At 39.2% G+C, this 72,089-nt stretch overlaps 1 protein-coding gene across 1 annotated transcript; it reads left to right on the top strand.

The window, feature by feature from the left end:
* Positions 1-27,526: 27,526 nt before the first annotated feature.
* LOC121984513 (mannosyl-oligosaccharide 1,2-alpha-mannosidase MNS1-like) lies at positions 27,527-51,726 on the top strand. The gene is made up of 14 exons (XM_042537466.1): positions 27,527-28,033; positions 28,364-28,411; positions 28,496-28,660; positions 28,780-28,892; positions 29,983-30,048; positions 30,247-30,418; positions 44,653-44,742; positions 48,260-48,387; positions 48,509-48,574; positions 48,685-48,793; positions 48,889-48,987; positions 49,495-49,575; positions 49,656-49,826; positions 51,196-51,726. The coding sequence occupies exons 1-14, from the start codon at positions 27,881-27,883 to the stop codon at positions 51,460-51,462; spliced, it is 1,728 nt and encodes a 575-aa protein (XP_042393400.1). The 5' UTR covers positions 27,527-27,880; the 3' UTR covers positions 51,463-51,726.
* The last annotated feature ends 20,363 nt before the right edge of the window (positions 51,727-72,089 follow it).

The following is a 72,089-nucleotide window of genomic DNA, read 5'->3' as shown; positions in this document are numbered from 1 at the left end:
AGGCAATAGGTCTTCTTGGGTATTGGATCATCCACCACTTCTAGATAGAGCCGCTCAAAGGAATTATATATTTAATTTTCCTTTTCAAACTCCTAGATTTAAATAATCAAGTGTAAATTATGCCTAGATCCTTAAACTATCCTAATCTAAACATGCATATTACAAAGAAAATAAATAAACAATCATCAAGCAATTTTATCTATTTATCAAGATAGTTTTTCTATTGGTTCCCCCTGGAGAATAGCCTCGATATGATCTATCAAGGTAATGTACTTGATCCTTGGAGACTCAATATTGACCAAGTCCAACTTGATTGACCAAGTTAGACTTAGGTACCCATACTTGGACTATCTTTCTATTCAATCTGTTAACATGCAATAAATAAGACTGATATTTCTTTTTAGTTCTAAATCCTAGTTCGGATTTATTGTAAACGGCTCTTTGTTTTCCAAGAATTAGATTAAGATTCTTGGAACCCAACGTGAATCGTTCCAATGTGCCTTTAAGTTCTTTAACTTGAGTTTTCAAATTCGAATTTTCTTCCTCAAGTTGTTGGACTTGAGTTGAGTTTCCACTTTGAACTAGCTCAGTCAAAGGACTCAAGTTAGTCACTTCCTTAAAGGCTGTTACCTCCTTTTGAAGTGACTTGACCCGGACGTTGGATTTAGCTAATTTCTTTAACAAATAAGTAACTAGGTTTTATAGATCGTCTAATTTAGTCTCGATAAATAGAGAACTTACAGTGATGTTTGGCCCTTTGGAAACAGATACGGATCCGTGGCTTCACTCGGACTCGATTTTTTATTCGCTCTCGGTTTTGGACTCGAACTCGGACTCAGTTTCGACAATATTCACTTGTACCGATAGGGTGAGGAAACTTGCTTGTTCTTCTTTGTCGGATTTAGATTTGTCTGATGACTCGGACCATGTTGCCTTCAACACCTTCCTTCTTCGTTGCTTCTGGTTTGGACAATCTGGCTTGTAGTGTCCCTTTTGGTTGCAGCCGTAACATGTAACTCCAGTTTTGACCTTCGTGTTCGTTTGAATTCCTTTTTTCTTTTTGCACATCTTCTGTACAAGTTTTACTAGTTCGGCCATAATCTCGTCGTCATCTTCTGAGTTCGTTTCTTCATCTGGTTCCGGTTCGGTTCTGCGTCTTGGTTTTGACTCGCGGCTCTGCCTGTACCTACAACCAAAGCTATACCCTTCTCGACCGGACATGAGTTTATCTGTTCATGCATTCCAAATTCTGCAAATAATTCATCTAACTTAATTGAAGAGAGATCCTTAGAAACCTTGTAAGCATCTACCATGGATGCCCACAAGGCAATCCTCGAAAAAGCGTTTAGAGAATAACTTATTATGTCTCTATTTTCTACCTTTGCTCCGATTGCATGCAGATCGTTGAGGAGATCTTGAATGCGGGCGTGCAACTAGCTCACCGTTTTACTTTCCTGTAATTTTATATTATATAGTTTATTAAGAATTAAATCTCTCTTGCTTACCTTGGTGTCGGGCGTTCCTTTATGAAGCTCGATCAGCTTCTCCGACAGTTCTTTGTCAATCATGAACGGGCCGACGTGGTTCAGCTCCTCTTTCGCCAGTCCACATTGGAGGGTCCAGGTCGCCTTGGCGTTTGCTTCTACCTTTTTTTATAAGAGTCGTGTCCCAGTTCTCGTATGGTATTGGCTTATCGGTGCCGTCAGTTGGTAGTTCAAGGCCGATTTTGATGATCATCCAAAATTCAAAGTGAGTCTGGAGATATGCCTCTATCCGACCCTTCCAGTAACCGAAGTCATCTCCAGTGAAGAGCGGTGGGCGAGCAGTGTTATACCCTTCTTGAAGAGCCATTGAAACTTACGATAAAACTTGCACACAAAGCAAACAAAAAGCTTGTCCCAGGAATAGATCTTGGATTAGCAGTGTGGTTTGAAACAAGAATAAAAGACGATCTCGAGTGGTGTTGCACCGACTTCGTGACAAGAATCCTATTACGAAAAACTAGATCGGAAGACGGTAAGAATAAAGATTTCGATCAACTCCGAAAAACTGAAAACCACCATGAAAAATTTGTTTGACTGGTGGTTGCACCAAATCAAGGTGACCTCGCTCTGATACCAATTGTTGGATCGAGAAGCGCTAGAGGGGGGTGAATAGCACTCATGGCTTTCACTTATTTCGTATTCAAAAATTCGACGAGTAATGCAGCAAAAATAAGAAAACACACAGAAAGACCCAAGTAGTTACTTGGTTCGGAGCCTTGGACGACTCCTACTCCAAGTCCCGCGATCGTTGATCGCTTTCGATGGGAAACAATTATAATATCGCAAAAAGTACAAGTGTGAAATGAGTACAACAAAAATTTAAACAATACCAACAATAGGATTACAGAAATTTAAGCTCCGAATTGTCGGGGACTTGCTACAGCACTTCTGGGTTGTCTTTTGAGTAACAAACAGTTGAATGATCACTTCAGGATTGATTGAATTGAGCTGCTGGTCGAGACCTCCATATAAAGGGTGTTGAAGGTGCCTCAAAGCCCCTTGAGGGCGCCTCCATCACTGCCGAGTCAGCCGCGCGGATGAGCGCTGAAGAAGTCCTCACTGATCCTCTTGAAGGTGTCTCCATACCCCTTGAAGGCGCCTCCAAGCCTGCCCGAGGCACCTCAAGCTTCCATGAGGGTGGCTCCAGCCTTGCCGTGCGCACATCTTCTCCTTTGCACCCGAGGCGCCTCCAAGCTCCATGAAGGCGCCTCGGGTACTGTTCATTCGAGGCCAACTTTACTTTTTAGTCCTTGCAAAACATGTTAGTTCACAAAACACCAATATATCCTGTAAAACAAGGTTAGCACATGATAAATATAATAAGAGAAATATTTTGATAGTCTCCGGACTGTCTGGTTCTGACTTTGGATTTTCGACCGGAAACCCTAGGTCAAACCGACGCCTATTGTTCCTTCTTCCGGGGAATGCGTCCTCACCTACTCCACTCAGGAGATGTTACCTTTTGCCAGTTCGGTCCTCCAGATCGACTGGACTTTTGCTCGGCACTCGAGTCTTCCAATCTTCATGCTGGATGCCCGCTCCACGACTCGTCCAGACTTCCACCTAGTTCACGACACTAGGATTTCCACCTAGGGTTACTGCCCCCTAGGATTTTTGCCCGAAGCTTTGACCTGCCAAGACTTTTCGCCTAGAGTTACCACCCCCTAGGACCTAGGGTTACCACCCCCTAGGGTTTTCCTTTGCCTAACCGCAGTTAGGACTTTTCTTCACCTAGGGTTACCACCCCCTAGGACCTAGGATTACCACCCCCTAGGGTTTTCACCTACCTAACCGCAGTTAGGAATTTTACCTAAGTACACTTAGGACTTTCCTGCAATCTCATTTACACATGTTAGATAACAAACTAACTTAACTTTGAACCCTTTGACATAATCAAAATACAGGTTCGATCGTCGGATGCTTCCCGCACCGACAGAGTCTTCACAGGCTCCGAACCAAGTAAAACCAACTTGTGTCATTATTTTCTTTAATTGTTCTTATTCCTCTACGATTTACTCGATTCTTTTAAAACTAACGAATTAGCCATGAGTGCTATTCACCCCTCCTCTAGTGCTTTTCGATCCTACAACACGTCCTTACCTATTGCTCAGTGAACGGAAGGTAGCCAGAAGGTCCGACAGCTACAATAGCTTCCGACATGAGGTTATGGGTGGCGGCAGCATGAGGACAAATTCCTCTTGCTTCTGTCGAGCGCCTGTTGAACCGGATGTTAGCAGAGATGGCTACTGGTAGGTGATCAGAGCTTCTCGGAAGGCAACCAACATGGATAGCTGGAAGGAACAACCGACGATGTAGTCCTCCGGTAGCCATAGCAAGCGGCGACACTCAGGCATGGCAAGCGCGCGGGCAACCCTCGCAAACAAGGGTGGCGTCACAAGAAGGGCACTCCTCCTTCGTGCTTGCTGATTGATGGTTGTACTCAGAGGTTTGGCGTCGATGATGCAATAGGAAGGTGGCGGAGACAAAAATAGGGCAGAGCCCTGTTTGTTTTTGGCGGAGGCAGAAAACGAGAGAAGCAAGAAAAAAAACAAAAAAACTTACTGTTTGTTTTCGTTCTCTCTCTCTCTCTCTCTCTGAGCCCTGTTTGGTTTCGGTGGAGGCAGAAAATGAGAGAGAAGAATGAAAAAAAAAACAAAAAAACTTATTATTTTTGTCGTTCTCTCTCTCTCTCTCTCTCTCTCTCTATATATATATATATATATATATATATATATATATATATATATCCAATCCCGTATTCTTTAACCCACAATCTATACCAATAGCCTTAAGTTTGGTTCAAAACCAAGAACCTCTTTTAATTAAACCAAACCAATTTAGTTTATAATTAAACTAAAGAGAGTCCAACTCATCTTCAAAATATGTGGTTCATTCGCACTTCTCTTGCGTCACTTTAATTCCATATTTACCCTTTGTCTGGTCTAATCAGACTTAATCTCTCTCGATCTAAGAATTCAATTCTCAAACTCGTTTATATCTCTTAAATAAACTCATAGTTCCTGTGACCTTATAGGTCTCGATTTATGTGATCGTCCATGATTAATCATCAATTATGAAACAATCATGAGTGGCACCTAGTAGTACATCATGATCCCCAATTAACTGAAAAATCACTGGTTGATATCGGAACCACTTCCAAACCTTTCAACAACTATAGTAAGTCGTGCTATATTCCTTTCACTCGTTTTATATCCACTTGGTTCAGGACATGGTCTATGTGTCAGTCCCCAATAGGTTGACTACGTTACACCTAGCCTAAGTAATACTTCCTCATCCTGTGGATTCAAATTACTCCGACATGTATATAAGAGTCTCATACTCTTAACATGTGATGCTTTGGTTAAAGACTTTAAGTAATAATCCTGACGAGTGGCCATAGGATATACGTCTCCTCATAAGAAGCAGTGAATCCTATGTGGGCTATCCAAATACTTTCGCGCACTTCGACTTATATCCAATCATCCTGGGTCCACATCTTTATGGAGATGCTTGCTTAAGATGTCAAAGTATAAGCCTCCATGACCAAGGTGACTTGTATACCTCAAGCCGAAGAAAACTTTCACTCGAGTTATAGTAAAAGCTCCATTGACATATCTATATATATGTAGAGAATCATATGAAGTCTTATAGCAAGTCACTCCAATAAACTAGTTACCATAATTATCATACACGTTTAATTCTTGATATCCCAATGTCTCCAGCCAGTGAGAAACAACTGCTTGATTAAACCAAGGAGTATAACATATGCTAGTCTATCATAATCGATGATGTCCAAACTAATCAATCCATCAACTAGGGAATATTCCAATACATTCATAATTGCACATGTAGATATGCTCACAAGTTGTGATCCAATAACAAGTTCTCTCATGATATGAATCAAATTGTGGACATTCAGTACATGAGTTTAAGATCCAATTATACACATAGAGAATGTGCACCCAAATAGTGAATCTATATTTATTAAATAAATGGTAAAATCATAAGGCAATCACCTTAGGACATCCCTAAAAAACTAATAGTATATAGAGTAAAGAAGTTCATTTATGGTTTAAAACAGGCGTCACATCAATGGTATCAAAAATTTGATCAAGTGGTTACCTCATATGATTTTAAAGAGAAACTCATTGATCAGTGCATATATGTCAAGTTTAATAGGAGTAAGTTTGTTATACTTGTTTTATATATAGATGATATATTGCTTGTGAGCAATAATAATGGTTTACTACATCAAACTAAGTCATTTCTATCAATTAATTTTGAAATAAAAGATTTTGATGAAGCATCCTTTGTTTTAGGCATATAGATTTATCGTGATCGCTCAAGAGACATTCTTGGACTTTCACAACAGGCTTATATTGAAAGGGTGCTTATAAGGTATGATATGTAAAACTGTATACCTGGTGATACACTTGTATCAAGAGGTGGCAAGTTCAACTTATAATAGTGTTCATGGCTTGAACTTGAAATAAAGGAGATGGAATAATTCCCATATGTCTCATGTATGCACAAATTTGTACTCGACCAAATATAGCATTTATAGTGGGGATGTTTGGTAGATATGTAAGTAACCTAGGGCTATCACACTAGAAAGTGGTAAAGAGAATGATACGATATTTGCAAAGAACTAAAGGACATATGCTCACGTATCGAAATTCAGATCATTTAGAGGTGATTGGATATTCAAGCTCTGATTTTGTTAGATGCTTGGATAGCAGGAGGTCAACTTTAGGCTATGTTTTCATGCTGGCTAGAGGAGTTATATCTTGGAAGAGTGTCAAGCAGACGCTAATAGCTACTTCTACTATAGAGGTAGAGTTGATAGTATGTTATGAAGCATCCAATCATGGAATTTGGCTTGGAACTTCATCACAATATTGTAGATTGTTAATTTCATTGACATGATACTAAGGATCTATTGTGCTAATAAAGCCACAGAACTTTATGCCAAGAACAACTGCAGTTTGTTGAAGTACAAGCACATTGATATCAAGTTTCTAGCAGTTAAAGAAAGAGTTTGAAGTTATTAAATCATGGTAGAGCACATCAACGCATATTTCATATTGGCTGATCTACTCACCAAAGGCTTGGTACCTAAGGTGTTTCATGTGCATGTTGTAGATATGGGAGTCATTCTTATAGAAAAAGAATTCATCTAGTGGAAGTCTGTATTTATTACTCTATATTTGATAATAAAGATAAATATTTTATTTTAATTATTGTACATACTTAAAGTTCAAAACATTCATGGGATTTTATTTGTTTAGACACTCTGAAATACAATATCATTATTTACTACTACTGTTAACATTTGGTATTTGTAAATATGATATAGATTATTTAGAAATCATAAGGTTTAGATCATGATTTGCTATTACAATTTAGCATACTGTATTTGCAAATATGATCAGACCCTTTTGGATCACTTAGGATTAGTTGGAAATTAACATGTATTAATCACATTTTAAGTAATTTTCACTCAACACATTCACAGATTGATCTATGTCATTAATGATATTGGTATTGTAATTACTATTGGAGCTTGTTACAATTATATACAATAGCTATGACCTCTTTAGTCCTATACCAATGAAGTTAATGGATCAAATTATTTACAAGGGTATCTTGTACCCATAAAGTATGATATCAACTAAAGTTACATTTGTGTGTTGTCTATGGAAGATTGTTAGATTTAATATCTCTTAAGGTGGGCTCACATGTGATTTATAAAACTTGCGATACTGAAACTTATTAAGTGATCTAACTTAAAGTTATTGGATTTTTGATTATTGAATGTGGATTTAATGTGTAGAACCCTTTAGCTTAATCTGTATTATCTATAGACTGATAATAGATTGAATTCCTATATAAAGGGGAGGTCTCCAAGGGTTTATGGCATCATCTTGACTTAGTTTCTTGTTCCCCATTGACAAGAAGCTTTTCGGCATCGCCATCCCCTAAGCCCCTTGGAAGATCCTCCCCATTTACTTTCGCTTCTTCTTCTTCTTCCTTAAGATCTTCCAGACGACACTAAAAGACTAAGACATGGGCTCTTTAATTAGGTTCTTTGTCTATTATATTTTCTTATATTATGTCATGTTTACGATGTAACTAGATCTTGATTAGGTTTATTATTTATCTCTTTGGATTTCTTTATTTGTTCTTAAAAACCATGAGGCTAGGGAAAATAATTAATTCTATCAGATCTTCCATAGTACTAGCAAAACTAATGTGTTTTTAAATTGTACTTGAATTACAAAGATTTTGCTTTTCATTAAAGGTATGAGTTAAAGCTTAATCAAATATAAATAGCATATAGAATGTCATCTACATCTTCTCTTCTCATAAAGTTGTCATCTCTTCCTCGATCTCAAAATCTACTTCTACTCAAAGCTTGCCACTATCATTAAAGCTTTCATCCTCAAAATCTTATTTGCCTCCAACTTTATTCTAGACGAGGCGATCTTTTAAAACATTAGATTTCTCCCCTCTTCTTCTCAATTTTCTTCTCTTTGCTTTTCTTTTTTCTCTCCACACCATAAAATCTCTTCCAAGTATGTCACTATAAATTTTCATTAAAAATGAATAAATTTAATAGAGTTGTTCATTTTTTATGTTATCCTGCCCGACGGGTGCTATGCACCTGTGAGCACAATCTGACATGGGCAATATGACGAGGTTCTTTCTCATCTGCATACAACAACTTTTCTCTATTTCCTATTAAATTAAAATAAAATTCTCTCTTCTCTCCTATGATTGTATACAACAATCACTGTGATGTTAGTTTTTAAAGGTGGCATAGTTACTGTTATATGTCTACTACAACGTGTAGAAGTTACTATATAGTAGCTGCTACAACATTGTAGTAGCTACTACATAGTAACTGCTACACATTGTAGAAGCTACTACACAGTAACTGCTACAACGTTATAGTAGTTACTGTGTATTTGTAGTATCTACTACACAGTAACTACTATAATGTTGTAGCAGTTACTGTGTAGTTATAGCAGCTACTACACAGTAACTGCTATAATATTATAGCAACTACTATATTGTAGCATGTACGATATAGTAACTGCTACAACGTTATAGCAACTACTGTGTAGTTGTAGTAGCTATTATTAAATAACTGCTACAATGTTGTAGCAGCTACTGTGTGTAGGATCAGTGCGGTCAAGAGAGGGGGTGAATCTCGATTTGCCACTTTCTTTTCAATTTCATCCATTTTTTCTATCAAAGTTGTTAGTAGCAGCGGAATATAAAATAAAGTATGAGAAAAATAATACTCACGGGATTTACTTAGTTTCCAACCCCCCAGGGTCAGTACGTCCAAGGCTTACTCACTCAAGCCTGAGTCCACTAATGGTCTCCTTTCTGGAAATTTTCTGGAGGCGGAGAAACTCGTCTTATAGTTTATCAAATACAAGCATAAAAGAATGATAAAGTAAAAAAAATATAAACAAAAACTTTGCTGAGCTGATCTGGAAGTCCTGAGCGCAGCGCACTCTTCCTAGAGCTTCCCCAATAGCAGAGCTTCGTGTCGTAGCCTTCCTTTTGAGCATATGGAATATAAGTAATAGAAGAAGTGGTATGTTAAACTTAGAGTCTTCATCTCCTTTTATAGAGTTAGATCAGATCCTTATCTAGATCAACTCTTATCTGGATGAAGTTATATCTAGATAAAGCATATATGGATAAAACAATACATGGATCAAGCCTTATCTCTATCCACATCATCTGGCTTATCCTTATCCTCATCCAAATTATAAAGATAAACCAGATCTTTTACCACATCATCTTCCATATCAACATTTCACAACTCAACAATTTGGACCAAGCCCAGTCGGTCTACCAAACTCTTGGTTCGGTATATTAAATCGGTTTGGGTCCAGTTCGACCCGAGTCAAGTCTGGTAGTAGCTATTACACAATAAGTGCTATAATATTATAGTGGTTATTATGTTGTAGCAACTACTACATTGTAGCTGCTACATGTTGTAGCAGTTACACCACCTTTAAAAATCAGTACTATAGTGATTATTGCATGCAATAATTGGAGAGAGAATAAAAAATTTTATTTTAATTTAAAAGGAAAGACAGAAAAGTTGTTGATTAGTTTTCTTCGTGCCCTGTTGCTCACACAAAGCCACCCCTTTGCTAGTTCTGCATCCCGTCTGTCGAGCTCGCCTCCTCCATATTTTCCCGTGATCCCTTTCGTTCGTTGCCTCCTCGACACATTGCGTGCGGTCCCCTTCCGTCCGTCGCCTCCTCCACAAATTGGGCGTGCAGTCACTTCGGGAATTCAAGGTAATTTTAGCTTAGGTCTTAAAGGATTTAGCTTAGAAGTAGGCATCATTTAGCCCCCCCTCATTCTCCCTGTGGATTAAATTCTTCTCCATTTTAGAACCTGTTCACTTATTGGAAAACAGATGCATCACTTCTAGCATTCATTGCCTTTGTACTTGGGTTTTTAATCTTTCATCCAATTAACCAATCCCCAGCACCTGTTTGTTTGTTTGTTTCCTTTGAGAATTCTTGCTTAGGAACAATCAAAGCTATTAAAGATTTGCTTAAAATCTATATATAATTCTGATAATTATTGGTTGGGTTTTTGTGTTTGGCATGATGACTTGTGTATTGTATTGTATTGTATTGTATTGTTGCCTCAAATCTCTAGCAATTTTTGCTTTTAACATTCTCTTGGGACAGCCAATCACTTTGGTTCCTAATTCTACTCTCTTTTCCTTCTTTCAAAGGGCTCCTGTGTTGTGTGGTTAGTACTTATTAGAGAACTTCTTTCTTACTTGAAAGAAAGAAAGGATAAACAAAAAATTGTATTGTTTGATCTGCACAAGTTGAATGATAATTTTTTTTGCTTTCTTAGTTGAATTCTTTATAGCTCGTAAGGCATTCTATAAAATATCACCATGACTTGTGGAGTTAATCTTGTATTGCAATTTGAATCATACTATTTGCATGCTTTGTTTAGAAAGAGACCTAGCATTCTTTTCCATTTTTCATTAATTCTACTAATGTTATTGTTCTTCATTCAATTTGTGCATTTAAATATGAAGACAATTGTTTTATAGAAGACATTATGAGAGGGCATAATTCGGGTATCGATGTGGAGAAATATGAGTGGTCAAAGGTTAATGTTGTCATGTTTGTCGAGATCATTTATGATAAAGTGAAGCAAAATAAGTTACAAACATCTACCTTTAGTAATGTGGTTTGGGAGGAGATCAACAAAGAATTATATCAAGCTACGAAGACGAATTATGGTGTCGATAGGCTAAAAGGTAAATGGAATCGTCTACGCATCAGACAACGACTTTTTGCTGCATTGCTTGCTCATACTGGTGTGACAATGAATCCAGACACCGGTAAAGTGAATGCTCCAGAGGAAGTGTGGGCAGAATTTTATATGGTAAATATTTTTATCCATTCAATTATATATTTTTATTATATGCTGGTGTATAATAAAATACTTTCCTAATCAATGGTACAGAAAAATAAAAGGGAGTATAAGTCAATACGAAAGGAAGGTTGTGATCATTTTCACAATCTTAGCGAGGTTTTCGGTGGGACAACAGCAACAGGTGATATGCATAGTGCTTCTACTCAATTACCTCCCACATCCGATGAAGAGAGAGAGCTTGAAGAAGCATTCATTAATAGAGGCGTCAACTCATTTGTTGAAGTCGTTGATGATGAGAATGAGGATGTCAGAGAGGAACCTAATAATCGACGGCGTCGTGTTGCAAAGTCATCCAATAGTCATCGACGTAAAGATCCTAAAGTTTCAAGAATTGAAAAATAGGAGGTTTGTATGGACAAGTGGAGTAATACCATGGAACAGCTGAGTGGAGAATCTATTACTAGGCAAAAATACCTGGAGTTGAGGGCTGCTAAGTTAGAACGTGAACAAGATATATCCTGCTCTTCTGGAACTAGCATGTTCAATGATCCATACTCTATAGATATGTGCATGCAGATTTTAAATGGGATGGATTCATTATCTACCCAATCATACACAAAAGCTACCGAAGCTTTCCTTAAACCTGGTCTGCGTGAAATTTTCATGAAAATTCCATCAAATAGGAGAGTTGAATGGTTGGATTGCCTCAATCTTGAGCACGTGTAGGATCATATGTTGACAAGTTGATGGGGAGTGCTTTTATTACATAGCCGAAGACTACTTAATGTTAATGAAGTTTGTTTGATTTTGTGGCTTGAATATTGAAGACTTGTTTGATATTTTGGAATTTAATGTTGAAGCTTATGTTGAGCTTTTCAATATGAATTGTTTATTGGTAATTTATATGATGATTCTATTGGTAATTGTTAGGACCGAAAGTAGCTAGAGGGGGGAGGGGGTGAATAGCTCGTCGTGTGCTCGGTGCTTGGCGTTGCTTGTTTCTTCAAGGATGCGCAGCGGAAATACAAAGAAACAAATACAAACACGCTAACACTTGGATTTTACTTGGTATCCACCTCCAAGGGAGGTGACTAATCCAAGGATCCACACAACGCACGCACCCTCCACTAATGAAACTCTCCTTTAAGGTCACTACCAAGGGCGGAGAAGCCCTACAAGACTCAATACAAGAAGAAGAAAGGGTAGTAAAGAAATACAAGCTTACAAGCTTACAATGAGTGCACCAACCCTAACCATAGTTTCTTCTTCTTGCTTTGATCCGCCTCTTGACTTGGAAGAGCCTCCGAGAACCTTCAAGAACTGGCGATCTCGAGCTTGAGAAGAGCTGTGGAGGAGCTGGTGAAGATCTGAAATGAATCTGTGAAGAGATGCCGAAGACAACGCCGTGGCTCAAATACGCTCATCTGACGCGGTCGGATCCCAATCGATTCGATTATTCCCAATCGACGATTCGATTATTCCCATCGATCGGGACGCTTTGGATCAATCCATGATCGATTGATAGTCGGACTGATAACCTATATCGATCCGTCGCTTAGGCGTAGACGTGAGCGCGGCTGCGAATCGTCCACTAATCGTTCCGAATGATCGCCATCGATCCCGGAGGCTTTGTATTGCGAATTGGAAAGGATCAATCAATCCGATCGATCCGACTTGGTTTTGCCCAAAACCAAGTCTCGAACCTCCCAAACCAACATCCGGTCAACCTTAACTCAACTTTGGTGGTGCTGCTAGCATCTAGTCACCCCCTTGACAGGACTTCCCTCACCCAGTGTCTGACCACTTGGACTTTTCTTTCATGCCAAGTATCCGGTCACTCTCTTACCTGGACTTTCACCTAGCTTCACTCACTAGGGTTTTCAACTTCACCACTAGGACTTCTCACTGCTTCACTCACCGGATCACCTGATTTCCATCCGCCGCTTCACTCACAATTACCACCGCTCTCACCGGTTTTCCACCAAGTATACCTACTTGTACTCTTCTCTCCTGTCGGTCCCCTGATGAATCTATGAACTCCTGTACCCATCCCCACATTGTCTATATGTCATTGTCAAACATCGAAACTATGACCAAGACTCAAGCTTGGTCAAGACCTATATTACACCAACAACCTTCCCTTTTGATGTTTGACAATACCTTTTGAGTTTGACCATTCCCAGTTGAATCTCTCTTTAGCCTATCAGCCTTACATTCATAAAGTATGAATGTTGGTTCCCTTCATTTTCCTCCTATGACCTCCCCCATAGGTAATGAAGGCCTAACTTAAACCACACATTCTCCCCCTATTGGCACACATCAACCCATCTTTGAGCACACATCAACTCGTGCCTCAATTTTGGGCACACTTCAACAAATGCCCCATTGTTGAAAAAAAAAAAAAAAACTCTCCCCCTGAAGAGTTGCTCATCGTTGTTCACAACTTCACTCGTTGTGATCAACACGATAATGAAGGACTCATTCCCTTCATTTTCACCAATGCTCACCCTTGAGCATTAACAAAGTCCAATGACCTAAATGAAGGTCTCATACCCTTCATTTATCCTTAACCCTATATTTCTTCCTCAATGTAGGCAAATGCCCATCCTTGAGCATTATCCACTGAAACCAGTTGAACAATGAGGTTATCCACTCCCCATTTAAGTTCAAACGCTCAACCTTGAGCATTTTCAAATAGAAGGTTAACCACCTTCCAAGGTTCATGACAAATAATTTTCATGTCTTTAAAGAGTACCTCCCCCTAAAGACATGGTGGTAATTTCTGTCATTGCACCAACAATGACCTGGAATCCCTAAAACTTTAGGAAACCCAATTGTAGAAGTTTTGAGGTTCAATTATTCAAAATCTGAAATAAACCTCAACCTAAACTTCAACTTAGCCTTCCTTAACCAATCCATCCTTGTTTTCACATGAAAACACCCTTTTTATATAGACAAATGAATTTTTAGAGGTTTGGAAAGGTTACCTAGACTTAAATAGGTTTAAAGATGCTGAAATCAGGCTTTCCCAGCCAAAATCAGCAACTTGGATCGATTGGAGTTGGGTTCCAATTGATTGAACCTTTCTGAATCGATCCACTGATCGATTCAGACTTCCTGGATCGATCGGCTGATCGATCCAGCGAGGCACTCCAATCGATCCACTGATCGATTCAGGAACTCCAATCGATCCATGGATCGATCGGAGCTCTGATAGTTGCTGAATTTCAAAATCAACCAACTTCAGAAACCCCTAGAAAATTCTATAAAAATCCAAAAATCATGAAATTTCGTGTAGGCATTATTTAGGGCATTTACTATCAAGGAAAAATAGTTTTCTATGAAAATACTTCATATTTTCAAAGATTGACACAAACTTGAAAACTTGCAAAAACTTTAGTGTTTTCTTCAAGTTTGTGTCTAACTATTCAATGGTGATTACTATCAAAAGATAGCCTTCACCAAGGTTTTCCAAAATCATTTTGAAAACATTTTCAAAACCAATATCCCACCATGTTCCTTGGGCTTAATGCACATGACTTGTACATTAGCTTTCCCAATGATGGGAAAACACATAACTATGTGTTTTGATGAATTTAAAACTCAAAAGAATGCACTAAATTAACATATTGAGTTTTGTTCATCATCCTAACATCTCACTTGTATCTAATGTGCACTAAACACATACAAGTCATCTTATAGGTCTTTGTGAGATGTGAGATTTTGGTTTTGCCCTATTCTAGGGATCATGCATATCTATCTAGGCATTTTAGAGATATTAGACATCCACCTAGGATGTCACTTGTTAATAAGTGTTGTTAAATGCCATTTGTCCTTAATTACAAGGAATTAACCTTAATGCATGATTATATTATGGCATACATCAAAAGGGAATAATTTTTCAAAAGAAAATGTCCTATAACTACATGATGTATGAATGTCATGACATGGTATTTTTGGATTTTTCATAATAAGACATGAATGCAAAAATAGACATGATGTCATGGCATATGATGGGCAAACAATCATGGCAAGGTTTAGCATAAATAAAATATACCTAGATTACTTATCTAAGTATCCTTAACCACTTAGCCATTTCCACTTGTTTTAACTTAAAACGTTAAACCTAGATTGCCCTAAATGCTTCAAAGAAGTGCCAAAACCTAAATTGACATTTCTATTTCTCTTGATTTGTTTATGCCACTTAAAAATTAAGCATATCCTCAAATATTGACATATTCCATTTTTCCTCAAGAGTAAACACATAAATCAAGGCCCGGATTGCCTTAAATTTTTAAGAGAATACCAAAATCCCAACTTGGTATTTCTCTAGGTTCTCTCAATTTATGTCATTTAAGATAAAATCAATTTTTCCACCATTAGGCACATTTTACTCTTTCAAGGAGTAACTAATAAATCCATTTCATTTTCAAAGGTTAACAAAAACCTTGAAAATGCTCCTTGAGTGTCAATTTCTTCAAAGTTGGGTTAACTACCCTTCTTCTCAGAGTTGACACTCTCTAACTCATCTATGGGATAGAGAAAATACTCCTAGGAACCCAAAACCTATTGGTGCTCCTTGGATGCTCTAGGTATTCACTAGGGATAACTTCCCTAGATATCTTCCTAGTGACCTTGTTTGGCTTCTTAGAAACCTTGGTCACTTTTTCTAGGTCAACTCTAGGGATATCCTCCCTTGTGACCTTGTTAGTGACTTTCTTAGATTTCTTAGGAGTCTTAGTCACATTTATCACAAAAATACTCTTAGGGATGACTTCCCTAATATTCTTGGCTTGACCACTGGACCTAGGGTTTGTTCTATAACTACATGGAACTCTATGGTACGAGGGCACATCCTTCTTAGCCTTTGGTTTGTATCCCAACCCTCTATGGCCATTGGATGACTTTGATTTTCCTAGCCCTAGGTATTGCTCATTTTGCCCTTGTAGGATATTTTCCATCCTTTTTAGGGTCTTTTCCATTTTATCAAGTCTTGACCTCAAGACTTGATTTTCTATCATTAAATCCTTAGGTTTTGGTCCATGAGCATTTTTGTTCTTGGGCATGTATCTATTATCCTTAGTGTTCCCGCCCAAGTGTCTATCTACCTTCCTAACCTTAGGTTGGGTAGTTTTGGCATGTAGGGCCACATGCTTTTCCTTAAAGCCCTCATGCTTTCTATTCTTATGGTAAATTGCATTAAAATGATAAAAATTAGAACTATCATGCTTTTTACCATAATGTAAAGGGGTAGGCTCAATAAAAGTTACCTTCCTTTTTACCTTAGAGGCTCCCCCTTGACTTGAGCTTCCTCCTTGAGCCTTGACCATCTTCTTCCCTTTAGGGCATTGACTCCGGTAATGCCCCTTTTGATTGCAAGAGAAACACACAATGTTCTCCTTGCTCTTCTTTGTTCCGGGGATGGTCTCCTTGGGCTTCTCCTTACCTTTTTGTGCCATTTGGCCCTTTTTCTTGGCCAATTTGGGGCACTTGCTCTTGTAGTGCCCATGTTCCCTACATTCAAAGCATATAATATGATTTTTATTATTAATTGAAATATTTATACCTTTTCTTGTAGGGGTGACATCTTTTCCTTTGGATCCGGAGGTAGAAGCTTCCTCTTGATCCAAACTTGATACTCCTCCATTTGATTTTGCTTGACTTGTGGAGGTGGACGCTTCTTCATCCTCTTCTTCTCTTGACCCGGATGTGGAGGCTTCTCCTTCTTCTTGATCCGGCGTCACCAAGGATCGCTCCCCCTCAATCCTAGAGGTGGAGGCTTCATCATCTTGAATATGAAACAAGGAGTATGCTCCCTCCTTGTTCCCTTCGATGCATTCCCTTGAGGATGAAGCTTCTTCTTGGACTTCTTCTTCGGAGGTTGAGCATCTCTCAACCTTGGAGTCCTCCTCTTGGTCTTGCTCCAAAGAGTCACCCTCTCTGGATACTTCTTGCTCTTGTACAGTGGAGGGGATCTCTTCATGAAGCTTGGCCAATTTGCTCCATAAATCCTTTGCATCTTCAAATTCTCCAATTTTGCAAAGGATGGTGCTTGGCAATAAATTTACCAAAAGCTTGGTCACTTTGTCATTGGCCTCGCACCTTTGGACTTGCTCCGAGCTCCATTTGCTTTTCTTGAGAAGCTTGCCCTTGGAGTTTGTTGGAGCCTTGAAGCCTTCCATAAGAGCAAATCATTGCTCTATCTCCATCATAAGAAAATTTTTGATTCTTGATTTCCAAGAATCGAAGCTCGTGGAAGTGTATGGTGGAGCCACCCTCGTGTCGAATCCGAGCCCATCTCGGAATTCCATTGTAGAAGTTGAGCTTTTGAATTTCTTTGACTTTGACAATTTTGCTTCAACTTCTTCACCCTCTAGCTTCTCTTGTTATGCTTGACCCTTCCAGCGATGATTCAAGTGAAGAGCAACCTTGCTCTGATACCACTTGTTAGGACCGAAAGTAGCTAGAGAGGGGGGGGTGAATAGCTCGTCGCATGCTCGGTGCTTGGCGTTGCTTGTTTCTTCAAGGATGCGCAGCGGAAATACAAAGAAACAAATACAAACACGCTAACACTTGGATTTTACTTGGTATCCACCTCCAAGGGAGGTGACTAATCCAAGGATCCACACAACGCACGCACCCTCCACTAATGAAACTCTCCTTTATGGTCACTACCAAGGGCGGAGAAGCCCTACAAGACTCAATACAAGAAGAAGAAAGGGTAGTAAAGAAATACAAGCTTACAAGCTTACAATGAGTGCACCAACCCTAACCTTAGTTTCTTCTTCTTGCTTTGATCCGCCTCTTGACTTGGAAGAGCCTCCAAGAACCTTCAAGAACTGGCGATCTCGAGCTTGAGAAGAGCTGTGGAGGAGCTGGAGAAGATCTGAAATGAATCTGTGAAGAGATGTCGAAGACAACGCTCGCCTGCAACTCAAATACGACGTAACGGTCGGATCCCAATCGATTCGATTATTCCCAATCGATCGTGGAGGCTTTGGATCGATCCACGGATCGATCCAGAGTGCCTCTGTGCTCTGGAATAATGCCTGGATCGATCCACGGATCGATCCAGCGCTTATCACGCGAAGCAGCAACGTCCCAATCGATCCACTGATCGATTGAGACCTCTGGATCTATCCACTGATCGATCCAGAGGCTTTTTGTTCGCTAGGAAAGGTCTGGATCGATCCACTGATCGATCCAGCACTTGGTTTTTGCCCAAAACCAAGTCCTGAACCTCCCAAACCAACATCCGGTCAACCTTAACCTGTTGGTTCATCATGCCTAGCATCTAGTCACTCCCTTGACCTGCTAGGACTCCCTCACCAAGTGTCCGGTCAATCCCTTTGACCCACTTGGACTTTTCTTTCATGCCAAGTATCCGGTCACTCTCTTGACCTACTTGGACTTTCACCTAGTTTCACTCACTAGGGTTTTCAATCTGCCTAGCTTCACTCACTAGGACTTTCACCTGGCTTCACTCACCAGGATTTCCATCTGCCTAGCTTCACTCACTAGGACTTTCACCTGGCTTCACTCACCAAGGTTTCCTTCCAGTCAAGTATACCTACTTGACTCTTCTTCAATCACACTGATCAGTCCCTGATCAGAATCTCCCCATATGAACAACTGCACCTGCATTGTCCATGTGTCTACATATATTGTCAAATATCGAAACTATGACCAAGACTCAAGCTTGGTCAAACCAGTCAACCTTGACCTAAGGGATATTGCACCAACAGCAATTTGATACATGTGTGTTGATTTAATATTGGTTTGTTGCAGATCATGTCAAGCTCTGATGATGAATATGATGAATTAGGCCCAGGTATTAATTTGCTGATAGTTTTGGGTATTGCAAATGATATTTTTTCATGACATGATGACTGAATATCTTAGATACATTGATCGAATGTCGTGTCGAACTTCATCTCTTACTGGAGGATGTATATACAAGAAATACTTGATGGGCGCCCCTAAGTTTGCTTTGATAATTTTCGTATGTCAAAACATGTGTTTGTGAATTTCTGTAGTACACTAAAAGAGATGAATCTATTGCAAGATGGAAAGAAAGTTACGGTTGAAGAAGGTGTGGCTATGTTCTTACTAATTGTCGGGCATAACACACGACATCGGATATGTGCAGATCGATTTCAACATTCATTCTACACCAGTAGCAAGTGGTTCAAACGAGTTCTACAAGCTGTTTGTACCTTGGGCACATATATTATTTGACCATATGAACACAATGGCGTCGATCCTCACATATTGAACAATCTAAAGTGGTTTCCGTATTTTAAAGTACATATGCTACACTAATGTGTCTACTTACATTAACAATTTATCCTTACTAACACATTGTGCATTTTTAGAATTGTCTTGGAGCTATCGATGGGACTCACGTGTCGGCATGGACACCATCATCAATTCAGACATCTTTTCATGGTAGAAAGGTCATTGTTACACAAAATGTGATGCTTGCATTCGACTTCGATATGCTTTTCACATTTGTGTATACTGGTTGGGAGGGGACAGCAAATGATTCCAGGGTGTTTATAGATGCATTGACAAGACATGAAAATAATTTTCCTAAACCTTACGGTGGTAAATAACATATAAATCTCTCTATATATATTCATTTATGTTGATGTTTTACATCATTAATTTGGAAACAATATATAATTTTATCTTGTTGATTCTGGTTACCCAAACATGTCGGGGTTTCTCGCTCTGTATCGAGGTCAACGCTATCACTTGCGAGATTATCGGGGGCAAGGGAGACTAAGGGGGAAGGAAGAGTTATTCAATTATAGGCACAGTACGTGTCGTAATATTATAGAGCGGTGCATTGGGGTACTCAAAGCAAGGTTCTGAATTTTAAAAGATATGCCAAACTATCCGATTACTAGGCAAAGATTAATTCCAGTTGCATGTTGTGCGGTGCATAATTTCATACGTCGACATCATGCAATGGATAATTTATTTATGGAATACTCTTCTGATGATATGCTCATGTCTGGGGTCGAAGGTGATTTTAATAATCAAGAGTCGATTCCAATTGATTCAAGCCAAACAGCTCAGATGGGAAATGTACATGAGGAAATTGCAAGCAATATGTGGAATGATTATATGGAGCACCCCTCAAGTTTGCAATGACAACTTCTACCCTACCTTAGTTTTCCCTTGAAAAATCAGTCTATTGCTACATGTAGATAAGCATTTGGTCAGGACCAGGCTGCCCTTTTTACCTTTTTTATGATTGCTCTAGTTGTCTATAGCTGGTTATTGACAATATTTCACTTAAACTGAATATTTTCAATAAATAGTGCACTAGAATTCAGTCTATCATGGAAGTTTATTTGTCATGATATTATTTATCATGGAAGTCTATCATGGAAGTATTCCTTTCAATCAATTTCCTTTTTATCTTCTGAAATCTTACTAACAAATGTATTCTTCACCGATGAAAGGTCTGAAAGCCAGGCAATAATTGTTTCGCTGTGATACCATATTCTCTTATTATATATATGGATTGAGATTTCATTGACAGATAAAAGGAATGGAGATTTTCTGGTAGCCGATGTAGAGGTCAACGAGTGCTTCACCGAGTTATACAAATCCAGCGAGCAGAACATCAGTGAGAGTCTATATATATTCTCCTATATATATAGGCCTTTCTCTTCTAATTAGTTATACCACTAATCTTACACATCATATCCTTCCACGCCAATTCAATAGCCGATGCATCTAAGTGGTGTTTTTTTTTTAATTTCCTTGAAGAAAATTAAAGGATATATATATAATTCTTCTTAATTAAAATGTAATGTGATCAGTGCTATTAGTTTGTTTCTACACTATTAATGACAATTTACATTCTGATCGATGTTTAGCTCTTAAGGTTGGGCCATGGGGAGGCAACGGGCAAAACTTTGACATTATAAGTGACTCCCAATTAATCACAAAGGTTGTAGTTAAATCAGGAGATGTCGTCGACTATTTGGAGGTCTCCTATTCTGTGGGCGTTAATTCAGTGAAATCATACCCAGCAGGCGGCAATGGCGGTGATATATATATATATAAATATAATCTATATATATATATATATATATATATATATATATATATATATATATATATATATATATATATATATATATATATATATATAGTGACGAATCTAAGAATTCAAATATAGAAGGATAATCACGATGAACAAGGAGCGATATTCTTAATCTTTATCGGTGGAATCCTATAATACTAAGAGTTCTACCATATATATACACACATATGTAGCTTAATTAATTAGTCTTAACTATCATACCAATTTTGAAATGTTGCAGATTCCACTAAGGTGAATATATCAAACTCCATCTCTGGGTCCGTCATTAATAATTACAACGGCCAAACTTGTATCACTCAGCTTGGATTTAAAACCAACCGGGGGAACGAGTATGGTCCTTTTGGCAATAACAAAGGTAGCGTGGGGACGGGGTTCAATATTCCATTCGTTGACGGTCGAATTGTTGGATTCTTTGGTGTGTCCGGCAAGTATATAAATGTGATCGGAGTCTATGTGGCTCCTAATTAATTGGCCATCTATTGAGTCAAATATATCATCCATTCTGGCTTTGCTCTTCGCTTTGCTTCATCGTGAGAGCTAGTAGTGTTTTAAATAAATTAATTTGGTACTTGTGTTTTAAATAAATGGATGATATCAGTCAACTTTATCTGTGTTTGGCATGTTTTCAAGCTAGCTACGTACGTATATACTAGCTAGCTAGTTTCATTTGCTGTAATAAATTGTGTTATTTTTCTCATGAGTTTTAATTCATTTTTTTTTACGTCGCTTTATTTCATTTGATCTAATATGACATAGGATAATAATCTTTGATGTAAAACTTAGTAATAATTTTCCTTGTCTTATAGTTTAGATTATAGAATCTTTGTGAGAGAATGAATGAAGTTGTATCTAGATTTGGATGCTATACTTGCTGCAGCTGGTAAATGTTTTGTATATTTATTTATCTTCTCCAAGACTTTAATCTTGCCTTATGTTTTAGAACCTAGAATCTTTTACTATGAGAATCCTTTACTTCCACGAGCTTGTGGAACTCCTTTTTTTATGTTTTTTTTAATATTAGGTATTTAAATCTATTCAATTAATCTTAGGATAAATGATCCGATCTTATTTTCACCCACCTAGTAATTTCATAAAGTACGGCGTGACATTTTAGTTTCATTCGTAGTTTAATCGTTATAGGTGTGGTATGCGTCGTGTGAAAATTGAACTCTAGTTGTGCGAAAAATATATCTTGTCTTTTACTGCTACACGGCTACACCAAGCCTGTGGGGAGAGCATATGGAACTCATCGATGTGCATATTAGTGGGAAGAGCATATGGAAGCTTAATCCTATATTAGATTAGAAATAAGAATAATTTTTCATCTTTGTTTTTTTTCTAAATAAGAATAATTTTATTTACCATTTTTCATATTAACCTACCAAACGCATTTTCCAGTTTTCTTTCCTATAAAATAGAAATACAGTTTATCATACCAAACGCATTTTCTGTTTTCTAAAAACTACATTAGAAAACATAAAAACAGAAATAGAAAATGAAAAGGAGAAAATGAACAAAATTTCCAAACCAAACGCTACCTAAGTAGGTTAAAGTTGACCAAACACTTGGTGATTGAAAGCCCAAAGGAAAGTTGGTAAGAGAAAAATCTAAGTGATCACGGAGGATTGAACAATTAGTGATTGGAAATCCAATATGGAGTTGGCATGAGACAGAAAGTCCAAGTGAGTCATAAAAGATCAGACACTTGGTGATGATGGAAGTCCCGACAGGGTTGACCGAATGCTAGGCAACGGGAAGTCTCGACAAGTCAAGATTGATCGGATGCTAAGCAAAGGAAGTCTTGGTAGATTAATGTCAATTAGTTACTAGGCAAGATAAGAATTCAACTTAACAAAGTTGAAACACGAGTATTAGTCGACTGATAGGCTTTATCGATCGACTGATGGACTCTAAACTCCAAAATTGAGATTTTGATGTGTTTTTAGGATTTACTATAGGAACTAGGGTTTCTACTACAGTAATATATTTGTTTCGAACCCTAAACTATGAAAAATATGGTTTGCTATAATAATTAGGGTTTGCTACAATAGCCAGGCTTAGAGTTACTGCTACAATATTTTTCTATAGAATCAATTGATTAGTGAGTTCCAACAATCGGTTGGTGGCACTGTAGAAGCAAACAGAATGCTTCCTTATCGATTGGTAAGATAAAAACTAGACGTTCTACAGGTTTAAATTGTCATATTCGATGTCAATCGATTGGTAGGCAAAAATCAGCTCAAATGTAATCCTATAAAAGAGGTTTCGTGGAGATTTGAAGGTGTCGGTTGTTGAAAATTTTGGAGAAAAGTGCTGCTGCATTTCCAACCATCAAGTGGTTATCCAAAGCAACAAGCAAGCTTCTAAAGCAAAGATTTCATATGTAAAGTTTATTTTACTTTTATTTGCTTTTGTATTTGTCTTTCTTGTTGTGTTCTTGTAAGAACAAGGGTGTAAGAGGCTTTTTCGCCTCTGGAAGGTGTCCGAGAAGAAGATTGTTATAGTGAATGGAGATCACTAGAAGTAGACCTTGGATTAGTCATCTTAAGGAGGCAAATACCAAGTAAAACCTTCGAGTTTTGCATGTGGAGTCAAGTTTGATTCAAGGTTTCTACTGCGTGTTCAAACGACAAATACAAGATTGAGACAAAGTAATTGGGAGCTATTAACTACTCCCCTAGCTCGCACAGGTCCTCATTCTATTACAACATTACTAAAGAAGATAATATGCCTTCACTTGTCACCTACAATTTTTCTTCAAGCAAATCTTATAATTGAATTATTCATGATACACATCTACTAATTGATTGCATGAACATTATTTCCGAATATTGTTCATGAACATGAACATGAACGAACTGCATACATATGTGTTCAAGCTTGTTCGTTTAGTTTAACGTCCCCAAGCCGTAACTGAGCTAGTAATCATGTGACAAATTTACATAATTGAGCAAGGGTCAAATTTTAACAAAAGAAATGGAAAACCCCTCACATTTAGGGGTTTATTCGGTACTTGATTTACTCCCTCCCAATGGTGTGAAATAGTTATGGGAGGGCGGCAGGGTGACAGGTTTCACCTTTTGCAGAATTGTTCATTTAGTTTAACAAGTTATTCAAGTTTATTCATTTAATTGATTATGTATATTAAACGAACATAGACACTTGAACATTATGCTTGTTTATGAATGTTCGATTCTTTTACATCTCTATCTGTAAGCCGCATGCAAGAACTTGAAACTTCAGAAATGATCTTGGGCTGATCAATGGGCTAGAGGTCCATTGCGACGATCTAGTTCCGATCAAAGAACTTTCAGAGCTCAAAAGATTGAGTACATTTGTAGGAAGGAATGTTGGATCATTTCTTTAGTATCAAGGAGTAACATAGGTACTTGGTTTGAGATAGTGTATCTCACTCTAATAATCCATGATAAGTTCATATTCGATGATAGTTAATGACCCTCGACCATTCTTTACTCCAATACCAGCCAGGGTGTGGTTATGATTCAAATCTTAGCTTAATTAATCATTTGGAGGGCCTAGCAACTACAAGGCACTCATCAAGTAGTGCCATGTAGTTGGTAGACCCTCCAAACGATTAATTAAACACTTAATATGTGAGTTAAAATTGTGGTGTATCGTAGGGATTTTTTTTCGAATGAAATCATAAACTTAAGAAAGTTGGCTCTTGGATGGGTCTCTATAAATATTTTTCTTTTTATCTTAATAATTGATAGAAAATTTTATAGAATCATAAGTTAATCATCTTCCGAATTAATCGGTTCGAATAACTGAACATCTAAATTACTATTAAATTAGTGATTGATTCGTTTAATGTGTCCTCGAGTTGATTTTGACTAATAGGTACAAAGTGGCTGTTAAGTATTTAAAAAAAAACAAACAAATACACCCATGCCATCCACGTGCACAAACCCTTCCCCCATACCCCCTCCTTTTTCTTCTCTTCCCCACCGAAGCCTCAAACCCTTCCCCCTCTCTTCTTCTTCGTTTTTCTTCTCCAACGGCGACGAACAACAGGGCTATCCCTGTTCTTCTTCTCCAAGCTTGCAAACCCCTTCTCTTCTGCTTTTCTCTTCTCCAACGGCCACAAGCAATAAGTTTCTTCTTCCTTGCTGCTGTCCTGCTTCTCGGCAGCATTGTCGGAGCTCCTCGGAGTGTGCCGGAGCTCGCCAGACAACTAGGAAAGGGGGGAAAACAAAGCCCTAGTTGCTCTCTCCTTTTCCCCACCAACAGCAGCACCTTGCTGCCTTTTGTTTCCTCCAACAACAGCCCTAGCTGCTGTCCTTTTCTTGGCAGCACCGCCGGAGTTCGCCGGAGCTAGCTGAGGCGGCCAACGACGAAGGGAAAATAACCCTAGTTGCTGTCCTCATTTCCAGCAGCCACACAAACTCCTTAGAAGGTATATTTTATGCTTTGTGTTGATTAATGTGTAGTTAGGAGGGCTATCTAGATTAGAACAACGGTTTCATTTAGGAATGCGAAGTGGTACGAGATAGCGAGATAAAAAAAATAATGATCTAGTGGTTTCGAGTTGTAGATCATGTTCAGATTTTGTGTCATGATTTTATTATCATTTTAATTATTTGAGTTATTATATTTTGTAGATACGAGCTCGAGTGGAGCACGGTGACCTACCGACACTCGCAGATTTTGCTGTATATAAGGTGGATACATCTACTCTTGTATATTTCCTTGTGCATGAATAAATATATAAATTGTATTATGTATATGTTGTATCATTGTTTTCAAAATGGGAATTAAAATGGTACTTAATAGTGAAATGAGTATTAAATAATTAAATCATTGAAGGTAAATAATTGATATTATTTCTTGTTCACATGTGGGTTTATACTGGGATTTATATGGGAAGAGTTGTTTTTAAATTTAAAGAAATATTTTGAATTACTCTTCTGTTGATACTTTGTCTTTTTGACTTGCTTGATCTCTCATACTTCATGCTTTTGATAGTCTATCTGTTGATACTTGTAGTTTTTTATCTGTGGACCCTATAATGATAAATTAATAGACTTGATACGAAAATAGTACCTTGATTGACTATTCAATTTGAAAAGAGAATAATTATGATAAATGGATGAATATAATCATAAAGGTGAAATAATAAAGATAGTAAATGAAGAATTAAAAAGTGAAGACTACGAGCCTAGCTTTATACCAGAGCTCTATATTAGAGTACTGGACCACCTACATGTTATTGTGGTAGCACGGCGGCCGCGGTCCAGAGTACCTGACTGTACACCCGAGGCGTGTTGGCGTGATGTAGCCCTCGGTCAGTGTTTATTATTTCTTCCACCGGTGAGGGCTGATAGCCCGTACGTTAGATGACGTATGCGACAGTTTTATACTCTGAGGAGGCATCTAGCCTATCCATATGACATTACACTCTGATGATATTGGCTCCGGTGATTCACTTTTTAGTTGATCTATCAGATTTAGACTATGGATATACATGTTGATATTACTATGATAACTTGTATTCCGATTGATTAAATAATAAGATTGAAGAATTGATTTTTAATTGATGATGACAAATGATGATAAGGTGAAGATCCTAAACTCTAATATAAAATTTTTACTGATTATAGATAATGAGAAGATGATTATACATATATATGTATAAATGTAGAACTTTAAGGATAACCTAAAGTTGTAACAAAAGATTGTGAATTACTCTACTTCTTTGACTTCTTAACCAAGATTAAATTCATGCACATCTTTCTTGAGTATCATCCACTTAGCCATTTGGCTAACTTTCTACATTCTTTGGTTTCCAGTTTTGCAGACACAGTGATCATTTTGATATTATAGTTAATTTTGGATTTTCATAGAGTTGTTCAGAGATCTCGACGTGTTGATTTTCTGGTTTGTTTTACTTTTGTTTCGCTGTATTTACATTTTGGAATTTTGTTACAGATGTCGTTTATCTGTATAGTAATTGTAGTCTACGACAACTATGACATATATATAAAGTTGATACATTTCGTGGTTATGTTTCTATTTTATGTATGTTCCAGCCGTGTGGGCTGATGAATATGTTGTTTATGTTTATATATTGTGATATATGTATGTATGGTTCATATTGCCACCGGTACAGAGATGCTGTCGGATTTTCATTTGGCAGAGATTCCTCTGGGAGCGTGACAGTGGCATAATCGTTTTATGTTGTTATAAAATAATGAGAGTTTTTTAAATGTATCATATAGTTGAAAGGGGTTTTTAACTTGGATTGATTTTTTTTTTTTTGTTTTTTTACAAATTTGAGTTCGATTGGTTTAGACGTTGTTGAATTCTTAATCTAAGATTATTTAATTCAAAATTGAGTTGTTCGTCAACATAAATAAATTTTCATACATAAAATTTGGTTAAGAACATTTAGAAAGATGTGATGATTTACAAAGATTAGAAGCCTTTTTCATCGAATTCGAGATAGTTTTTCATGTTTCCAGAATCCAATCAATCCAGTCGTCCATTTCCTGGATTCATGCCAACGCGCGATTATCGGCTTCCAAAATATCATCATCAAAGAGGAATGAATAATCAAGTATCGGACCGAAGACGATGAAGAGATCGAACCAATCCGTAGATTAGGAAGGAAGTCAACACGGAAGACGGCGACTCCATCCAGAATAACTCGTCGACGCGCAGATCCGAACTCAGTTCCACCCTCGTTCTTCTCCTAAACTGGAGATCCCGAGGGCGTAGGATTCATCGGCGACAGGCTCCGTCTCGGAAGGATCCGATGGTGCGGCGGTCGTTCGCCTCAGGACTGTGGCGGTACCTCCACCCCGCCTACTACCTGAAGCGGCCGAAGCGGCTTGCCTTCCTCTTTATCGTTTTCGTGGTTGCTACCTTCGCCATCTGGGATAGGCAGTCTCTGATCCGCGAGCACGAGGTCCTCCTTTTCTTTTCTTTTTCCAATGCTTCTCTACGCGTTTTTGTTCTTGCTGATACCATGAATCGCTGGCTTGATTTCGAGTTGCTTTTGTCTCCTTACATGCGAACAAACTGGAATAGTAGAGCCGCTTGTCATTATTTTCACAGCCTTTTGATTTTTGAATTGATGCATTGTGGAGAGACCGAGAAGGTTACAGTTAGAATTTGGTGGTGTCGTTCATATAAGTAGAATAGATTATCATCTAGCTAAGTGCTTGTATCTTCTTAAATTCTACCAATGGCTTTATATTTATCTGGGTGGAATATTAACATCACCTGAAAAATGCAGGCAGAGATCGTTAAAATTCAGGAAGAATTAAACAGATTGCAAGATCAGGTATATGGAATATCTATGTACTTTCCCGTTGTGTTTTACATTTGAAGGGATCTTGAAGATTTTATCAACTGTTTCTTCTTGTAGTTGCGGAAATCTAGTGTTTTAGACGAGATGAGTGAGAATGTCAAGTTTATTAGGGAAGTTGAAATGGATCCTGTTAACTATGAACGTAGGGAAAAGGTTAAAAAGGCTATGCTTCATGCATGGAACTCATATGTAGAGTACGCTTGGGGCCAAGACGAGCTTCAGGTATGTTGTGAAACACACTCGCGTTCTAACTAAAGTATATAAAATCATGAGCTAATCAATAGTGCCTGATTTTCTTTATAAGAATTTGAATTACATCATGTCTTTCCTTTATTGACCAGCCACAATCAAAGAATGGTGTAAATAGTTTTGGTGGTCTTGGAGCAACCCTTGTAGACTCTTTGGATACATTATACATAATGGGCTTGAAGGATGAATTTCAGAAAGCTAGAGAGTAAGTTGGGAATTTTCATGTTCTGCAGTCTATTTTAACTTACTTGAAGTTTCCTGTTTGCATTAACCAAGCTTGAAAATTTGATCATATTTTATCCTTGTTGCGTCATATGAAAAAAAATGCATGATGCATTTACAGGGGTTCGATTTGAAAGGAAAAAACTATATTGGAAATTTTTGTACATTTATATTCATTGAATGGGTTAAATAGAAAATGAATATCGTTGTTGACTTCACGTAAGGCAGGAAGTTCACAAATTTTTTGCACCAGGCTACCCGCCCATGTCATACCATGATTGGGGGGAAGAGTGGTGGAGGGAAGAGTAATGGATGTATTATTTTTTTGAAAATCAATTCAATTTTATGCCTGAAAGATTGATTAGCCATGTTATTTAGAAGACAACTAATGAAGAAACATAGAGAAAAGAAGAATTTGTATATAATTTGACTGAATTAGCAAAACCTTCTTATTGTGGTGGATTTTAAAGAAGGAATATCTAACAACTCAATGTGCAAGAAAATGAGGAATATCTAATCATTCAATGTGCTAGAAAATTTGTATGATAATATAATCAATAGTGTTAGAGCTATTGAAACTGTATTAAACATTTCCTTTTTAAAATTAGTTTTATATCAAGGTCACCTCCATGTTTGTCCTTTAGTAAAATATAACTTTACATATTATATTCAAGAGAAATCTTTTTGGTGTATTTTATTTATAGTGTAAATTGTGCTTATTGATGGAAGCGTACATAGAATAAACTTGAGCTTGAATTGCTGAGAGGAACTTGAGAAACTAAAGGTTTTAAGGTAAATGAAACTAGTGAATGGGTTGAGTTTGTTTAATTCTAAATATGGCGTGTTACTTTGAGCAGGTCCACATAGAGTTGGCAGGTGTACAATATGGTGTATATATTTAATTCTACTCAATAAGGTTTAATTCTACTCAATATAGTGTACATAGAGTTATTAAAGTTTTATAGCTGGTGTGATAGAAAAACATATAGCTTTGTTTAATCTACTCAATATGAATGCTTTGAGCTTGTTTAATTTTTTTTCCTTAGTGACTGATTTTAACTAATAATTGGCAGGTGGATTGCAACTTCATTAGACTTCAACAAAGACTATGTAGCAAGTGTTTTCGAGACAACCATAAGGTGGTGTTATAAGGTTTAATGTATTATATTTCTTTAATCTTATTTTCTAGGTAACATGTAGTAAATAGTTATCTTGAACTTTTTTTTATTAGAATGCTGCTTTTGCTTTTCTTGAAAAATATGTTATCTGATTGCAGGCTGGTTTAGAATTTTCCCCATGGGCTCATATCTCTTATTTTATGTCTGTTCCAATTTCAGAGTTGTGGGTGGACTCCTTAGTGCGTATGACATGTCTGGGGACAAGTTATTTCTTGACAAGGCTAAAGACATTGCTGATAGACTGTTACCAGCATGGGATTCGCCAACTGGCATTCCTTACAATAGAATTAACTTGGCTCATGGAAACCCTCATAACCATGGATGGACGGGGGTATATCTCTGAAACCCACTTTGCTTCTTCATTCGTAATAGCCCCTAGTTGAAATATCAAGCTAACATTGATTTTTTAATTTGTGGTTTCAGAATTCTGCACTTCATGATAATTTCACATTTGCATTGATACTTCATAAATAGATAGACTAGGGACGAGGTTGTTTAAGCATATGAATTATGAATAATTTGATGAAGAATATTGCTTTAAATTATAAGCCCCTCATTCAGTATTGCTTGTTTTCCTTCATTTTTTGTTAATTGATCTTCAAGTTGGAAATACAACATGAGATAAGAGGGCATTAAAATTAAAAATAGTTGCCAAAAGTGTACTCGGTGAGTCAAAGGGACGTACATCACCAAATAAAAGATCTTGGTGGTGGAATAAAAAAGTATAGGAGAAAGTGAAAGAATAGCTTATAGCATATTACATACTTGTAAGAATGAGGAAAATTTTAAAAAAAGTATATAGTAGCCAAGAGAGAGCAAGAAAATAGTGAATGGAGCCCGGAATAAAACTTCTGAATGCTTATATAAAAAATTGGACATAAAAGAAAGGGAAAGAGATATTTATAGAATAACTAAACTAAGAGAGAGGAAGATAAGAGATCTTATCTAAATAAGATGAATGCAATAGGGTACTAGTAAATGCTAAGGAAATAAAAAGTGTTGGAAGGGATATTTTCATCAACTTTTTAATGAAGGTTTCGGTGACCAACTTAACTTAGATATTTAAGTAGGTCAAATAAATATAGAAATTTTTATAGTAGAATTCAAATTTCAGTAGTAGAATAAGTTTTAAATGGGATGCAAAATGGAAAAGTAGTTGAACCAGATAATACTTGAATAGAGGTATGAAAGTGTCTATGGAAACAAGGTATTGAATGACTTATAAATTTATATAATCCAATATTGAAAACTAAACAAATAATGTTTAATCAAGAGAAGATAAGTACTTTAGTTTCCTTATATAAGAATAAAGAAGATGTACAAAATTGTGCGAACTATAAGAGCATTAAATTAATGAGTCATAACATGAAAATTTTGGAAAGAGTACTAAAAAAATCTAAGGAAGGAGATCACGGTGTCCAAAAAGTAATTTGAATTTATGTCGTAAGGTCGACAATAGAAACTATACATCTTCTTAGGCAATTAATCAAAAAATATCGGGGTATTAGTCAACCTAAAAAAAAACTTATGATAAGAGTCCCAAGAAAAATTATATTAAGAATTCTAAAATAGAGAAGTGTTAATATATCATTATTATCGTGATACGACGAATAAGGTTGACCCCTGAAGTTGGAGTCGAAGTCAATAAAACTGGCTGATGTGGCGGTGAAAGTGAGGGTTCAATGATTGTATGGCTTGGCCAAACCATCCAGTCGATCAGACAGCTTGTCTGAACGGATTGCCAAGTCCTCCCGGCTCGATGGAATCTCGAGTCGCGAGCTAGTTCAGTTCAGATCCGAGCTGCACAATCATACGACTCGGCCAAAACATCCAACCAAGCGAACATCTTGTCCTTAACGGATCGCCAAGTTAACCCGGCTCGACGGAATCCCGAGTCGTGGCCTAGTTTAATTCAGATCCGAGTGGCACAATCGTATGCCTTAGTCAAACCATCCAGCCAATCGAACATCTTATCTGAACGAATCACCAAAACTGGCCAACTCGATGGAATTCTGAGTTGCGGCCTAGTTCAGTTCAAATCCGAGTGGCAAATTGTACAACTCAGACAAACCATCCAGTCGATTGGATAGCTTGTTCGATCAGATCGCCAAGTCTGCCCAGCTCGACGGAATCTCGAGTTATGTCCTATTTCAATTCAAATCCGAGCGGCACAATCATACGGCTCGGCCAAACCATCCATCCTATCGGACATCTTGTCCGAATGGATCGCCAAGTCTGCCCGGCTTGGGTTACTTGCCCGAGTGGGCGCCGAGTCCTTAAGGAGGCCAAGTCCATAGAATGGTCAACGCTCAGTCGACCCAATCTCGTCCAATTATAGAGTCCGACTGGACGTTGGAGAGGATTCAGTCGACCTATCAGGAAAGCATAATGGGGGTCCATCAGCTCAACAACTCAATATTCCTTTTTGGCATCTTGTGTAACCATTGTCAGGGAATCAAGGGAATATTCCCCTTGCCAGTTCTACACAGGAAGTTTCTACCCTGCAAAGCGTATGAATTACGGGCATATTCTATGAAAGGTGTCAGAAGGTCATAATAGTTGGTTCTATTTTGGTAATGCATGGAGAATCATACAGAGAGGAAAAGTAATACTATATAAGGGGATCTCCATCTACAGGCGCAGATACGTGAAGCTTCACTATCAAAGTTCATTTCTTCTTTGTTATTGTTCTTCTTCTCCACCACCGTTCTCTTGACTTGAGTGTCGGAGTGCCTACGCTAGGACTCCTCCTTGACCCGGTGATTGATGTTTTTTTACCTCTAGTTCTTCTCTGTGGTATGCAAGTCCGATGTTGCTTGAAGTTTTCTCATGGTCAACATAAATGCCTCGTAACCAACGCGCCATCTTCTCCTATTCGAGACAAGATTAAATTTGGCGTGCATCTGTGGCAACTTCGCCTAAATTTGGAACACGAAGATGGGCGCAGCTAGACGATTTACATCTGTTACTTTGTCACAAGAGGACCTTGAGTTGCTCGTGATCGCATGAGCACAAAAGTTGGTGCTACAACAGTAAGCTGCCGGACATCCCTTGCCGAATGACCCGACGCTCTCGGTGACAGGACCTCACATCGAGTGAAGGACCAGGGCAGAGGGACTGACGAAGTTTCCCACGGTCCCTCTGCAAGTCAACTTCAATTAGGTACTTGTTGTCACATTCCAGAGGAGTCCCTGTTCGGCAAATAGACAACATCTTTCCCCTATGATAATATACAAAACCTAGATATATAGTCACACAGTTGTAAAAGTATAATAACCTACAGCCTACACGGCTGGAACAAAACATAGCGGAAGACATAAGGACAACCCATATAAACCAAAAATGACAAATTGCGAGCCGTCTCGACTTACACAACAATCACGAACAGCCACAAAAGGAGCCATAAGGCTAAACACCAAGTCCGAGTCAAATTATTACAACACCAAGTCTATAAAATCCAAAAAAATATGAGTAAAGCATAAAACAGAGTAAGAGCCGTCCTCAGATATGATGTGGGATTGACAGAGAGGATACTCCTAGTGACTTTGCAACATCTAAATGTTACCTAAGAAACACAAAAGTACAAATGAGGGTGGTGAGTTTGGGTGACTCAGCGGGTAATAGATAAGATAGTGCATAGTCAATATAAAATATGGAGATCAAAACATACAGTGAACATTATCATATATGACATAATAAATGCACATAGTCATAACTGACATAATGAATACATATACCTAATCTGGATCTAACACACATGATATAGTGATTAGTAAACTCACTAAGGATCAACAACAAATCTGCTTGTAATACCTAAGCAATATAAATGACAGTATACACATGTATGATAAATGAATATGTATGAAACATGGTATCTATATGCAACAATCATATCTCCAGCAAATGCAACAATCACAAGTAAATGCAGATAGTATCTCTAAAAGATGCACCGCGCATCATATACATCTAAGTGACCGAGAGGGTAGGATTGTGATGACTGCTCGTGCCTCCTAACACTACATCAATATGATCGAGACGGACAGGATGCAGAGTAGCTATCTAGATACATTACAACGAGGGATAACTTCCTGCACGACTCCAGCTACCACTACTCAGAATGGCCCAGCGAGCACAACAAGACAAGCTGAACCCAACTCCAGCTACCACTCACCCTGAGTGGCTGAATGGGTAGTGAATACGACTGACGATTAACTCATACCACAAGGGAATAATAGTCGTCAGCATCTATATAGTTCAATGATGAATATGATGTAAATAATCATGATACAGATACAGTCATCATTAATGCAACAACACAATCAGTAATAATACCTCCAGTGCATGATGCATCTAACACTTAAATCTATAGGTATAGGTAGATTCAACAGGTGTCTATTAAACAATAAATACAGTAAGTAACAATACTTATAGTACACACTAGACATGTATGCACCCTACAACATAAGGATAATCATCATGATACCTCCAATAATCACACCAGACATATGTGCTCAGTATAATCAATATGATTCCTCCGATAGTATACACCAGACACGTGTGCATACATAACATAGGTATAATCAACATGAATACTCTAATACATACCAAACATGTGTATACTCATATGCATAATCAGCATGTTAACTTAGTCAATAAGGTATCTCCTACAATACATACTCTATATGTGTATACTCTACATAGTATAGATATCAAAGCTAAGACTGTATAAGAAATAATTAGATTATCTCTAAGATCAAGCACGCAAGTATCAAACATGGATAAATACGAGTGGTAAAGCAACCTAATTTATCAATTAAAAATCTGCACTAAGTTCAATGAACTATAGAGCAAAAGGAAGAAGTGTCTGCCTTTATTTATTGATCGTGCTAAAACAATTCCATGTCTAAACGCTCGTCTTGAATCAAAGTCTTATATCAGTATATTTTATTTAGCTAAATTCATATGAATGAAATAACTAAATAAAATCCTCAAAATTAATTAGGGTAATTATAATTGAACATGGTCATTAAATAAATCCCTGATTATGATTAACTTTAATTAATTCTAATTTTCTTAATTAAATATGATTTATTCCCTTATTAACTCTAATCTAATCCATCCCAATGATTAGATTAGGTTCACCTATCATCAATCCTAATTGAATCAATCGGATAACAAATCCGTCATAATAAATCACAATATCAATCAAATGATCCTAATAACGATCATGCAAACATCTACATCAGTTAATCACCAAATAACCATCATGAATCAACCATACTTAATTCATCTCAATAAGAACTGACTAATCTCATCCATAATTAATCACAACTACATTGAATTTGATATCCCTAAGCATTCCACCATCAAATTGCATCAGATTCATGCATAATTCATTCTCCAAAACTCACCTAAATTCGAAAGTGGTTGATGGTGGTTCATGACCAATGGTGGTGGTCTACTGTTGCCCCCACTCCATTTACTCGCTAGCATAACAACCCAACCATCAGTTAGCTAACAAATCTAATGCAGAAATGAATCAATTCTGTATTAATCAAACATCATCACAACTTTCCCTAATCCGATCTATAGCCACTTTATGAAGGACTCTTGATGCAACAGCGTAGAGAAAGGAATTCTCCACTCCAATCTGTTGTCGTTCGATGGAGATCCCAGAGGTAGCTGTGTGAAATTTGCACTCTCCTCGAATCCGCAGAGAATGCATTGCTCCGATGGTTGTCCTCCTCACCAAGTGTTGAATCCGATTGGGTGCCCTAGAGCACTGAACGACAGTGGTGTCGCCGAGCTGAGCACTATGCAGGATGCCATTCGTGAAGTATGGCAGGTGAGAGGGTGCTAGGGCACGTGATGAATGTGTGATGGAGAGACTGACCGCTCCCTCTCTTCAATGGTGATGGCATCGAGGTGATGGGTGAGTGTGGCGATGCCTCTTTGCTCTTGGCTATAGATTGGCTCGTGCAGGGGTGGGCGACTCGAAGAAGGGTAAAGGAGACTCAGTCAGCGACGGGTCGAACTTGAGCGATCAAAGGGGGAGAAGGAAAGAGGCGAAGGATCAGGTGGAGAAGGGAAATCAGGGCGTCAATGTAATTGAGAGGAAGAAAGGAGAGAAATTGAGTTTATATTCTCCAACTTAGGTCAATTCTCTCCTAACCTTATGTTATTAAAACTTAATCAACTCCTACTTAATGGTTATTCCAAACAAACTTTCTCTTAGACTAATTGATTCATCCCCTTAAATGTGTCATACAGACTACATTTAAATTCTATTATTTTTTTTAAATTCCTATAAAATTCTATAAGGTTATTTCTCCGATTACACTTATTATTTAATTGTTGTATCTTACACCTATATAGCCGAGTGGATTTCCTCTTATGCCACCATCTGCAATTGCATACCACTGAGCGTTGTTCCCCACGCCCCTCGAGGATAGGGCCACTAGAAGAGTTCCCCGGGATCATCCTCAGGAGACGCGTCTGCTCGAAATTTACGAAAGGCGAAGGCTCCGGTCCCCAATGACTCCCACGAGTGAATAAGCATGTCATTCTCCCTAGAAATCTTGGAGGACAAACTACTGAGTCATTTATGACCCTTAGTAATTGGGGAATACGGAGGAGCAACCGACCTAGAAGATCATCTGCTCAAGTTCGAAAATACAGCTATCCTCCACCAATACATAGATGGTGTTAAGTGCCGAGTGTTCCTAACTACCCTCTCGTGCTCGACACAATGATGGTTCAATAGGTTGTCAGTTGATTCCATTTGTTGTTTCAAAGATTTCCGTAAGGCTTTCCTCCACCACTTTGCCAGTAGTCGTCGGTACCACAAGACCACATTGAGTTTATTTTTCCTCAAGAAAGGGCCTAAAGAGACGCTAAGGGCATACATCAAGCGGTTTAACCAAATAGCCATGGATGTTCTCTTGGCCACTCCAGAGATTCTGGTGAGCACTTTCTCCCAAGGGCAGATAGGGATTTCTTCCAGTCGCTGATCAAGAAGCCGTTTAGAGATTTCGACCATATACTAGGAAGGGCAACCAAGTACATAAATGTGGAGGAGGCATAGTCTGATCAAGAAGCCGCTTAGAGATTTCGACTATATGATAGGAAGGGCAACCAAGTACATAAATGTGGAGGAGGCATAGTCTGATCGAAAAGAGGTGACCGCGCCTACTCCTGTCTCCGCCCCGAGCGCCAAACCCCTCTCCTTCCTCTGTTACACAAAAGACCCCGAGCGAGCCATCTATCACATCCACATAAGCAAAGGTCGAACGGGGTTTAACACGTGGAAGCCGAGCAGATGTGATTCCCTGAACCTCGCCAATGGACTCCACAGTTCTGCACTTACCACCGGTCAAGAACCCATAACACTGAAGACTCTTACCAGTATAACCAAGAGATGCACCGAGCAGTCGACCAAGGGTTTCGCCAGCGTTTGCCGTCTCCCAACAATCGAGGTTATCAACGACTGAGCATACCGCCGAGGAGAGGCTCTGGGAATGCCGGTCGAAACCAACAGCAGCCCTAACAACGAAGCAACTAAGCCCCAACTCAGGCACCTGCCGAGCCATCATGCCAACCGACTTGAGAAGAAGAAAATTGCAACAATGTCGCTCTTGGAGATATAGGAATGACAGCGGGCGGCACAATTGACAAAGATTCTAATCGGGCCAAAAAGTCACACACCTGTCAATTAGAGATTCATGCAGTCGGGTGTAGCCGAGAGCAGGCACAAGGGCAGAGATTAGTTTCGGCCCCAAGGACTTGGAGGGGGTAGAAGTGCCTCATGATGACGCCTTGATCATCAAGGCTGTTATAGCCAATTACAACAGCTATCGTACTTTTGTCGGGGAGTTCTGTCAACATCATATTCAAGAAGACATTCAAGTAGCTACAGATAGAGAAGAGCGAGCTCCAACCCATGACAACGCCATTGTACGAATTCACGAGCAACGAGGTACAATCGATCGGACAAATCCGATTGGCTATCTCTATGGGGGAGGAGCCCTTGATGAGGATCCACCGATCGACCTTTGGTGGGCATGCCTTCAGCCTACAATGTGATTTTGGATCGATCGACATTGAATGAATTCCAAGTTGTTGTCTCCACTTTCTGTTAAAAGATCAAGTTCTTGGTCAACAACTCAGTGGGAGAAGTAAAGGGGACCACCTAGTAGCACACAAGTGCTATGTAGATGTGATCAAGATTGAAGCTCGCGTAGCTTAGAATACTCAGCGAGTGGAAGTTAACGCCATCCATGAAGTGCCCTCGACGCTTGTTTATAAAGAGGAGTTGCAGATCTATCCCGGTTGACTGGAGGCAACCACTCAAATAGTAGCTAATCTGGTCCTAGAATTCAAAGCAAAGCTAATCGCGTGTTTAACGTGTAACAATGATGTCTTCGCCTAAACTCCCCAGGAAATCACAGGTATATCCTTGGCAGTCATGGAGCACGTGCTCCATGTCCGCCTAGATGCTCGGCCAATCAAACAGAGGAAGCGAGATTTCCAAGCCGAGTAGAACACAATCATCCGAGCAGAGGTAGACAAGCTACTCAAGATAGATAAATTCGAGAAGTACAATTCCTCAGTTGGTTGGCCAATGTGGTGCTAGTGGCTATACCAGGAACAAATGGTGCATCTGCGTAGACTTTAGGGATCTGAACAAGGCGTGTCCAAAAGATCATTATCCCCTATCACACATCAATCAAGTGGTGAACTCAACTGTTGGTTGGAACTAATATACATGTTGGATGCATATCAAGGCTACCATCAGGTCCCTTTGGCCAAGGAAGATTAGAAGAAAGTCAGTTTTATTACTACAGAAGGGAATTATTGTTATAATGTTATGTCGTTCAGACTAAAGAATGCAGGGGCAACTTACCAACAACTTATGAACAAAGTATTCCGGAAGCAGATTAGAAGGAATGTGGAGGTGTATGTGGATAACATCCTGATCAAGTCCCTCTGAGCGACTGATCTGTGCATGCCATAAAGGAGACGTGCCGGACCCTAAGGGAGTATGGACTCAAGCTCAACCCCAGCAAATGCTTATTCGGGGCTAAGAGCGGGCGCTCCCTGCATAGTGTCTAACCAGGCAAATCATAGCTCTATCTTGGTTCATCTCGAGATCGTTCAATTAGAGTTTACCATTCTTCAAAATACTCCGCCGAGCCACCAAGTTCCAATGGGATGCCGAGTGCAATAAGACACGGGAAAAACTCAAAAACTATTTATCTGTTTTGCCTGTACTTGCAAAATCCATAGCTGGTGAGCCACTGTGGGTATACTTGTCTGCCATTGAAAGTGCTGTTGGGTCGGTGTTAGTACGACAGGAGGGCAAGAAGCAACAATCAATGTATTTTTTAATAAAATATCTTTTTTTATTAAAAGATATTGAATGCTGCTACACTGCTTTTGAGAAGTTAGCATATGGACTAGTCTTAGCCGCTCAGAGGTTATGCCCCTACTTTCTTTCTCATTCAATAATTGTATTGACTAACAACACCTTAGGCCAAGTGCTCATCAATCCAGAGGATTCGGGAAAATTGATCAAATGGACCACGGAGCTGAGTGAATACAACATACAGTATCAATCCCGAGTGACCATCAAAGCTTAGGCCTTAGTCGATTTTGTGACCGAGATACAGAGCCCGGAGTCAGAAGAAACTCGATAAATTTTCATGGGCAGGTCGTCCACTGGGCAAGGTAGTGGAGTTGAGATTCTTATGATATCACCTCCCGAATACAAAATGCAATTATCCGTTCGATTGAATTACCATGCCACTAATAACGAAGCCGAATATAAAGCATTGATAGTCGGTCTGCAAGCTGCAAAGCATGTGGGAGCTGCCCGAGTCTTAATATACTCAGATTCCCAGCTGACGGCTTAGCAATTGTCAGACAACTTCGCGATCAACAGTGAGCGGCTCAAGTTATATGTGCATGCCTTTGAGAGCTTAAAAGTGGGATTTCAAGAAGGGACCTTATAGAAAATCCCTGAGCGGAGAACCAGAAAGCAGACGAGCTAGCCAAGTTAGTCGGGGCCTTGGTCCCTTGGGCACTAGACAGGCTGGTGGAACAAATACTTTTAATAGTCCATATTAAGTGGCAAGCCAAGCTGGAACTATAGTGCGACTAGAGAGCACCTTTAATTTCTTTCCTCCATCAAGGAATTTTACCCTCAAGTCAAGAGCAAGCGCGTATGATCAAGAAGAGGGCCGGTCAGTTTATCTTAGTAGGAGATCACTTGTACAAGAAGGCTTTCTCTCGCCCCTTGCTTAAGTGTGTAGGTCCAGAAGATGTACTGTATATTCTACAAGAAGTCCATCAGGGCTCCTGTGGGAGCCATGCGGACGGCCGATCACTGGCTCAAAAGATTTTGTTAGCTGAGTATTTTTGGCCCACCCTGTAGGCCGATTCGGCTCGGCTAGGAGCCACTTGCTTATTGTGTCAGAAGCACCAGAACATCCCGCACCATCCCACAGAGTTGTTGAAGATTGCAATTGTTTCATGCCCATTTGATCAATGGGGGATAGATATTATAGGACCCTTTTTGATGGCACCCGCTCAGAAAAAATTTCTCTTAGTAGCCGTGGATTATTTTTTCAAGTGGGTAGAAGCTGAGGAGTTGGCAAAGATAGCCGAACAAAAGGTCATCAAATTCTTATGGAAGAACATTATTTGTCAGTTCGGAATTCCCTACAAGCTCGTCTCAGACAATGGAAGGCATTTCCAGGGCCGGAAAATCAGGGAGTGGTGCTCAAGTTATAATATTTACAAGCTTTCACCTCTGTAGCTTATCCTCATAGTAACGATAAGGCGGAAGTCACTAACTGGTAGATCCTCAAAGGACTTAAAACCAAGTTGGATCACGTTGGAGGGAGTTAGGTGGATGAACTGCCCAGTATATTGTGGTTTATGGTGGAGAAGCAGTTATCCCGATGGAGGTTGGCATGGATTTCGATCGGAGGGAATTGTATGATGAAGATAATGACGGCCGACACCTCATGGAACTTGATTTGGTGGACGAGGTCAGAGATAAGGCAGCAGCTTGGCTGGTGGCGTATCGCCAGTGGATGAAGCAGAACTATAATCGGATGATCATCCCTAGATTTTTTCAGGTGGGCGACCTAATTTAGAAGCGAATCAAGCCGATTAGGGATGTTAGCAAGTTGGAGCCATAGTGAGACGGGCCATACAAAGTGATGCAAAAGCTTGCCTCGGGCTCCTAGTATCTTCAGAATGTGAAAGGAAGAAATTTGGATTGGCTATGGAGCGCAAATCAAGTGTTATCCTGCTTGAGAATATACCTATGATAAGTTAATGTATCTTGTTAAATATTTATGCTTAATGAACGCAGGTAAGCTCAACTCAAGAAGCCCAATTTCCATATTTTCGTTCCAATTGACAGAGTTATAAGCGTGCTTGCTCACACGCCTATGTCCTTGACTCTTGTGCCGATCGGCCGAGTTATAAGCATGCTTGCTCATGCGTCTATGTCCCAGACTCTCGTGCTAATCGACGGAGTTATAAGCGTGCTTGCTCATGCTCATATGTCCCAGACTTTCGTGCCGATCGATCGAGTTAGAAGCGTGTTTGCTCACGCGCCTATGTCCCAGACTCTTGTGCCGATCAGACGAGTTGTAAGTGTGCTTTCTCACTTGCCTATGTCCCATACTCTCATGTCGATTGGCCGAGTTATAAGCATACTTGCTCACACGCCTATGTCCTAAACTCTCATGCCGATCGACCGAGTTATAAGCGTGCTTGCTCACGCACCTATGTCCCAGACTCTCGTGCCAATTGGACAAGTTATAAGCGTGCTTGCTCACGCACCTATGTCCAAGACTCTCGTGCCGATCGACCGAGTTATAAGTGTGCTTGCTCACGTGCTTATGTCTCAAATTCTTGTGCCGATCGGTCGAGTTATAAATGTGCTTGTTGAAGCGCCTATGTCCTAGACTCTTGTGCCGATTAGCCGAGTTATAAGCATGCATGCTCAGGCGCCTATGTTCTAGACTCTCGTGTCGATCGACCGAGTTATAAGCGTTCTTGCTCACGCGCTTATATCCCAGACTCTCGTGCCGATTGACAGAGTTATAAGTGTGCTTGTTCACGCGCTTATATCCTAGATTCTCGTGCCGATCGGTCGAGTTACAAGCGTGCATGCTCATGCGCCTATTATCCGCTTACCACTTGTTATACGTCTTTCCCGCTCACTTTTCGTGCCAATCAATCAATTAGCAAGCCGATTGGGACCGAGTGATAAAGAGTAAGTCATTACGCCGCTTTCATGATCTCGCCCGATAACTACCTCGGGATTGGTACACATATCCCAGTCGATCCAGGAACCTTTACTAGCTCTTATGGAGGCCTGTAAACAATGAATAAGCCCTCAAGTCGAGTCGGGCCACATCCGGATCGGTTAAGTCAGGGCCAATAATCGTATCGCTCAAACCATCCAAGTTAATCGGATATCCATCCGGCCTGATCTGTGTCCGCTTATGTAATCGTGACAATCATGAGTATCGGCCGTTATCCAATCGACCTTGACAAGTGGTCCAAGGGACGGCCAAGTTCGCAGGGCTCGATCACTAATCGGAGTCTTGCTAATTTGTCGGCTTACCAACCGAGCTAAGACAATCGATCTTGTCAAAACCATCCAGCCCGTTAGACAATGTCAGCTGATCGCCAAGTTCACACATACCGAGAATCCCAAGTTACGCTTGTTCAATTCAGATCCGGAAAGAAGATGAATTAAACCAGTCAGCTAAACCAACTGTCCAATTACATCTTCGTCCGAACGGATTATCAAGTCCGATTATACGGCTTCCGGCTACTTCAGAACGAGCACCGAGTCCCAAAGGAGGCTAAGTCCGAGAAGCCACCAATCGACCCAATCACATAGTCCGTCGAGAGGATCTTGGTCATCTATCATCAAAGTTGGGGGCCCACCAACGACCAATATTCTTTCACATCTCGTAATCGCTGGCTGTGAATTGTAATAATATTCCTCACATTAGACAATGTTTCCACCGCAGAAGCCCATGAATCTACTTTGAGCCATGTTGGATTGGGTTCGTAATAGATCGTAGAGGAAAAATCCTGCACCAAGCGTGAAAGATTAAGCTTCATTTATCAAAGTTCATTGTTCATCTTCTCCACCACCAGTCGCCTAACTTGAGCGTTGCCAACGCCTAGGACCCTCCCTGGCCCGGTGATTGACATTTTTTTGCCTCTAGTTCTTTATGGTATGCAGGTCTGATAATGGTGCCAGGTCTCTGTTGCTTGAAGTCTTCTCATGGTCAACATAAATGCCGCGTAACCAGTTCACCATCCTCCTCGATTTTGGGCAGGATCATAGCATATATTGAACTAATTAAGGATATGTATGGAATGTAATGACAAGAATCAAGAGTGAAGACTTCAGGCAGATTAACCCAAGCATTTTCATAAAGATAGGGTTATATCAAAGATCAACTTTTAAGTCCCTATTTTTTTACACTAATCATGGATGAATTCATTTGATCGTATGTTGTTTGCAGATATTGTTTTAGTAGATGAGACACCTGAAGAAGTAAATGCTAAACTCGAATCTTGATGTGAAATGTTAGAAGTGAAAGATTTTAGACTTGGTAGAGTAAAAACACAATATATGAAATTTAAGTTTAACAATATTAGATGTAATGAGATAATTGTTAAGATAGGAGATAATGAATTGTGTTTAATCGAGAGTTTTAAGTATTTAAAATTATTTTTGCAAAAGGATGGAAGGATTGAGAGATGTCTTACATAAAATACAAACAGGATGGTTGAAATTGAGAAAAGCGTTAGGTGTGATTGTAAAGTTTCTCTAAGATTTAAAAGAAAGTTTTACAAAATAATGGTTAGACCTGCTATGTTATATGGAACTGACTGTCGGGCTGTGACTCGAGTACATGAGCAGAAGATGAGAGTTACAGAGATGATGATATTATGAATGTGCGGATATACAGGATGGACAAAATAAGAAATGAAAATATTAGAGATAAAGTCGAAATTACACCTATTGAAGACACGTTTAAGATGGTAATGTTCTCGTTAGACGATGTGAAACTATGATAAATATGCAAATCAAACGAGGAAGTCTAAAAAAGATTTGGTTAGTAACAATAAAATACAATAAAATTTATTTAAATATAAATGATAATATAGTTGGGGATGGATCTCAATAGCCTAGAATGATCCATATAGCCGACCTCACCTAGTAGGATAAGGCTTGCTTGTTGTTGTTGTTGCTGCTGCTGATCTTCAAGTAAAGAAGTTTGGAACACATTTATGGTCAAGAACTCATCAACAACTAAGTATCATATTCGGGGAATACCTTTATTGTATTTTCATGTGTCGAGATTTTCAATTGGACTTTATAAGTGTTTCTTATTATCTTTTTGTTGTATTGCAGGATATTCTTGCTTGACAATTCTTAATTTTAACTTTTCCCCTTTTCTTATTTGTGCATTTACACTATTTTTCAACTTTTTTTTTTCTTTGTTCATTTCTTTGCAGGGAGAAAGTATTCTGGCAGATTCTGGCACTGAACAGCTTGAATTTATAGCCTTGTCCCAAAGAACAGGAGATCTGAAATACCAGCAAAAGGTATTATCAATAAATTCCATCTCATTATATTTAGTATAATTTGGTTGCCAAAGACACTATAGAGTGGATATCACTTTTGTATGTTTCAGTGAGGACTTTACACTACTCTCTTGATTGTCAGCTTCATCTTATAGGTCATTTAGACAATTTTCTACTTACAGGCATTATGGAAACAGGTTTATGATACTGATCTGCTGACAAATGATCTAATATATATATATAATGCAAATAGATTCTTTTGTTGTTGATTGATTTTTCTTTGTTTGATTCTGGTGCAAATCAACTAAGAAGTGAGATTTTTTTATGTTTTACAAGATCTCTGTAGTTAGCACAGAGTTAAGTTAAATAGATGCTCATAATTGTTCCATTAGGTTGCATAATATGGAAATAACTTATTATGAATTTGTTCTTCTCTGTGCTTGCAACACAATGGTATGCCCTTGAGATTATAGACTAATCATTGAGCTAGCTTATTATTGTGTAAGATAACAACAACAACAACAACTGTAAGCCTTTTTCCCACTAGTGGTGTAAACAATGCTCATCCTCTATATCGTCAAGTCTATATATTAAATAAATTTTATCTTTTTATTCATGTTTGCTATGTTTATAGTGGTGGAGAGTTAGAAAATAGTGTATATTTATCATAGTTTCACATCGCTTGGAGCATTTATCTACAAGACATTTCATTCCGCTCCGAAGTCTCTGAGTCCTTTCCCCTGTGACGATGACGCCTCCTTCTCTGATACGCCTTATTTTGCCTCCGTTTGTTTGCGTATGCAGACCTTACCTCGTCCCTCTCGCAACTGCATCCTCTCGCCTAATCCGCAAGATAACACATTCATGGGAAGTAAAAGTCCTTGTTTATTTTTATAAAACTTACCTTAAGTTTAAGAGTCTATCGCGTATAAAACGCTAACTCTCGTCGTTTCACCCATCTGCCGCCAGATTCGCGTATGTCACGAGACATCTCTCTCGATCAATGTTTCAGAAACGATCCTAAATATTTAAATTTCTCGGTTCCAGGCAACTCGTCCTCTCCTATCTTAATAATTATTACTTCTAATATTGCTAAACTTAAATTCCGTATATTCTGTCTTTATTTTAGTCCGCACCTTCCTCCTCTAGGTGTGTTTCTCGAGATTAATATTCTCCTTCACTTCGGCTGTCATCTACATAATTCAGTGATGCACGGGTGGCAGAATCCATGTTTCGTAATAATTAATCCTGAACTTTGATCCTAAGTTCATCTTTGCCGTCAAGTCATTAAGTTAACTCGCTTTGAAACTTGTTACGTATATCATCCATACAGTACGTTATCGTTTATTTCGTCATACCTTAATTATATATGTTCGCGTGTTAATTAAATATACGCTACGCTCTATAAATTCATTTCTTGGGACTTTCTTTCAGAAATCTCTTATGGGATCCTTACGCTTCTTCACCACGCCAAACACGCCAGATCTCTGATATTTGCCTGCTCCTAATATTTTCAATCTAATTCAAGAAGACGATAGCTCTGAATAGCTGCAAGTACATTGATTCTATCTTCCGCGTTCCGTAACATCGACATAATTATGGTCTCCTCCTAATCTCTTTTTCTTACCCAGTTTACAAATTCATTAGAATACTCTAGTAGTTTAATTTTTCGATACAGACGCCTATATTCAGACAATAAAGTCGTAAATCCCTTTTCTCGCATTTCGGGCGTCGAGCGTTCGCTTCGTTTCGGCAATTCTGACTACCAATCGCTCTGTGGAATGGATCGTGGCGTTCTTTCTATCGCATTCATCATTTTGATAAGCCTACCATGCTAAATCAAATTCCTCACGCCAGCCATACCTCAATACTTGCTTCCCACCTCTGCCGTTCCCTAAGTGGACTTCCACCTTCTTTCCATTGTCCGATGCGTCGATTAATCACAATACGGCTCACGAATCATACATAAATCAATTCGCACGCTTCCACCGGCTATCTAAATTACCTTATTGGTCTCCACTCACAAAAGTCATGGCACAAGCTCTTTTAAAATACATTCCACCGCCTAAGCTAAGTCGGGTTCATCGCTACTCATTAGCTATACATTCGTCTTTAATGATCATTTGCCCAGATTTTAAATTCGTCTTTTTCCTTCTTCTTGACCCATCTTTGAGATATAATCTCGCTATCAATCATATAAATATCCTCTCTCTCCTGCTTGGTGAATATAATTCTCAATGTTGTATAATAATTCTCGTTTTCCTCATAATCCTTAGCCTCAAGCTCATTCTCAGGAGATACTACTGTTATAGCAATGTTGAGAGATCTTGACAGTATACTCTGATTTTCACGATCGTCTAATCATGATGACCTTGTTCTTCTCTCTAAATTAAATAAACGGCATTCCCATCCTTTACCGACACTTACAATCTATGTTATCCTATGACATACATATATGGTATATATCGACGAGATGATATCCAGGTAGTAGTGTAGGTTAGTCTACGATCCGTATACGACTAATCTTATTCTAAATAAGTCAATTTATGATTTATTATTATAGTGATAAATGTTCTTCTTCTCTCAAAATGTGTTATATAATGTCACATAAGCTCGCAAAATCAAAATTTTCCTTCCTTATCAAATTCGAAATTCGAACGTTTCTAGTTCGATAGTTTCCCTACATCCGACCTCACTCGATTTTCACGATTATTCATCAGCCATCATTTTTCACCTCCTATTAAAACTTTTCATTCGTGGAATATTTTGTAATATTTCATCTAAGTCCTCAAAACCTTAATTTGTAGCTAAATCCTACTTATCATATCGCTAATTATGTTCATAGTTTTCTTCACACTATTATTACTTAAGAGTTATAATTCTATCCCCTTTTCACTACTCCTACAACTGTCATCCTTTAACAAACTATCTGATAATACCCACTCCATTTCTTGTTTTACTTTTTCAGTGCCGTAACTAACCCAGTTCTCTATCATCTCTTTCTTCTCACATCCATTGTCTCTTGTTGTATATAAAATATTAATTTTTCTCTAATCATCTACTACCCATTGATTTACAAAGGTGAGAGTTCCTATATTCCAGTTCCAAATCTTAGATTATTAGTTTTCCTATCATATTTGTTCTTATCTAACCCATGTGTGAGAACTCTGCCTATTTAACACTACAAGTTCTGTGGAGATGTAGGTCCCACTTTGACGCAATGCATCCGTGTAACGAACTCTTGCATTATCACTACACACGGAGATGTAGCGGTCCTCGTCTGTAGCGTTATAAATGGACCTGCCGCGTTCCTTCCGGGGAACAACCTAGCATTAGCACAATAGTTTAATGGATTCATTCATGAAATTTTGCCATAGTTTGACGCTGGCTGGCAACCTAACGCAACCCTCCTCCTTTATCCGGGCTTGGGACCGGCCATGACTGGTCATCATGGGCGGAGTTTGTTGTGTATAAGATACTTGAAATAAATATTAGTTTCAAGGACCTCCCTGACAAACCTTGCTTTTCAATTTGCCAGGTAGAGAAGGTCATCAGGCAACTGCAGAAAACATATCCTAGTGATGGTTTACTTCCAATATACATAAATCCACGTTCAGGGGTAGCAAAACCTTATTCAACTATTACATTTGGTGCTATGGGTGACAGGTAAACAATTTTTGTCAGATACATCTTTTAATTGTTTATCTATATTTGTTTCTAATACCTTCTATCTGTTTTTTCTGTCTCTTCTCTAGAATGATTGATTTTAAGAATTATTTACCTGCAGTTTCTATGAGTATTTACTTAAAGCGTGGATACAAGGAAACAAAACAGAAGGTTTGAAGCATTATAGGTTGGTTGGTTGTGTTATTGATTTTTATTGGCACTATTATTTCAGTAACCTATAAGTTTGCAGTTATGGTGGAAGGTAACTTGCTAATATCTTGAAGCATTTGATTGCAGAGAAATGTGGGAAACATCAATGGAAGGGTTAGTTAGTCTGATACGGAAATCAACTCCCTCTTCTTTTTCATATATCTGTGAGAAAACTGGAAACTCTCTATCTGACAAGGTATGCTTTTCTGTAACCAAGTGGAAAAAATTGAGATCATCTTGGTCTTTATCTAAAATTGGGCGATGTGGAGTTTATGTTTGTGGCCTAAGCAGATGGATGAATTGGCATGCTTTGCGCCAGGCATGTTAGCTTTAGGATCCTCTGGCTATGCCCCTGAAAAAGCTGAGAAGATGTTATCACTTTCAAAGGAGGTAATTTTTTATGCATCTGCCTTCCCTCTTATTCCTTTGCATGAAAACGTATTCCAAATCTCATTTTCTTGAGTTCAACTGGTAGAAAGATTGATTTGATCACTATTGGGATGGAAGAAATGCAAAATGTCAATTAATTGTCCAAAGCTAAAATCTTCTAGTTGAAATTCCTCATCTTCTAGAAAATTCCTCTTTAATCTACCTTTTTACTACTACTATGGATGAGGAAAACCTGTTGCATATTTGTGGTTATAATTGTAGCATTTCATATTGAACCATTGTGTAAACAAAGTTGGAAACTTGTTGTTTGCTTCTCTTCCATGTTTATTTTATTTTATATAATTTTGATAATATTTCTTCCTTATTTAGCTACCATGATGGGTGCTTGCTGAAATCCTCTGCTATATTTATCTTATTTTAATTTCACAAAGGTCTCTTATATCATGGTTGATCAAATAACTCTTTTTTTTCTTAGATTTATCAATAACCGTGAAGTTATTTGTGCAGCTTGCTTGGACTTGCTATAATTTTTACCAAGTAACCCAGACAAAATTAGCTGGAGAAAATTACGTCTTTCGAGAGGGGCAGGTCAGATAATTCATTGTACTTCTGCACTGAAGTTGGTATTTTACTGTTCACTTTATGATGATTCGGACATATGATTGCAGGACATGAGTGTTGGAACCTCATGGAATATACTGAGACCTGAAACTGTTGAATCACTTATGTATCTTTGGCGTTTAACCGGAAACAAAACATACCAAGAATGGGGTTGGAACATATTTCTAGCATTTGAAAAGAATTCTCGAATAGATTCTGGTTATGTGGGCCTAAAGGACGTAAGTCTACTCATATCATCTTTAATTTATTTGCATTTATGTGTTAAGTTCTTGATAATGGATATAGGAAATAGCAAGGAAATGAGTTCCTGTTAACCATACATGGATTTGGATTGTCTTTTATAATTGTATTTGTCAATAATGAGACCATTCTTAATTGATAGTGAATTCTACCAAAGATCACCCTTTGCTAACCTGGGTGATACTATACCCAATTTATGCATTTACAACTTCTTTTTATTACTTCTCACCAACAAGGTTGCATTCATAATTTCAATATTTCCTCATTTCGTGTTGAAAGGTGAACATTTGGTCTTGGTTCTTCCTGGAAGATGATTCAGTCTGAGAATTTTCAGTTTAAGCCACTAGGCTTATAGATATATCTTTGGTGTGCATTAGAGTGATAAGCTAGACGATCTTTGACAGTGCACGTGTGATTTCTCCGTAACCAATACCCTGGATTTTGCATTTGGGGAACTTTTTGCTGAGGGTAACATTGCTCCGTAAGCTTTTCAGGCCATTGTCTTATTTCAAATTGCTATTTTAGACTGGTTCTTGATGGTTCGTTCACGTTTTAGTTCCAGTGTAACCTGTTTGGTCCTTCATACTTTTGTCCTAATTAAACATAATATAGTCTAGCAACTTTAGATTTCTAATTTACTTGAATAATGAGTCTCAAGATAAGAGAATGGGACTGAGAGGATAACAAATAATTAGTTTTTTTTTTAAAAAAAAAACTGTTTATCTGTGTTTACCAGCATGCCCTTTGCTTTTTCCTGAATCTTGGTAGGCTTTCTTGATATTATAAACTTTGATTGTCTGGTTCAAGGTTCAAAATATCCTGCCGGGTCGAAATTTTAATCTTTAGCTGGAACCATATTATTTCTATATCGTGTCGATGTTATGATGTATAATGCCCGTAATAAATGGAGTTAAAGAAGGAATGAGATGAAGTATAGGAACGAGACAATTTCTGTTTTAAATTTTATACTATGTTGGATGAAAGAATCGAAATATATCATTCTAATAAATTACTCAATATCACTCTGCATATAATGTCTCTTTCCTTTGCTTATTTCCTTCTTACCTTCAACCTTCAATCTGTCATCGAAACTATTCATTGGAGTGTCAACACAATATTGGAATAACATCCTTTTCAGTTAAAGACCGAAACTATGACACAAATCAAAATTTTGAACTTTAGTGCTGAATGATATGAAGTTTCGACCGTTTCATCTGGCATCATATGAGATTTCAAACAAACGTCTCGTTATTCTTTCACTCCAACACTTTTGGCATAATTAATCATTGGGATTGGGACCAAACATATCTTTAATTAGTTCTCACTCATATTCTGTTGTGTTTCCAGGTTAACACAGGCATGAAGGACAATATGATGCAGAGCTTCTTCCTAGCAGAGACACTCAAGTATCTCTACCTTCTCTTTTCCCCGCCCTCAGTCGTCTCATTAGACGAGTGGGTTTTCAACACTGAAGCCCATCCTTTAAGAATCATTCCAAGAACTGACACCGTACCAGAGTTGGGTGGTGAAGATGAGGCAAAACCTCAATCCAAAGTTATCGATAGGCGGCGGCCATTCGGGCGAAAGCAAGGAAGAATAGCTGATCACAACTAACAGTTTTGTAGTTTATTTCATTTTCAGTTCAACCAAATTCCCTCTGATAGCAGCCTCAGATGTTACTAAGAAGCAGGGTTTGTCGCTGCTAGCAGAATCTCCATCATTATTTGGTTCCCTGAACCCAAGGAGCATTATCCGAAATTGTATTTAACTTACAGAATTTGTCCTCTATGATTACAGATTACTTAGCTTGTTTATAACATTGATTCTGTAAAAAAAAATATTGATAAATCTAGTTAATCTTATTGACTCCTTCTATGATGACAGGTTCAGTCTTATAAAAATTTATCATCGGCCAACAAGATAAATCGAAAAACGTGCACGATGATCAATCCAGAAGTTCAGCATTTTTTGATTATAAATCTTATTTTAAAAAAATATTCTTATCAATACATCATAGTTGAGATTAAATATTCAAGTTAAGATTAAATTGTAAATATTTAAATGATAATTTAAATATTCTACTATAATATCATATTTTATAAAATATTTGGGCCGGAAGAACATTGAATTAATTAGACTGCATTAAGCCTCCCTCTACCTGGTAGTTTTTTTTATTTATTGTAGCAGTAGTTGGTGTGATGAAAAATTTAAGTAATAGAAAATTTTCTTCTGATTAAAAATCATAGATATTTTTAATGAAAATAATTTTCTTTGCAAAGATCCTAAATTATTTTTTATTCATATATATATATATATATAAAGAGCACAGTCAGTGAATAAGTGGGAATGTTGACGGAGAAAAGATCTAGAGTTAGAAATTATAGATTTGCGCACTTTGGCACTGGTACTTCGTCGCTCAAGTCAGAATCATAGCAAAATCGAGAAATTGTAGATGCATGTACATGTGTGCGCGTACTTGGCTAACGGAGATGACCCCTTTTTATACTGACTCTCATAACCTCCGCAATAATGATGTGTCAGAGATGTCTAATGTTAGAATATGTTAGGTAATTGACGATGTATAACAACCCTCTCCTAAGCTTCTAGGTTCTGTTGCATATATATGCCATTATAGTGAAATATTCCCTAGTAAGTAGCTATTATTCTCTGACAGGTAGTTACGATTTTTTGACAATACTGTCTCCTAGAGGGAATCTGATCGACTTAGAGTCGACCGAATTTAGGTTGGGAGTCACCCCCATGTGAAGAGTGGGGAAATGAGTCCCGGAAGTCCGATCGGCTCTTGGCCCGACCTGGTGTATGCTGGGAGTCATGTCTATGAGTAGTGGGGAGCTGAGTTCTAGAGGTCCACCCAGCTCTGGGGCCGGTCGGGTGTTTGTTGGGAGTCATACCCATGAGTAGTGGGGAGATGAGCTCCGGAGCTCCGACCTACTTTGGGGGCGATCGGGTGTTTACTGGGAGTCATGCCCATGAGTAGTGGGGAGCTGAGCTCCCGAATTCCGATCGGCTCTGGGCCCGGTCGGGTTTTTGCTAGAAGACATACCCATGAGTATGGGGAGCTGAGCCCTGGAGGTGAATGGTCCGTTTGGGTGCGTGCACCCTATCTTTGACTGCCACATCATTTTGACTTTGATGGTCACATCATTTTGACTATTGACCTCATATTACCTTTGGGGCCACATATCACGCGTTATATCATAAGCCTCCCCTTCAAGGCTAATCGAAAGAGGTTCATGACCAACTGACTAAACCTGAGTCTTACTACCGTTCGATCACCCAATCGGCTGCCAACTTTGTTTATCGCCACTCAATGTTGCAGTTAACATTATCTTTCTAAAAAAAAAAAATACATGTCAGGTGCTTGATATGCAAGGTAAGGCGCTGGTGATATACGAGTGAGAGCGCACTAGCGAAATGATTTGGTTATTTTGTCCATCATAAATGCAGTTTTATGGGCAAGCGCAACATGTTCCACCAACTCCCTTTTCTCTGGTGCGATAGTTGATGATAGATCGGATGAGAGTGATAGAGTGGGGGGGGGGGGGGTCGCTTTATTTTAAATTTTCTTTTCTTTAAATCGTTCTAGGCGGCAAAATGGTCGTTCATTTACTTCGTTCGGAGCCTACCTCGACTCCTACTCGAAGGCCCGCGGTCCTTGACCGCACCGATGGGCAATCACTATAACCCTTATTTCCGAAACATTCGGAAAGAAGCAGATCGTATAGATACAAGAAGTATAAGATAGTAAGAACCCTACTATCTTATTTAATTTTAAGTGCAATACAAAAAATTATACTGACAAAGTGTTGTTAAGCCGTACAGATACAGATCGGTACTTCCGGACGGAGTGACTTGTTGAGCTGATGAAGATGTGTAGCACAATCCGTACGCGAAGAAGAACTTTTGAGATGATCAGAAGTGTTGTTAAGCCTCAGACTTCGAGCCTCCTTTTATAGGTGTAATGGACGTTCGGTCGACCGATCCCTCTGTTCGGTCGACCGAACCAGCTCCATTCCTTCCTGGCTGGAGTCTGACGCTAGCTCGATCTCTGACATTAATTAATCATAAAGGGTTCGGTCGACCGATCCCATTTTTCGGTCGACCGAATAGGTTCCTTCCCTGTTCATCCTGATTTGCCGAGATTAACAGTTAATGCACCTTTAATGCTGATTGGTTCGGTCGACCGATCCACTTCTTTTCCTTTGCTTCTGATCGGTGCTCATGAACTGGTGCTGAGTCATCATGGTTCGGTCGATCGATCTTACAGTTCGGTCGACCGATCAACGTTTGATTGAACTTAGACTCTGTTCTGGTCTGATCTGAATACTATATTGCTTTTGCCTTGTTCGGTCGATCGATCCAGTCGGACCTACAAACAGTGTTAGGTAGAAAAGAATCCTGCAAAACAGATGTTAGCATACTAACAATATTATAATGCATGAGTAATATAAAGACAGTAGAACTGTCTTGATCTTAACTTGGAAACCTTTCCGGTTTCTTCAGTTGGATCAGTGACCTTAGGTTGTTTCCTTTAGGAGCCCGACCTCCCTGTCGCTCCTTCAGTTGAATACCTCAACTTACCTGCCAAACATTGGCCCTCCAGACCTATTTGGACTTTTGCCTGCTCAGTGTCTGATCGCCTGATCCACTAAGACTTTTCCTGCAATACTATATTAGCCAACAACAATAATAATATTACAGAATACAATGGTAAAACTAAACCTAGATTTACCGAGATCCGCTGGTCCGGTCGACCGTGCGCGGTCAACCGGAAACCATCCGATCAACCTTGCTTGGAGTTCACTCCTCCAAGACTTTTCGTTACCTAAGGTTATCACCCCCTAGGGGTTTCTCCACCTGGCTTCACTCACTAAGACTCAGTATTCGGCTACCCAGGGATCATGTCCTCCAAACCTATCCATCTGGCTTCCACGATCTACCGAGATCTCCCTTCCCTAGCCTACAGCTAGGACTCAGTATTCGGCTACTCAGGGATCAGGTCCTCCAGACCTCTCCACATGGCTTCCACGATATACCGAGATTTTCCTTGCCTAGCCTACAACTAGGACTTCCCTTGCCTAGCCTACAACTAGGACTTCCCTTGATCAAGCTCCATACTTAAACATACTTAAACATATTTGTCGGACATTAAAACCTTGGAGGTCGATTGCGCCAACAGTTGATGCATGTCTTTTCATACGAACCGACAATAATTCATTCCCTCCGATCCGACGGTTACAACTAAGCAGGCCATTTTGATCGGATGGTCAGGCTTTAAAGATATCTCCTAGCTCTTGTTAAAATCTCTAAACATCCATGAAGTAATTCATTCGTGTTTTGTCTTCTTAAGTTTTCTTCTTCGGCAATTTCTATTGACTATGCTCCCCTTCCCGTGATCTTCTTTATAAGTACTTTTTCTTATCCTTCTGCATCTCTCCTTTGTTCATCTATGGTCCAAGAAACTTTTACTCCTTGGTATACATCCACTTGCTCTGATTTCGATAGCTGTGACCTTGAGATGATTCACCTAGTGCTGGAGATCCCTAAAAACCTGTGCATTCTCATTCCTGGTCGTCACGACCGCCCCCACCGTCCTCCGTGGGGCTACGTAGCCTTCTTCAAAGATCTAATTCAAGCTAGTTTGCGCTTCCCCATTCCCCATTTTCTATCTGAAATAAGTCACTACTTTCATATTCTTCTTCAACAACTTTCTTACAATGCCTTCCAATTGATGTGTGAAATGATGATCCTATTCTGTTTGTATGATATTCCCTTAGCCCCTCGTATTTTTTTCTATTTTAATTATCCTAAGAAATCGAAGCATAGGGTTGTCTTGTTTCAAGCCCGTCCCAAGGTATTTTTTTTTCAAGAAACTGTCTTCGTCTAATAAGGGATAGAAATCCCATTTCTTTTTTTTTATCCAAGTGTCTGATTCTGTGTCTTGATCGACCGGTTGACAAGCAGACCTTTCCCCTCCTCCCGAGTTAGGAGACTACCACCATGAACCTGCATTCGTTTCTGCTTTGAAGAAGCTAGCCGATCTGCAATTCAACATCCCTCAGCTACTACAGGAGGGCCTCCTTTATATGTTCGGATTGAGTCTAGCCTGAGTAGCGCTTCCCTTCTCTTTTGGTAAGGATTGATAACATAGTTTTTATGTTATCACTAACTGAGGTCCTTTCCATTGTGTGCAACGAGGACTATGTTCCAGGCTCTAGCTTTTGAATCCTACGATTGGAGGAAGCCGAACTAAATCGATGAGGCCAAGCCCTTTTAGCTGAGCGAGAAGATCAGTCGACCGACCACTCTAGAGATGCTTCTAGCAACCGAGCGGGTGGTACTAGCATGACAACGAGTGTGGGGGAAATTCCTTCTCTAGAATCTGAAACACAACTGAGGGTTAAACACAAGAGACGCCATTTACCAATACTAAATAACCATCTCCCGAGTGGAGTGGGCGCCTTTGTCTATTGTGCCTTCCGCCCGATCCACACCGGTTAGGTAAAGCATGCCGACCCCATCTTCCGAGTAGATTCCTTTCGCTCTGCCCTCCCATAGCCTAATCCAAGGGGAGACGATTTTCTAGTCGAGCAAGTCCCCTATAGCCCCAACTCCTCGAGCATCATCACCTCATCCAACCGTCTTGCCTACAGGAGCTTCCTCCGAGCCTAATTCGTTCTGCAAGTCAAAGAGTCACTTTCAATTCTTGGATGTCTTCGACATGCCATCTGTTCAAGGGGTAACCTCATCTTCGGATCCCTCTCCGCCCTGTGGGTAGATACAACTGAAGGGATTGCTAGCAGAGTCTTGGGAGGACTCGATGACTCAGATGGAAGGTCACACTATAATGGGGTTGGCCAATGGGTTTGTCCAAGACCTAACTGGGGTAAGTTTTGATTGACTTATCCTTTAACTGGAATACTGCTTGATATGAGTTATGATAAGTGGACCCTTCACAGGAGAAGGAAAGGGGATAACAAAGGCAAGGAAGGCTGAAAAGGGCGAGATGAGGGGCCGCCTGGAAAAGGTTTGACCAGGTAAGGGGGTCACTACACGTATGGCAGATAGAGATCGGTCGAACGCAATAGACCGACTGAGCATATAAGTTCGGCAGGCAAAGGTCGCCCAAGGGAGGGTCGACCGGGCGAGAAGGCTTATATATGCCCGACTGATTAACTTCGACCGATAAAGCATGATCGGCTGAGCTCCATAGACCGGTCGAACACAGTGGATCTGCGGAGCATATAAGGCCGGTAGGCGGATCCTGACTGAATATAAAAGATCGACCGAGTATGTATGGTCGGTCGATATAAAGGATCAACCTAGTGTAAAGAAAGTTTAACCTTAGGCGGTCCGAGGCATGGTAGGGTCACTCGAGCATATGAGTTTAGTAAGCAAAGACCGATCGAACACGAGTGCTCGGTCATGCATAAATAACCGACCGAGCATAGAGAGTCGGCCGAGCGTAGAAGTTCTTAACCTTGCGCACAACAGACAAAGATCAGACGAACGTAATAGACTGACCAAGCATATAAGTTCAGCAGGCAAAGGCTGGCCGGGCTCCGTAGACTGGACGAGCATAGAGGTATTTAGTCTCACACGATCCTTAGCATACGACTGACTGAAGGAAGGGCTACCGGGTAATAATACTTTTATACGCCCAACTGATTGATTTCGGTCAATAAGGTAGGATCAGGCGCACTCAATAGACTGACCGAGCATATGAGTTCGGTAGTCAAAGACTGGTCGAGTGTAAGAGACCGATCGAACGTAGAAGCACTTAGCATTAAGCTGTCCTAAAGGCCTATATACGCCCGACTGGTTAATCTCAATCAATAAGCTAGGATTGGTCGTGCTCAATAGACTGGCCGAGCGCAGAGGCATTTAGTAGCATATGACCGACCGAAGGATGAGCTACCGGGTAATAGTACTTTTATACGTCCGACTGGTTAATCTCGGTCGATAAGGTGTAACCGACCGGGATTAATAGACCGACCGAGTATGAAAAGTAGATTGAGCATAAAGGTCTTCAATCTTCCACGATTTCTGGCATATTTATAATAGTAAAATCTTGGTCGGGTATAAATAACCAATCAAGTATAGAATACCGGCCGAGACTAGTACAAATAGAAGATATTTCTAATATATACAGAATAAGCTTATGTGACTAACCAAGTGTATGTAACAGGTGAACCATAACAACATGTGATCATATGATAGCTTAATTAATTTGGCGGCAAATAGCTTCTAGAAGTCCCCACAGGTATGCTAAATGACAAAGAAGGTACATTTGGGGTAAGAAAAAAGATTCCTTAAACTATTATTGTAGTTATGGCTTACGTTATCTCTTAACAAACTTTAACAAACCGGGGTCCACCTCATGACTGTGGAGGTTATATGAGGTGAAATAAAAAGGGGAATCCTCTCCACTGGCCAGGTATGCAAACATACACATTGCATAAGAAGCAAACCCTAATTTTCATCTTTTCCACACTACTTCTTCTTCTTCTCGCCGAAAACTGACTTGAGCATTGGAGGACCTAGCCAGGGATTCCCACCCCGGTCTTATATCACTAACGCTTTGTTGGTTGGTCTCATTGTGCGCAGGAAGAGGAGATCATCCATTGGATTACTGAGTCTTCATTGATCCACGAAGGCACCTCGTCGGAGTTCATTTTTGTGAGGTATTCTTCATAGATCCGCTTTGGTTTTCTCGGGTCTATTTTTTTACATTTAGGCTCTTGTGAGATCCGCTGTGGTTTTCTCGGATCCTCCCCTGTTCGTCGGCATCAGGGTGATTATTCGTCACCGCTCATCGTCCCCTAGTGCTTTATCCCACAAGCTCTCAGACAGGATCAAATTTGGCGTCGTCTGTGGGAACTCTCACCTGAATCTGAGACTTCGTGATGGAGGACATTGGAAAGCCTAACACTATTACTCTGACCCAAGAAGACTTGGAGTTGCTTATCAACTCCAGGATTCAAAAGGAATTACAATTACAACAGCAACAACAAGCAAACACTGGAGGCACCTTACTGGTAGCGATAAATTCGGCGATCTCGACTACAGATCGCCACAAAAATAGAGGTATGGAGGAGGATAATGTGACTTATATAACTCCTGCTCCCGTTTCTCCCATTCGACATCCTCAAACATTCTTTCATACCCTGACGAAACAAGGAGGATGAAAGCCGGTGCTGCAAGAATCCTCCAATGAAGCACCAATGAAAGAAAAATGCAAGGGGATAATGGTGACTAGTGTTAGTTCTCCTGAGAGAATTATTACTCCATTCTCTCAGAGGGTTCTTGATGATCCATTGCCAAAGCGCTATCAGAATCTAAATATCGGAGAGTACTCTAGGACCACCGATCCAGAAGATCATCTCGCTAAATTTGAGAATGCTGCTCTGTTACAACAATTTTCTGATGGGGTTAAATGTCGAATGTTCCTTACCACCCTTGGTGGAGCGGCCCAAAGATGGTTTAAACGACTACCAAAAGGCTCTATTCGGCGTTTCAAGGATTTCCGCAAAGTATTTCTGCATCATTTCTCTAGCAACCGAAGGTATCATAAAACTCCTTGGAGTCTTTTCTCTATCAAACAAGGGCGCAAGGAAAGCATCTGGGCATATATTAAGAGGTTTAATCAGGTAGCCATTGATGTCCCTAATGCTACTACAGAAATCTTGGTAAGTGTCTTCTCTCAAGGACTCAACGATAACGATTTTTTCAAAGATTTAGTGCGTAATCCCCCAACCAATTTTGATTTATTGATTGAGCGAGCTATTGAATTCATTAATGTCGAAGAAGCTCAAGCAGCTCGCAAGAAGGAAAACGTCGTGCTTGTCTCAGCCGTAGTTCACGATGGATTCGCAGCTCCTGTTCATCTGCCAAGGGGGCCTCGCGGAGCTCCCCCTCCACACCGTCAGCCTGAAAGAAGACCTCAAGCAGTCCAGCATGTGGAGATGCCACAAGAAGTCTCCCAAAGATGGTGTACTTACCATATGTTGGGTACTCATTACATTGAAGATTGCTTTACCTTGAGGAACCAGAGGACAAATAACAATCGTTATCGTCGATGATCTCCCAACCGACAACCCTACCTAAGGAAAAATAGTCTGCTTAAGCGGGAATATCAGGCGACTGAGCCACAACAGGGGGCATTGCAATTGCCGGGCAGGCCATCTCGGGCGCCCGAACCAGCACATCACAAGATAGCGATTGCTTGACAAGAGGAAAACCGGAGCAATGCTGCCCGAGGAAATATTAATATGATAACGGGCGGACCTACTGATGGCGATTCTAATCCGGCGAGGAAAGCACACGCTCGGCAATTGCAGATCCATGCAGTAGGATGCAGCACAGAAAAAGCAACGGGACCAGAGATTATTTTTGGTCCTAAAGATCTGGAGGGGTAGAAGTACCCCATGATGACACTCTGATAATAAAAGTTGTCATAGCTAACTACAATATTTCTCGTACCTTCATTGATACTGGCAGTTCTGTCAATATTATTTTCAAAAAAGCTTTTGACCAGTTGCAGATAGATCTGAGAGAGCTCCAACCCATGGTGACCCCTCTTTATGGTTTCATGGGCAATGAAGTGCAACCACTCGTCCAGATAAAGCTGGCCATTTATTTAGTGGAGGATCCCCTAATGAGAACCAGGAGATCCTATTTTATGGTGGTGGATGTGCCTTCTGCATATAATGTTATACTGGGTCAGCCGACCTTGAATGAGTTTCGGGCGGTCATTTCTACTTTCTGCCAGAAGGTAAAGTTCCCCGTTGATGACCAAGTGGGAGAAGTCTGCGGAGATCAATTACTCGCACAGAAATGCTATGTGTAGATCATCCGAATAGAGGCTAATGTCACCCACAAAGCTCAGAGGATGGAAGTTAATGCTATCCTTGAGAAACCGCCCAGTTTGATATACGAAGAAAAGGAGAAAGTACAGATACAGACCGGGCAACCAGAAGCTGTAACTTATGTGGAGATCGACTTAGACCTTCCACTTAAAACTGAGCTGATACAGTGTTTGAGCTGGAATAGCAATGTGTTTGCATGGACTCCCAAGGAGGTCACAGGTATTTCTCCTCTAGTAATGGAACATTCATTACATGTTTATCCTAATGCTAGGCCTGTCAAGCAAAAGAAAAAAGACTTTGGAGCCGACCAGAACCAGATCATCAAGGAAGAAGTGGATAAGCTACTGGAGGCGGGATATATTCGGGAGGTACAATTCCTAGCTGGTTGGCCAATGTCGTCCTGGTACCTAAACCAGGAAATAAGTGGAGAGTGTGTATTGACTTCCGGGACCTCAACAAGGCTTGCCCAAAAGATTACTATCCTTTGTGGCGCATTGACCAAGTGGTGGACTCTACCGCTGGATGCGAGTATATTTGTATGCTGCATGCCTACCAGGGCTATCATCAAGTACCTCTTACTGACAATTTCGAGATTAGCAGTGATCGACTCAAGTTATATTCAGAAGCTTTTGATAAACTGAAAGCTATATTTCAAGAAGTAAATATACAGAAGATCCCCCGATCAAAGAATCAAGTGGTGGATGAACTAGCAAAGCTTGCGTCAGCAATAGTACCTTGGAACCTAGACCGACTAGTAGAACAGATAGTATTGGTGTCTTGTATTGAAAGACAAGCCGACATAGAAATACAGGGTGTCCTACCAGCAGATGCAGAATAAGCTAGAGTCTTTAAGAAGAAGGTCACTCGGTATACTTTGATAGGGGATCAACTTTACAAAAGGACTTTTTCCAGTCCCTTGCTCAAATGCATTGGACCAGAAGATATACAATATATTTTACAGGAGGTTCATCAAGGTTCATGTGGTAGTCATATTGGGGGAAGATCTCTAGCACGTAAGATATTATTGGCCAGGTATTTTTGGCCTACTCTACAAGAAGATGCGACTCAACTCGTGTGGGCATGCATGTCTTGTCAAAAGCATCAAAATATCTCACATCATCCTACTCAACTGTTGAAGACTTCCATCGTTTCTTGCATGTTTGATCAGTGGGGTATGGACATAGTAGGCCCATTCCCCCTGGCAATGGTCAAAGAAGGTTTCTATTGGTAGCTGTAGATTACTTCTCAAAATGGGTGGAAGCTGAACCATTAGCAAGAATCACTGAGAATATGGTCATCAAATTCTCATGGCAACACATTATTTGTAGATTTGGTATTCCCCATAAGTTAATCTCTGATAATGGAAGACAATTCCAGGGACAGAGAATTAGAGAATGGTGTGCAGGGGATGACATTACACAGACATTCACCTCTGTGGCATATCCACAGAGTAATGGGCAAGCAGAAGTGACCAATAGAGAAATCATCAAAGGACTCAAAATTAAATTAGATCATGTTGGTGGTAGTTAGATAGATGAGTTACCTAGTGTGCTGTGGGCTTACCGTACCACCCCTCGAGAGGCTACAGGGATAACTCCATTCCAGCTAGTATACGAGGGAGATGCAGTAGTCCCCACTGAGGTTGGGGTGGAATATGATCCGAGACGATTTTATGATGAAGATAATCACGGTCGACGTCTGATGGAACTCGACCTTATTGAAGAAGCTTGGGACAAGGCAGCAACTCATCTTATATCTTATCGACAATGAATGAGATAGAACTATAACAAAAGAGTTATCCCCTGATTCTTTCAAGTAGGGGATTTAGTATGGAAGTGTGTTAAACCTATGAGAGACATTACTAAATTAGTGCCCCAATGGGGAGGACCATACAAAATTATACAGAAGCTTGCTTCCGGTTCTTATTACCTCCAAGACTCAGAAGGGAGAAATCTCGAGAGGCCTTGGAGTGCAAATCACTTACAATCATACAGAGCCTAACAAGTACGCCTGTAATTTGTCCATATATTCCATTTAATTTTTGGATATAATGAAAGAATGCATGCATCTACTCTTTGATCAATACATACATTTACTAGAATGAACCAAACAATTCTTCTTTTGGGCGTGCTTCCTCCGCTCAGTAACAGTCAATCGGGGACCTTAAGGAGTGACCGGTCTGGCTTCCTTGAGGGGAACCAGAGACTTTAAACCCCTGATAGTTGAGCGTGCTTCCTCCGCTCAGTGCTATTCGAGCGTGCTTCCTCCACTCGACAACAGTCGATCGGGTACCTTAAGGAGTGACTGGTCTGACTTCCTTGAGGGGAACCGAAGACTTTAAACCCCTGATATTTGAGCGTGCTTCCTCCGCTCAGTGCTATTCAAGCGTGTTTCCTCCGCTCGGTAACAGTTGATCGGGGACCTTAAGGAGTGACCGGTCTGACTTCCTTGAGGGGAACTGAAGACTTTAAACCCCTGATAGTTGAGCGTGCTTCCTCCGCTCAGTGCTATTCGAGCGTGTTTTCTCCGCTCGGCAATAGTCGATCGGATACCTTAAGGAATGACCGGTCTAGCTTCCTTAAGGGGAATCGGGGACTGTAAATCCATAATAGTTTGAGCATGCCTCCTCTGCCCAACAATGGGTAACTAGGACATCTCGAGAAGGAAATGGGTGGACACTGGTCAAAATAGTTGAAGACTTTGAACTCTAGGTAGGTGCAGATTCGTTCAGGAGGACATGCCCGATCGAAATATGACAATATTCTGGCCTTCTCATATTAATTTATATTCGCTCGAGAGTACATGCCCGACCGAGATACATCAACTTCCTGGCCTTCAAGTATTATTTCAGAGTCGCTCGGGAGGACATTCCCGACCGAAATGTGACAATATTCTGGCCTTCTCATATTAATGTGAATTCACTCGGGAGGACATCCCCGACCAAAATATGATAATATTCTGGCCTTCTCATATTAATTTATATTCGCTCGGTAGTACATGCCCGACCGAGATATATCAATACTCTGACCTCCTCGTATTAATTCAGACTTGCTTGGAAGGACATTCCCGACCGAAATGTGATAATATTATGACCTTCTCATATTAATTTATAATCGCTCAGGAGTACATGCCCGACCAAAATATGACAATATTCTGGCCTCCTCGTACAAATGCAGATCCGTTCGAAAGTACATTCCTGATCGAAATATATCAATCTTCTGGATTTCAAGTATTAGTTCAGATTCGTTCAGGAATATTTTCTCGATCGAAATATATTAATTTCAGATCCGCCCGGGAGCATATCCCCGACCGAGATGTCATAACCCTTTGATTTTTACATATGAAGCTTGACCAAAGTACAAAAGTGGATGGAATCCTTTATACCAACATGGTTCACTCTAAAAGGGTACAAAGTTTGCAAGAAACAAGTAAGTGCTGATTTCTACCAATATATTTTCAAGTGAAAACAATAAGGAAAAATGCTTATGTTTAATCACTTGACCCGTTACATACCCACCTATGGGGTTGCATTGTTTCGAGACCACTTCGTTAAAGCACCTACTCTTTACCTCTTGTTTGTTATAAGTAAAACAGGAACATATTCGAAAAGGGAGAAGTGTCAGAAGACAATGAACCATAAAACAAGGGTGGCTCTATGGACTAACAACCTTAAAGATAGGTAGACGAACAAGTAAGTATCACCTCTCGAATATGTGCCTATCGTACATACAAATAACTACTCTATATTCATTTCTGATACCATAATTGTACATGTCTACTTTAAAAGTCTGCGAATATATCTAACATGTTATGATTAACACATGTCTGCTTTAGAGATTAGCAAGTGTATTTACCGTAGTCTGAGATATATACATATATACACCAAGGCACGAGTCAGTAATGTTTTTTGCGGCACAAGGCTCACCGAGTGATGGAGAGCAAGCACCCACAGTTTGTCTTACAACTAGTTCAGTCATACAAGGCTCACTTAAAACTACTGATGAATTGCTTGGGCAACTCTTTATTAAGTCGTCGCCGATCAATAAATAGGGGAGGAGGCTCTTGAGCTAAAATCCCCCCTTCTCGCAATTGTGTCAGAACTCCATCGACTGAATGGGTCAAGGTCCCCACAATGCGACTGGCAAACTCATTCGTGAGTTTAGAAGAGGTTAAGTATTGCTGGTGTCGGCTCTCCCATCTCTCCTCTTCACCCGCCTTATATGTCTGTAATTCTGACTCAAGGCATTCCTCTTTCTCTTGGAAACTGGCCTTTTCAATTTTGAGACGTTCTAACTGTTAGAGTGTATACTAAAAGTCTAGTTTTTTGTATACACATTTATTTTAAAATAAGAAACACATTGGTCAAATGTCTACATTTATGTTAAGTGTAGTTGTCCATTTAATTTATATTGTAGATAACATGGTGTGAGGAGACACACAGAAGATCATGTTATCAGTTCCTTATAAATTATAAATAGTAGGTCACAACCAAGATGGAATGGGGCAAACCATTGGAGTGGTTGTAGTGTAATTTGGTATTAGTTTATCTTGACTATAAAATTACATTAGTACACTATGAGTGTATTGAGCAGGACCATTTGAGATAGTTTCTTTTTATACTAACTATATAAAAGAATAAAACCTCTGTTATTATGGAAGTGCGTACTCTTAATCATGATATAATAACAAACACGTATATTTAATATTTATTTCTTTAATTTATCAAAGGGTGTGATTTAGTTTGATAAATCAATAAGCCCGATAAGTTGGAAAATGATATTATTTATATGGTGTGTTGTTGATTATAGAATGAAACTGTGTCCTAGTAATCTAGGTTGATGATGCCCCCTTGAGGAGCTCATAAGGATTGTCATGTAAACCCTGCAGGTGGACTTAGTCCGACATGACGATAAGGTTGAGTGATACTACTCTTGGAGCTAGATATTAATTAAGTGAGTTGTCAGTAACTCATTTAATTAGTGGACATTCAATATCTTAAACACAGGGAGACTAACACACTCATAATAAGAAGGAGTTCATATTGTAATATGAGATTGGTGCGGTAGTGCAATAATAACTCTTTAGTGGTATGAGTTATTATTGATGAACTTGAGTTGGGTGTTTGGGGCGAACACGAGAAGCTCAAGCTCATCGGGAGACCAAAGTCAATTTCTCCTCTAGGTCCCTATTGTAGCCTCTTATATAAAGCCTTATATCCACCCAAAAGCCAAGCTTTTTAAGGCCCAAGCTAGGGTCGGCCAAACCTTGCTTGGAGACCAAGCAAGGGGCCGACCAAGCTAAGCTTGGAGCCCAAGCTAGGGTCGGCCAAGCCTTGCTTGGTGCCCAAGCAAGGGGCCGACCACACACAAGAAGAGAAGGAAGTTTTATTTTTTGTAAAATCTTTCCTTTTATAGAGATCCATAAAAAGAATTTAAAATGATGATTTTAATATAAAACTTTCCTTTTTTAGATTGGTCATAAAAGGAAATAAAAGGAGTTTTTATTTTGTTAAAAACTTTCCTTTTATGATGGTTTTAAAAGAGAATTTTAAATTTTAAAATCTTTTCTTTTATAGCTTTCTACAAAGGAATAAAACAGAGATTTGAAATCTTTCCTTATTTGTAGTTATCTATAATGTGAAAGAAAGATTTTAATTTTTATTATAAAACTTTCATTTTTTGTAACTATATTTTATTTTAAATCTTTTCTTTTATAGATATCCATAAAATGATTTAAAAGAGAGAGATTTTAATTTATAAAATATTTCTTTTATAACTATCCACAAAAGGGATTTTAAAAGAGAGATTTTAATTTTGTTTAAAATCTTTCCTTGCTTGGAGCACAAGCTTATGGCCGACCATGTCATGGGAGAAAAGGAAGTTTTATTTTTTGTTATAAAACTTTCCTTTTTTGCCAAGACCAAGAATTATAAAAGAGAAGGAGGGAGTGCATCACCTCACAACATATCTTCTATTCCTCTATATTCTTCCTTGGTGGTCGACCCTTGTTCTTTCTCTTCTCTCCTTTTGTTTTCTCTCTTGGAGGCCGACGACATCAATTGTGGGAGATCTCTTGGTGGCCGGTTGCTTGAAGGAGAAGAAGAAGTGAAGGAAGCTCTCTTGTCTAGCATCCCTTGGAGGTTATTTGGTGGCTGGATCTTGGAAGCCTTGGAAGAAGCTTGAGTGGATTTCATCTTGGAAGATCGTCTCCCACACGACGCCCAAGAGAAGGAGAGGAATACAATAGAAGATTAAGAGGTCTATAAGCTATAAAAGGTATAACTAGTTATTAGTATCCGCATCATAACTAGTTCATCTTTTGTATAGATTTTGAAAAACCAAACACAAGAGGTTATCGATTTTAAGTTATCGTTTTTGTTATCGATTTTATTTTTTGATTTCATGTTTCGATAATGTGTTTCTATTGAGGTCTCTATAGTTAAATCTAGTTTACTGTAAGAAGTTAAATATCCAATTTCTCTGTGAGGCTTTGTCTAGGAAGTGGTGGATGATCCCATACCCAAGAAGGCCTAGTGCCTCGCCATGTTTAACCTGGAAGACGATCTTAGAAATAGATATTTGATAACTTCTGTAATATGGTTTAACTTAGGTAGATCACATCGGTTGAACTTGGAGTAAGAATGTTAAGTTTCATCCCCAATCCAAGTTTAACTTCTAAAGAAAAATTTGGATTAATAATGTTAAGCATCGTTTGCAATCCAAATTTAACTTTAGTAGAGCACATGGATAGCTAGGATAGTTCTATGCTTGTATAAATTTTTATACAAGGGGAACTAGGACGGTATTCCGAGTAGCAACCAACAATTGGTATTAGAGCGAGGTTATACCTCTGTATGTTTGGTTTTTAGTTTAATTATGCACTTGTCATATATATTTTAGGCAGGATAATAGTAGGATGTGCAAATAGATTAACTCTGTGGTTGCAGGCTCCAACTATTATGGCCTATTGTGATTGTGTGTGATTGGACCTTCGGACATGTCGAGGGCATTTTATGTGTGTGCATTATTGTACTTATTAAATACAGCAGGAGCTGTATTAGTTTTAGGATTTTACATTTTGTTTGATCTAGACTTTATGTACATTCCTTTGTGGAATATAGGATCGATAAATGTAAAATTTTATTTTTGTCGCTGATCGTATCCTTGCGAGGCATGGTGCTATTCGAGGACCAGAGGTGCAGCGAAAAAAGAAGCAAGATAGATGCGATGACTAGACCCGATTGCAGTGGCTAAAGATGACAGCAGCTAGGGTTGGCAGCACACGGAGGACAGTGATGGAAGAGGCCATAATAGTTGGATTTTTTTTTCTATATTTATTTCTTTTATTTGCTATGATGTGTGTGTGCATGTTAAAATCCTCATCTTAAGTAACTAAGTGGGAGAGGGATTTATAAATAAATTCCACGGTCTCCATTACTGGTTTGTAAGTGATGCAAACAAACTTGCGCGTTGGCTCTGAGTGCCTTCCTCCACATCGGATGAGTTTATTTGTGGATCACTAGATCAAACTTCCTTTATGGATGATTATAGGAAATTATTTAGGAGCGTGTGATCTTCTCCAACTGAAGGGGTACAATCCTATTTAATGGACTAAGTATCAAGTAATGGTATACACTTAGGCGCATTTAATAGTATCCTCCCCATCGGAGTCACTGCTATTATTAGTGTAACCAAAGGAATACCAACTATTAATTTTATTTATCATAAAGTTAGGTTGACAAGAACAAAATTAATGGGTAAAACCTCCTCTTACAAATGTTTGAATTTGTATATGTTCACACTATCGTGGCATACAAAATTCACGGTGTTTTGATGTGTCGGTGAATTTAAATAATATTGTTTGAGGACTCAATATTATTCTAAATTCTAAAGTTTTGATCAAAACTTATTTTGTGATTCTTAGGATGACTTTCAACCCACTGACTATTATTCTGAAAGAGAATAAACTTACTGGTCCCAATTACATAGATTGGAAAAGAAATTTGGACATTGTCCTAACTACTGAAGGCTATAAGTTTATACTATTAGAGGTCTGCCCTAATGAGCCTAATAGTGATTCTAGTGAAGAGGAGATTGAGTATCATAAGAAATGGGTAAAGCCAGATGAGATGACGCGGTGTTACATTTTGACTTCTATGTCAAATGTGTTGCAACATCAGCATCAGTCCATGCCTACTACCTATAATATGATGTACAATCTCAAGGAAGTCTTCGAACACCAGAATCAGGCTGCTAGGCAAGAGGCTATAAGAAACTTAATGACAACCACCATGTCAGAGGGGACTCCCATGAGGGATCATATCCTCAAGATGATGGCTTACTTGAACGAGATACAAATCCTTGGAGTTGAAATCGATGGGGAAACCCAGGTTGATATTATTCTCCAAACACTACCCAAATGTTTTGAGCAGTTCCGCCTGAACTACAATATGAATAAAAGGATTTATTCATTGGCGGAACTACTGACAGAACTTCAGGCAAGAGAAGGGCTATTTCGTCATAATTTTCAAATTCACTTTGTTGAAAATATTTCTACTTCTAAGTCAAAAGGCAAGAAGAAGAAGAAGAAACAAGCTGGCTCGGCAAAGAAAGTGAATCGATCTCTAGGTACTTGACTAAAAGCAGGAGTGAAGAAGCTGAAGGGCAAGTGCTTCATTTGCAAGCAGTCTGGACATTAGAAGGTGGACTGCCCTCATAAGAAAGAGAACAATAAAGGTATATCTTATTCTCTAGTAGTTGAAACATGTTTAGCAGTGTTATCTATCAGTACCTGGTGTATAGATATAGGAGCCACTGATCATGTCTGCAATACATTGCAGGGGTTCCAGGAAACCCAACGACTATATGAGGGAGAGATAACCGTCTACATGGGCAATGCTACGAAAGTAGCGGTTGTTACAGTGGGAGATGTCTACTTATCATTTGATAGGAATAGAACTTTGATTTTGAGGAATTGTCTTTATGTACCAAGTTTTAAAAAGAATTTAATTTCAGTTTCTAAATTATTTTTGGATGGATATGCTGTTTCTTTTGATGATAAAGTGGTTATCAAGAAAAATAGGGTTATTATCTGTTCTGGTACATTAGTTGACAATTTGTATACTCTAAATCCAATAACTCCCGCAAAGCAACAAATGGAAATTAATAACACATCCTCTAATTCTAATAAGAGAAAGGAACCTTCAAAAATGAACCAAACATATCTTTGGTATCTAAGACTTGGTCATATTAACTTGAGTAGGATTCAAAGGCTAATAGCCGATGGACTCTTGGGTTCATTAGTGTTGGAAAACTTTCCAACCTGTGAATCTTGCTTGGAAGGTAAAATGACCAAGAGACCTTTTAAGGCCAAGGGGTATAGAGCAAAAGATGTGTTGGAATTGATTCACTCTGATTTGTGTGGACCTATAACTATCTAGGAGAGAGGTGGTTTTGAATATTTTGTCTCTTTTAAAGATGACTATTCGAGATATGGGTACATTTACTTGATGCACCGCAAGTCTGAGTGCTTTGATAAGTTCAAAGAGTACAAGGCAGATATGGAGAAACGTCAAGGTAAAAGTATCAAGACATTACGGTCTGATCATGGTGGCGAGTACCTCTCAGGAGAGTTTATGAATTACTTATCAGAGGTTGGGATTCAATCTCAATTGTCTGCACCTGATACACCCCAACAGAATGGTGTGGCAGAACGAAGGAATATGACTCTTATGAAAATGGTTAGAATGATAATGAGTTATTCAGAATTACCAAATTCGTTCTGGGGATATGCTTTAGAAACGACAGTGTACATTTTGAACTTGGTACCTTCTAAATTAGTACCCTCTACTCCCACGGAATTATGGAATGGGCGTAAGCCTAGTCTGAGTCATATTCGGATATGGGGTAGTCCAGCACATGTGCTGAAGGGAGATGCTGATAAGTTGGAATCTTGTACAGAAGTATGCCTGTTTATAGTTTATCCTAAAGGAACGAAAGGTGATTTGTTTTATAGTCCTAAAGATCAGAAGGTCATTGTTAGTACGAATGCCTGATTTTTGGAAGAGGACTATGTAATAAACCACAAGCCCATGAGTGAAATTGTTCTAGAAGAAATGAAAAAGGACACGTCTACTTTAGTACCAACAGTGCAAGATGAAATATCACAAGAAACTGCAACACGTATCACAAATGATACACAACTATAGACAGTGTCTCGTCGTAGTGGGAGGGTTGTGAGGCAACCTGAAAGATTCATATTTTTGGGAGAGTCTTCGAACTTGATCCCAGGTAAACATGAACCTGATCCCCGAACATATGATGAAGCACTCCAAGATAAAGATGCAGCATCTTGGCAAAGAGCAATGAATTCAGAAATAGAATCTATGTATTCTAACAAAGTCTGGGAGCTAGTAGAACCATCAAATAGTGTAAAATCTATTGGATGTAAATGGAACTACAAAAGGAAAAGAGGGACAGATGGGAAGGTGAAAACCTTCAAAGCAAGGCTTGTTGCGAAAGGGTATACTCAGAAAGAGGGAATCGATTATGAGGAAACATTTTTGCCAGTAGCTATGCTTAAGTCTATCCCGATACTCTTATCTATTACCGCTCATATGGATTATGAGGTTTAGAAAATGGATGTCAAGACAGCTTTCCTTAACAGAAGTCTTGAAGAAAACATCCATATGAAGCAACCAGAGGGGTTTATTGCAAAGGGAAAAGAGCATCTAGTATGTAAGCTCAATCGATCTATTTATGGACTGAAGCAAGCTTCAAGGTCTTGGAACATCCGGTTTAATGAAGTAATCCAGTCCTATGGATTTATTCAGTGTTCGGATGAGTCTTGTGTATACAAGAAGTGTGATGGAAATGTGGTGGTATTCCTTGTACTATACGTATATGACATTTTGTTAGTTGACAACAATATTAAAGTGTTATCAGAAGTAAGGGTATGGTTGTCCAAGCAATTCGATATGAAGGACTTAGGAGAATGTGCACATATTCTAGGGATCAAAGTAATAAGGAATCACAAGAAAAGAATGTTGTGCTTATCCCAAACTTCATATATCGATACGATCCTAGCTCGTTTTAGTATACAAGACTCCAAGAAAGGTTTTCTACCTTTTCGGCATGGAGTATCTTTATCAAAAGAGATGTCTCCTAAGACATCAAAAGAGATAGAAGAGATGAAGGCAGTTCTTTATACTTCAGCCGTAGGAAACCTAATGTATGCAATATCTGTTTTGTCATGGGCATAGTTAGCAGATATCAAAGTAACCCAGGACTGGGACATTGGATTACTGTAAGGCAGATAATTTGCTCCCTATGGGTTACACGGATTGGGACTAAT

This window comes from Zingiber officinale, chromosome 5B (assembly GCF_018446385.1).
Source record: "Zingiber officinale cultivar Zhangliang chromosome 5B, Zo_v1.1, whole genome shotgun sequence".
Lineage (NCBI taxonomy): Eukaryota > Viridiplantae > Streptophyta > Magnoliopsida > Zingiberales > Zingiberaceae > Zingiber > Zingiber officinale.
This window is presented reverse-complemented; position numbering and strand designations above follow the sequence as displayed.

Bases quoted from the DNA above. Each gene is read 5' to 3' on its own strand.
- LOC121984513 (XM_042537466.1), top strand. From the start codon at position 27,881: ATGGTGCGGCGGTCGTTCGCCTCAGGACTGTGGCGGTACCTCCACCCC. The intron at 48,988-49,494 runs GTAATTTTTTAT...TTATTTGTGCAG, and splicing joins TGTTATCACTTTCAAAGGAG to CTTGCTTGGACTTGCTATAA. The intron at 49,576-49,655 runs GTCAGATAATTC...ATATGATTGCAG, and splicing joins ACGTCTTTCGAGAGGGGCAG to GACATGAGTGTTGGAACCTC.